Source organism: Lolium rigidum, chromosome 5, assembly GCF_022539505.1.
Source record: "Lolium rigidum isolate FL_2022 chromosome 5, APGP_CSIRO_Lrig_0.1, whole genome shotgun sequence".
In the NCBI taxonomy this organism is placed as follows: Eukaryota; Viridiplantae; Streptophyta; class Magnoliopsida; order Poales; family Poaceae; genus Lolium; species Lolium rigidum.
Window position 1 is genome coordinate 107,407,347 of NC_061512.1, and position 63,028 is coordinate 107,470,374.

General features: G+C 48.6%; 3 protein-coding genes and 1 non-coding gene across 6 annotated transcripts; 2 read left to right on the forward strand and 2 right to left on the reverse strand.

The window, feature by feature from the left end:
• Nucleotides 1-16,457: 16,457 nt before the first annotated feature.
• Nucleotides 16,458-22,519, forward strand: LOC124651769 (protein FAR1-RELATED SEQUENCE 5-like). Of its 2 annotated transcripts, none has more exons than XM_047190807.1 (5): nt 16,458-16,637; nt 17,402-19,576; nt 19,664-19,794; nt 19,889-19,975; nt 22,145-22,519. In XM_047190807.1, exons 2-5 carry the CDS (start codon nt 17,404-17,406, stop codon nt 22,205-22,207), a joined length of 2,454 nt encoding a protein of 817 aa, XP_047046763.1. In that variant the 5' UTR covers nt 16,458-16,637; nt 17,402-17,403; the 3' UTR covers nt 22,208-22,519. The 2 variants fall into 2 exon arrangements, with proteins under 2 accessions (XP_047046763.1, XP_047046762.1); XM_047190806.1 differs by having other exon boundaries at nt 22,155-22,519.
• Nucleotides 22,520-27,149: 4,630 nt separating this feature from the next.
• Nucleotides 27,150-28,562, forward strand: LOC124651676 (E3 ubiquitin-protein ligase PUB23-like). Its single transcript, XM_047190724.1, has one exon. The coding sequence runs from the start codon at nt 27,150-27,152 to the stop codon at nt 28,422-28,424; it is 1,275 nt and encodes a 424-aa protein (XP_047046680.1). The 3' UTR covers nt 28,425-28,562.
• A 3,311-nt stretch (nt 28,563-31,873) lies between these two features.
• Nucleotides 31,874-31,945, reverse strand: TRNAP-AGG. Its single transcript has one exon. It is a non-coding gene; the product is annotated as a tRNA-Pro (tRNA).
• A 1,094-nt stretch (nt 31,946-33,039) lies between these two features.
• LOC124652552 lies at nt 33,040-43,798 on the reverse strand. Of its 2 annotated transcripts, XM_047191585.1 has the most exons (5): nt 43,558-43,798; nt 34,817-36,107; nt 34,519-34,731; nt 34,293-34,426; nt 33,040-34,077 (listed from the first exon to the last, which is right to left on the reverse strand). In XM_047191585.1, the coding sequence occupies exons 2-5, from the start codon at nt 36,013-36,015 to the stop codon at nt 33,272-33,274; spliced, it is 2,352 nt and encodes a 783-aa protein (XP_047047541.1). In that variant the 5' UTR covers nt 36,016-36,107; nt 43,558-43,798; the 3' UTR covers nt 33,040-33,271. The 2 variants fall into 2 exon arrangements, with proteins under 2 accessions (XP_047047541.1, XP_047047540.1); XM_047191584.1 differs by lacking the exon at nt 43,558-43,798 and having other exon boundaries at nt 34,817-37,927.
• Nucleotides 43,799-63,028: the final 19,230 nt, after the last annotated feature.

Here is a 63,028-nt window from a genome sequence, read left to right on the forward strand (position 1 = left end):
AAGTAAAGCACATAAGATGTGACGGAATAAAAATATAGTTTCACTAGTGGTGACCTGATAAGTGGTTGATGAAGAAGGGGATGCCTTGGGCATCCTCAAGCTTAAACGCTTGAGTCTTCTTGAAATATGCTTGGGTAACCCACGGGAGCATCCTCAAGCTTAGACTTTTCACTCTTCTTGATCGTGTTATATCATCCTCCTCTCTTGATCCTTGAAAACTTCCTCCACACCAAACTAAAAACAATCTCATTAGAGGGTTAGTGCATAATCAAAAATTCACATGTTCAGAGAGGACACGATCATTCCCAACACTTCTGGACATTACCCAAGGCTACTGAAAGTTAATGGAGCAAAGAAATCCACTCAACACAGTAAAAGAGGCAATGTGAAATAAAAGGCAGAATCTGTCAAAACAGAACAGTCCGTAAAGACGAATTTTTTCGAGGCACTTAACATGCTCAGATGAAGAAGCTCACATTGAATGAAAGTTGCGTACATATCTGAGGATTACTCATGAATTTTTCCAGATTTTTTAGACTCTCCTACAGAGAGATCAACTCAAATTCGTGATAGCTAAAAATCTGTTTCTGCGCAGAAATCCAAATCTAGTATCAATTTTACTATCAAAGACTTTACTTGGCACAATAATGCAATAAAATAAAGATAAGAAGAGGTTGCTACAGTAGTAACAACTTCCAAGACACAACAAAACAGTAGCAAAATAAAAACATGGGTTATCTCCCAAGAAGTGCTTTCTTTATAGCCATTAAGATGGGCTGAGTAATTTTAATGATGCTCGCGCAAGAAATAAGAGTTGAAGCAAAAGAGAGCATCAAAAGCAAATAAGACACACTTTTAAGTCTAACCCACTTCCTATGAAAAGGAATCTTGTAAATAAACAAGTCATGTAGGCATAATGCAACAAGCATAGAAAAGCAACACAAGCGCAACTTCAAGATTCTCAACATAAAGAGGGGAAACTTAATATTATTAAGATACATATAACCATGTTTCCCTCTCTCATAATAACTTTCAGTAGCATCATGAACAAACTCAACAATATAACTATCACATGAAACATTCTTATCATGAGCTACATGCATAAAATTATTACTATCTACATAGGCATAGTCATTGCTATTAATTGTAGTGGGAGCAAATTCAGTAAAATAGCTATCATTATTATTCTCATCACCATAATCATCATATATAGGAGGCATATTGTAATCATAATTAATTCTCTCCTCAATAGTAGGTGGACTGAAAATATGATAGTCATCATTGTAATCATCATATATAGGAGGTAAAGTATCACCAAAGTAAACTTTCTCCTCCATGCTTGGGGGACTAAAAATATCATGCTCATCAAAACCAGCTTCCCCAAGCTTAGAACTTTCTATATCATTATGGAAAGAAACATGGATAGTACTAATACTATGGCTATTATTAACATCATCATTTTTAGAATTAGTGTCCCAGAGATCTTCAGTATCAAAAGTAGTGTGTTCTTCCAAATCATGATCACTAATATAGGTAAAGGGCATAGGAAGATCATTGTACTCAGATTCATTATCATAATAATCATTAGGAGCAACATACTTACGGTTATCGTTATCTCATACACGCGGGGATATGCCGTTACCTCTTTCTTTTTATTCCCCCTCTTCTTCCTCTTCTTTGTTCCTTTCTTGTTCTTTTTCTTTTCCTTCTCCTCGTTCCCTTCTTTAGGAGGAAGAGGCTTGAAGGGAGGCTTCTCCACATAACCTGATTTATTTCTAGAAACAATAGAAGAAACTTGGGAGGATTCCTCCTTTTCATTAATAAGTTCGAAACACACGGCGGTCCTATCATATTTTGGCAAAGTGTCATCTTCTAAAATATTTGGTATGTAAGTATTTGTGTGGCAATTATAAATGCAATAAGAAAGACACCCATGCAGGACACTATTAATATCAAGAGCACTCATATCCACCAAAGAAGTTTTTCTCAATAACTCTTCACACCCCAAAAATAAAGTAAGTTCATCATGTTGGTTAGGAGTGATTTCATCATCACAATACAAATTTGCAGCACTCATAAGGTTCGAATTATCATTGGAGGAGCATTGAAAATTAAAATGACCCACTCTATGGCAAAGTTCACAAATAAAAGGATAGAGGGCACAAACTTTTTTACCAAGATCATCGAGAGCCCTAGACCACTTTCTAGTTTTTTCATTCCTGTGATGGATACAATATTCTTCTTCAATTTTATTCTTTTCACAAGGTCTATGAACTCCACAAAAATTAACATGCTTATAGGAAATAGCATTTTCAGAAGTTTGAGATGTTTATTGCAATATTAACAACAATTTCATTTTCCATGCAAGTGTCTTTAAAAGGTTCATGATACATGTACCAATTTTCTTTAGGAACATTAATATGAGAAGCAAAGGCTCTATACCAATCGACCATAATTTGAGGATCAAGACCATATTTAGCACTAAACTCTTTAAAATCAGCGGTTTGAGCGAAAGACTTAATGCAATCATACTCGTAGTTTATACCTGATTCTTTACCTTTGTCGTTTTCCCAATCTTCAGTATTGCTTTGAATTCTTTCAAGAAGATCCCATCTAGCTTCAACCTCCTTGCTTGTGAAAGATCCCTCCAAACAGGCATCTAGATAGTCCTTGTGGTGTCCTGAAAGCCTTGCATAAAAATTATTAATAATAACATTACGGGGAGCTCATGAATGGGACATTTGAGCATTAGTGACTTCAATCTCCCCCATGCTTGGGCAATACTCTCTCCATCACGAGGATAAAAGTTATAAATGTAATTTCTATCAACATGCACTTCATGAGGAGGATAAAATTTAGAATAAAAGAGAGGTACAATTTCCTCCCAACCAATAGATCGACCATTCTTCGACGATCTTATACCATTCTGCAGCTATGCCCTTCAGAGATATAGAGAATAGCTTCCTCTTAACTTGGTCCTTTGAAATACCTGCATTCTCGAACAACTCGCATAATTCATGTATAAAGAGTAAATGATCACTAGGATGGACAGTCCCATCTCCAAAATAGCAATTGTTCATAGCAAGTTCAACAATTTTCATAGGTATATTGAAAGGAATACTTTCAGCAGGTGGATTTAAAATATCACAAGCATCATTAGAGTTATCGCATATGGGAGATAAAGTATTATCAGAGCAAATTTTCTCCCCTAAAGATGGGAGCTAAAAAGATCATAAGAACTAGCTTCCCCAAGCTTAGACTTTTCCATAGCATTAGCAGTATTTGCATTCGTACTAATAACATTGCTACTATCATGCAGATAAGGTTCCATAGGTTTTTTAATTTTCGCATCAAACCATTCATGTCTTAGCTCAGGAAAAAGATTAAAAAGTTCTCTAATTTTTTTGTTGTTTTCCATTACGCCTAAATAGTGAAAAATAAAAACAAGAAACAAAAAGATGCAATTACAGGATCTAAAGGAAATAGCTTCGAGCACTCACACACCGGCAACAGTGCTAGGAAATATCTTAGTAGTCGGAGGATGTGAATACCTTTTACCTTACCTTCCCGGCAACGGCGCCAGAAAATAGCTTGATGTCTACGCACGCTTCTATTCATGTAGATAGTGTTGGGCCTCCAAGAGCAGAAGTTTGTAGAACAGCAGCAAGTTTCCCTTAAGTGAATCACCCAAGGTTTATCAAACTCAGGGAGGTAGAGGTCAAAGATATCCCTCTCAAGCAACCCTGCAATTAAGATACAAGAAGTCTCTTGTGTCCCCAACACACCTAATACACTTGTCAGATCTATAGGTGCACTAGTTCGGCGAAGAGATAGTGAAATACAAGTAATATGGATGATTGTAAGTAGTAATTGCAATCTAAAATAAAAATGGCAGCAAGCAAGCATGTAACAGAACTTGTTGGAAACGGTGTTTCAATGCTTAGAAACAAGGCCTAGGGATCATAATTTCACTAGTGGACACTCTCAACAATGATCACATAAATAAATAACTTCTCTTCACTTGTGCTACTTTCAAACACTCTCTTGTTGGATAACAAACACCATTCATTGTGTAAGGCTATAAAAGCACACCTCAAGCCGGAGTAAACAAGCTCCACAACTTCACGGAGTTCATATTAAAGTAACCTCTAGAGTGCATAATAGACCGTTGCAGTTTAGACCGAGTACTAACATAGCATACACACTGTCACCAATAGCTATGAAAGGGTGAATAGATCACATCAATACTATCATAGTAATAGTTAAATTCATAATCTACAAGAGATTACAATCATAACCTACACCAAGTACTACATGATGCACACACTGTCAACTTTACATCATGGAGGAGGAATAGACTACTTTAATAACATCACTAGAGTAGCACATGGATTAATAATGATACAAAGCTCATGATCACATAAAGATCACACCATGGGAGAGAGAGATGAACCACATAGCTACCGGTAGAGCCCTCAGCCTCGGGGGAGAACTACTCCCTCCTCATCATGGGAGACAGCAACGGCGATGGAGATGGCGGTGGTGTCGATGGAGATGACTCCGGGGGCAATTCCCCATCCCGACGGCGTGCCGGAACAGAGACTTCTGTCCCCCGAAACTTGTCTTCGCGATGGCGGCGGCTACGGAACTCTTCGTGGAATATCGTCGGGTGTGTTAGGGTTTTCACATCTGGGAGCATATATAGGCGAAGGGGCGATGTTGGTGGAGTCCCGAGGTGGGGTCCCCACCTGGTGGCGCGCCCAAGGGGTGGCCCGCGCCCCCCTATGGTGTGGGCTCCTCGCGACCCCCCTTCGTCTCTCCTTCGGACTCCGTGAAGCCCCTGGAAAAATAGGAACGTGGCCTTTTGTTTCGTCCAATTCCGAGAATATTTCCGTGTAGGATTTCGAAACCAAAAACAGCGAGAAAACGAGAACCGGCGCTTCGGCATCTTGTTAATAGGTTAGTGCCGAAAAATGCATCAAAACGATATAAAGTATGAATAAAACATGTAGGTATTGTCATAAAACTAGCATGGAACATAAGAAATTATAGATACGTTTGAGACATATCAGTAGGTGGGCCTGCCGAAGATGACATGGTAGGAGCTCTTGAAAGGCACGACCTCAAACGTGATCATCTCTTCGCGGAAATTATTAATGTCGCCGAATGCCACGGGAAGTCTGATGCTGCCGAGGGAATTCGCCTTTTTACCCGGAACCACACCATGAAATTCAGTGGTGCTATGTTTGAGCTGTTCCTTGGTGAGGTTCATCCGCTCCAGAGTCTCCAGGTACATGATGTTCAAGCTGGCTCCGCCATCCATGAGGCACTTGGAGAAGTCATAGCCGTCGATGCGGGGACTTACAACCAAGGCGTAGCACTCTTTTGGCACGATGGTAGGATGATCCTGCCTATCAAACGTGCACGGAATTTCCGACCACCTGACATACTGCGGCACAGCCGGAACTGTGGCGTTCAGGATCCGGAGAGCTGACTTGCTTGCCGTGGACTGTTGGGGTTCCGAGGAAGGTGTGGTACACGCCTACACTCTTTTTGCCGAAGGGGTTGGGTTTAGCTGCGGATCCCTCTTTGAGGTCTGGCGAAGCATCATCCTCATCCATTGCCTCGGAACTGTCTTCCTCTTTGTCCTTGTTCTTGCCCTTGCCTCCTTTGCCGCGTGGGCGGTGCTTCCTGGCTCGCTTGTATCCTGCTTCTGGGTCAACTTTGAGATCGTTGACCCACTTGCAGTTGCGATTAGTGTGAGTGGACTTCCCCGTAGCCGGATCCAGGTGGGCCAGGCAGGGCATGTCTCTGTACTCCTCGTATGTTTGGGGGGCGCGGGTTCCGGCAGCGGTGACCTCGTCACCACGCTGCTGGCCCCTGCCGGCTCCGCCTCCGCGACCGCGGCCTCTTCCACCTCCTTGACCTCCGCATTGGAAAGCCATGGCGACCATCTCGGATCCGCCACTCTTCTGGTCATCAGGTGGATTCTTCCGCTTAGTGCCGCTGGTGTTACCATTATCACGGTTCTTCTTTTGCTGATGCAGGGGAATTGCTGTAGTTGCGAGATCTCCGCCTGCGTCGTCATCGGCGGTAGTGTGATCGCTAGCAATGGTGATCATGTCATCCAAAGTCAGTTTATTTGTGTTGACCAAGCAAGTGAGTTTGTGCCGCAACAATCCTCCTCTCTGCAGTCCACCTATGAAGGCGTGCATTGCTGTGTGATTATCGACGTTTTCGCACTCATTCCTGGTTGCTAACCATCGTGTGAGGAAGTTCCTTGATGTTTCTCCCTTCTTCTGGATACATGCATGTAGGTCGTTTGTCGTGGCAGGTCTTTTGTAGGTGCCTCTGAAGTGCTTTTCGAAGGCGGTCTTCACGTCAAACCAGCAAAACATGGAATTCTTCTCGAGGTCACTGAGCCACATCTGGGCTGGACCTACAAGGTACAGCTGAAGCATGCGGCATGCAATATTAGGGGTTCCTCCGGCAAAGGTAACTGCATTATAGTAATCCTCAATCCAGGTATCCGGCCTTTCCGTGCCATCATAATTCTTCAGGTTTCCGGGTAGCTTGAGGTTCATCCTTGGCTTTGGTTCCTCTCGAATCATCCTGCCAAAGCATTTTGGGCCGATGTAGTCAGTTTTGTATTCATAGAGACGTTCCCGCGCGTCACGCGAGCCGTTGCGAGGGGATTTTGAGCGAGATCTCCGGCCACCGCCTCCGCCTCCACCTCCGCCTCCACCGCTGGGTGGTGGGGAAGGAGATCTACGTGGGGGCCGATGTGACCTCTTGCTTCCACCATCTGACTCTCCTCGTCCTTCGCGGTGCTGACTCCGGCTTCGGTGGCTGCCTTCACCATGGTGCTGGCTGCCTTCGTCGTTCCGGCTTTGGCGCGGCTCCGTCTCGCATTCCTCGTTCCGACTCCTTCTGGGCTCGGGCTCACGATCATTGTTCCGGCTTCGGCGGGGTTCCGGCGTACGCTCTCTGTTCCTCGGAGGTGGCACGTTGTCGCGGATGTTAATTCCACCTGGACCATAGGGTCTGGTGTTTCCGACTGGACTACGGCGGCGAGGAGGCGGAGGACGCGGGTACCCGTTGGGTGGAGGTGAAGCGTTCCGGTACTTGTCCCTACCAGTGTACATTGCATCCTTTCCCTTCTTCGGATCTGACGGAGGTGTCTTTGATGGCACAGGGATTGGATTTGGGTGTTCTCTGGTTTTCCTTCTGCGTTCCGAGGATCCGGTTCGCGATTCGTCATCGCGATGGCGATTGTCGTGGGCATGTCCTTCTGCGCGGTAGAGATGCAATGATCCGGGTTGGATTCCAACTTGCGCGAAGTATCTGCCTTGCTCTGCTGCTTCATTGCTGAGGCAACGAGCGTACGGACGTAGTCGATATCAATCTCCTCGTCCTTTTTCTTCAAGATCTCCGCAGCCTTCTTCATGTTATCCTTTGGAGTTGCGAGTGGCTGTTGCTCGGTAGGGGTTGCGAAGGTGATCCTGCGAGGAGCTACAGCGTCTCGCCTGATCCTGTCAGCTTCCTGTTGAGCCTCGGTGATCTTGTCCTCCCAATGTTTCCGGAGTTGCTTGACTTTTACCAATGAATCGTCCACCTCACGTTCTCGCTTGAGGAAATTGTCCACGAAGTTCGCGGCCTCCTTCCTCTCATCTAGCATTGCTGCTGCGGTGGTGGCGAATTTTTTGGCTGTTGCCAGCATCTCCTGTCTTTTTGCTTCTAGAGCTTCCGCATCTGCCGCGTCTTCAGGAGTTATGGGTTTGTTGAGGATATCCGAGTGTGCGATTGCATCCATGCCTGCCTGATCAACCAGTTCTTCTGGGGACAGTACTTCCTTATGCGGACGTTCCCTTGAGAGCGGAGATCCTGCACGGGATGGCTGTGGGTCGGAGTGGGTGTTTTCATCCTCTGATTCACGTTGATCCAGCGCCGCCAAGGTTGCGAGAACCTGTTTAGGCTGGGCGGATTCAACTTCAGGTTGATCGCCGTATCCAAACTCCTTCACCTTGCGATCGAACTCATCAGTATCCATGGAGGGGGTATCCCCGGAAATTGGGCTTAGGTTACCCAGGATCGATTCTTCACCCGGAGCACTGCTTTCTCCGACAGCCTCTGCTCGATCCGGAGCAGCGTTATTTTCCGGTTCCTCAACCCGCATGGGGCCTGCTCCGACTTCTTGAGGGGCGGCTCCTGCGGTATGGGCTAAGAAGTGCACGAAGTGACACCTTTGCTTTTCTAACACCTGGGAGACCCAGGCGGATCTGCATTGGTCTTCCACCGTTATTTCCTGCTCAGGGGCGGATTGGGTGGGTTTTGATTTTTCCAGATCTAAGGCGGAATCTTCCTTGGAAGTTCCTGCATCTCAGATCAGATCTTCGCGACTACGTCCTGCTCAGCGGTGGTCGCGTCAGCGTTACTTACCAGTGCGTTCCCATCGGAATCGACGGTTTCACCGATGAAGATGTGTATGCCGCCAACTGGGACGATGGAGAGCTTGACGGGGTTAGTCTTAGCCGGAATCCAGCACTCGTCCGGAGGGACGATCGGAAGGTTTCCGGCGTAAAGGACGCGCCCCACAGCGATGGTGTCGTCGTAGCTTCCCATGGCGGAACCTCCCGGTTCCGGCCTCCAGACGCCGCTGGCCCCACGGTGGGCGCCAACTATCGTTGCCTATTCGACGGTACCTCGGAGGAGGGATCCTCACGAGGGGGAGAAGAAGTAGGGGCCATAGGGCGGAGTGCACACGGGACGGTGGTACGCGATTTACCCAGCTTCGGAACACCCGCACGATGATAGGGCCTACTCGCTGCATGTCCGGAATTATCTGGGCGCTTTCGCGTTGTTACAGTGAGTTGTGGTTGTGCCTCTAGGGCTCCCGGGATCCGGCTTATAAAGGCGCACGGATCTAGGGTTTACATGGAGAGTCCTAGATGGATTACAGGTTGCCTAACTACAGTACAATGTCTTGCCGTGTACGTCAAGGATCCGTCTTCCCATCTACGTCGTACTGGATCCGGGTTCCATATGGGCCTCCACGGATCCGGCTTCCTCCGAAGGTCGGTTAGGATCCGGCTTCCCTATCCTGGGCTGGACTTCATCCTTCAGGATCAACAGCAACTGGGCCGCCCGATGGGCCACATGCCACATCACCATCTATGGGCCACCCGGGCTTGCCGGATCTAGGCACTATCGATGGTACACCCATGAAGAATACCCACAACACTGGCCGAGGCCCTCGAACGCCGTAGGCGGTAGGACGAGATGTCCGATCTCTGTAAAGATGGTTGATGAGGGAGCTCCTCGGCAATGCCCACCATGAGGGGCTTAGCGTTGACGGAATCCTGCAGGTTAACACTAGACATCGGATACTAAACGAACAGGGAGCGAGATTTACCTAGGTTCAGGGCCCACGATGAGGTAAAACATTACTCCCGCTTGTCTGATCTTGATTTATCGATGAAAATAGGTTACAATGTGGCAGCCGATAGACTGCTAAGGTGAACTCGCCGGGATGCAAGATTTCTAGGGTTGGTATATGCTAGATTGTGTTGATTGCGTAAGTGTCATTCGGCAGGCCCTCTCCTGGCCTTTATATAGGAGGCCAGGTCCTGAGAGTCCTGTCCGAACTCAACTAGGTTACATCAAGATCTAACATATCCTTTCATTTATTTACGTGTTCTCGCCTTGTTCGTCAAGAATCCGTCTTCTTGTAAGTCTTCTTTCTTGTAACCGATGTATGGGCCCACCTTGAATCATGGCAATCCTCATGGGCCCCTTGTTAGGCCAAAGGAGGTAGACCAATGTCGGGTACCCGAAGGGTAATGCCCACATCAGTAGCCCCCGAGTGACTAGCCGGAGTGAATTTTCGGGCAGGGACTAAAGTTGCCTTCATCCGAACATCTTGATCAGTCGAAGAATATGGAGCCTTCATGCTCGTAGTAACGTTGAAATTGCTTGATATTGGGTGCGCATCCAACGCTCCTGATGGGAGTAGCCCCCGAGTCTAGGGACGGATGTTTGCAACCGTGCGTAGACTCAAGTTGTACTACTCGAGGATCTTGCTATCGATATTTTTGAACTTTCTTCTTCATCCGATACTTTGAGTATATCGAGTCCTCTGAGACTTCGGGTGAAGCCGAACAATTGATCGTACATAATGGAGAAAAGTAACGAGCCCAGTTTTATTCGGCAAACCGATATTTGTTAACTGCGAAGGAAAAACAACGTTACTCTACACGGGTTCAAGTACCCGGGCCCGAACCTGGATTTGCTGGAACATTCAGGTCCGTTTTTCTTTGAATTCTTTCTCTTGTCGATTCCTTTGTTGTTTTTTATCGGGTGCGCATCCAGCGCTCCCGATGGGAGTAGCCCCCGAGTCAATGGATGACTATGAATTAGTCATGCATAGGCTTTGTAAGTTGTGTATCCAAATGTTGTAGATCCCTTCGAGTGCTTTGTTATAGAGGATTCGATGTCTTTGATGACATCAGGAATGACGTAGCATCTACGACAGCTCGATTGATAGGATGTGACCTAGCGGGCCTACCCTATATCTGCGTCGTCAGTTAAATGACCGGACCTTGCGTGTTGACCGAGGCATTTCCTCGATTCTTGTGTGTAGTGGGGGTAGTGGGCCGTTGGTTTCTCTTCACTTGCGACACGTGTGGACTTAGACTCCTGTCCATTTTCCTTGATGCGGATTTGGCGGCCAAGATCTGTGGCGACTTTTCCTTTACAAAAAGGAAGGTTGACGAGGGTGCTCCTCGGCAATGCCCACCATGAGGGGCTTAGGGTTGACGGAATCCTGCAGGCTAGCACGAGACATCGGATACCAAACAAACGGGGAAAGAGATTTACCCAGGATCGAGGCCCTCGATGAAGTAAAACCCCTTACTTCCTGCTTGTTTGATCTTGATTATCGAATATATCGAGTTACAGTGGGGTAGCCGATAGGTTGCTATGGTCGATTCGTTGAGAGGCAAGGGTTCTAGGGTTTTAGCTCCTTGCGGTAGTTTTACATATTTGTGTTGTTCGGCAGGTCCCCTCCTAGCCTTTATATAGCAGGCCATGTCTCGAGAGTCCCGTCCGAACTCGACTAGGTTACAATGAGATCTATTCTAGTCTTTACTTTAACGATGTCTTCTTGCCTTGTTCATCAAGAATTCGTCTTCTAGTAGGTCTCTTTTGCTAGAACCAACGTATAGATCTATCTTGGTTGTTGGGCAATCTTCATGGGCCCCTAGTTGGGCCGAAGGAGGTAGACTAATGTCGGGTACCGGAAGGGTAATGCCCACATCAGAGGTGTATAATTTAATCTAGATTACTCCTGCTTCATTGCTCATCTTCCTCCTTGCTTCCAACTCACCATTGTTACTGCACTGAAATCCTCGAGCTTTAAGAAAAGGAGCTTCCTCAGCATCATGGGCAAGAATAGGATCCCCGCGTCGTCTGGCGCTACTGCGAGCGCCGCTAGTTCAAGGGCGTCCACCGCCGCGCACAAATCTGGCGTTGCTGCTAAGGACTCTCAATGTGATTGGTTAGCCTACACCATCACCAAGCGTGATGAGAACAAACTGAGGAGCTTGGGGCTGATTTCAGCGAACGAGAAGGATGTCATCTTCCCAGGTTCCAATTCTCGCCCCAATCCTCCCACTGGTTTCATGGTCATGTTTTTGGCGTTTCTGCATCGTGGGCTGTCCCACCCAGCCCAAGAATTTCTATGATGCCTCCTCTTTTCCTATGGCATTCAACTCTGGCAGCTGACTCCAAATTCTATCTTGCATCTGGCGATTTTCATCACCGTTTGTGAGGCCTTTCTCGGCATCGACCCCCACTGGGGTCTGTGGAGGAAGATATTCTTCGTCAAGCACCACAGGGGGGGTGGTGGCCCTCATGTCGTCGGAGGAGTCGGCTTCGTTGCCAGGAAGGAAGTTAACTACTTCAACTTCCCTATGAGAGAGTCCTTTCACGGTTGGCGGTCGAAGTGGTTCTACCTCAGGGACCATCCAGCTTCGGGTCACTACTCCAATCTGCCAGCATTCGAAGATGTCCTGGAGGCAGTGCCAAAGAAATCTTGGAGAACACCTTGACTGCCGAAGAAAAGGTGATAGCTGATAAGTTGTATGAGAAGGTTCTGGACCTGAAAAATGCCGGGGGCAAAGCAATGTACAGAACTGAAGTCGCTGCTTTATTTCTGAAGCGTCGCGTCCAGCCAGTGATGTCGAGGAGACATCAAATGTGGTTGTACACTGGCCCCAAAGATGTAACACGGATCAACACTGCAGATCTCACAGATAAAGAGTTCCTTGATGAAGTTAGGCGTTTGACGCACTTCAGTAAAGGAGACTTTATTTCCTTGCGACATCAGTAGGGATGAGGCAAAGGAAAATTTCCTTTCGGAGGCATTTCAAAGGAAAAAAATGTACTCTCTCCCATTCGTATTAATTGATTTCAATATGGATGTATCTAGAACTAAAATATGTCAAGATACATCCATATTAGTCAATTAATATGAATCGGAGGGAGTAGGAAATTAAAAATCCACAACGACCTCATTTTCAGATTCATGTGTTTATAGTACAATTTATCAGATTTCTGAATTTGGGAGTGGTGTTTTGGCACCCGGGAGCATATGCTCCCGTTTTTTATTTTTATTTTAAATACATTTTCAAAATGTTGAAAAGTTCGGACATAAAATTTAATAGGTACATCTCGAAGTTCTACATGTTTACAAATTGGTCTCACGGAAAACTGACATTTTTACTGTCGCGTGTAAAAAAGTCAAATTTTGGTGCAAAAAAATGGTAGTGTATGTGACGTTTTTTTGTCTTTTTCACACAAGTCATAAAAAATGTTGGTTTTTTACAAAACTTGATGTACGTGCGTAGAATGTCGAAATGTAAGCGCGGAAATTTTTGATCAATTTTTTTGACATTTCAAAATGTTTTTCCGGAGGGAGGCAGGAGCATATGCTCCCATGTGCCAAATTGAATTTCTGAATTTATCATGCGATTCAATCAACTCCCATCACATTTTTAATGTGTGTTTCAATTCCTTTTTTACACATGTATATTTAACATATTCTTATGCTTTCCTATGTTAAGAAATCGGCGATGGAGGCACGAAAATTATATGAAGGAGGGTTGGGACTATCAAAGAGAGCGGAATCACTAATATTAGGGATGGCAGGAGCACTAAAATATACAAATTTGAGGGGGTTTCGAATAGAATGACTTCATAGGGGTGAGTGTAAGTGTGTGTTTATAAGACTAGTCACAATGGGAAGTATCATGCACATGATACTAGTTTATGATACTACTCTCACAATGCATAGTATCATCAGATAGTATCATAGTATCATCATATTTAATGTTTTGTAGAATCTCAATGCAAATTGAGACTGGTCATAGTGCATAGTATCATATACTAGTATCATGCATATGATACTTGCCTATGATACTACCTCTATAGTTGGTGGTATTATAGAGTAGTATCATAATCTTCTAAATTTATTGTTTTGTAGAATCCCAATGTAAATCTATGTACATGACCTATTTGATGTTACTCTAACCTTATCCCTCCTCCTTAATTACATGCCACATCATCATTTTTGTGGGCCTAGTATGCATGATACTATCTATGATACTAGCACTATAACCAGCCTGATGTATATGATGTGTTTGTGTTTGCCACTAAGTTTTCTAGTTTTACGTGCTATGATACTGTATCATATTATGATACCACTCCCATCTCTCACATCATTAATTGGTGTGCCACATCAGATTTTTGCCAACATGGCATGCATGATACTACTTATGATACTCCCATTGTGGCTAGTCTAAGTATCTACTCCCTCCGTCGGCAAATAAGTGTACATCTAGGTTTTATGTTTAGTCAAACTCTTTAAACTTTGACTAAATATATAGGAAAAAGTAGTAGCATTTATGACACTAGTTTAGTATCCCGAGATTCATTTTGAAATGTAATTTCAAATTATACCAAAATCCCATTATATATGTTGCTACTTTTTTCCACGGTTGATCAAAACTTAATTTTTTTGACTTAGTACAAATACTAGAAGTACACTTATTTGTAAATGGAGGAAGTACTCTGTACTAGCGTGTTCTCCAAAAAAATAGGGTTGCAAAAGAAAATTTTCCCTATTAGGGCGGGCCCCTGTGCTTGGTCGTCCTGTCCCCAAATCACGCACATCAATGTGGAACAAAACAACACCGGCTAAAAAACAGAATGTCCCGTCCTCTCTTTCTCTCTGTACAGAAACAGTGCCTCCATGACAACGCACCCAAAAAAGTGACGACGAGCAGCAGCAATCGCATACAGACCCGAAGACGTTGGTGAGGGAGTTGGCGATGGCGGCGCCGGCGAGCGCGACCTCGCCGAGGTGGCCCACCATGACGGTGGAGATGAGCTGCAGCAGCGCCACCGCGATCATGGGCGCCGCCAGCGCCACCAGCCGGCCGGATTCCTCCACCGCGTCCCGCCACCACCGCCGCCCCGTCTCATTACGGCTGCTCTCCCTCGCGAGCAGCAGCGGCGCCTCGGAAGAAGAGGACATGGCGATCGATAGCGCCTCCCGGACGGACGGAGTCAGGCAAAGGCTATGGTCCAGGTGTGGTGTGGGTGTAGAAATGGTATGGAAATAGGGGGAACGAGCGGGGTCAGGCCGCCGCCGCCAGGAACGGGTGAGCGAGCGAGCGAGGCTGGCATAGGGCTGGGACCGGCCTGGGAACTTTCGTTCCAGGTTATGGTCAGGAGGACCCCGCTTCGGCTCACGCCAACAGAAAGATAGTCGCAGCTTCGAGTCCAGGGACACGTGCGCCGTGTCGACGACAACCAGGAAATGGCCAAATGGGGATATATTTTGTGATCACGGCATCGGGAAGGGAATTAATTTATTATCAAAAAAGGGAAGGGAATTAATTTACTAACATCCATTTCTTCATTTCTACGCCAAGAGCCATAGTATATCTCAACGTGTATCGACTTTGTTTACTCTGTGGAAGGATGATGGAGTATAAGTACTTTTCATGTATCGGGACGGCTCCTGTGACCTGTGAGTTGTGAAAAATAGATAAATATTTAGTAGAGCTGCTATATAAGAATGGAAAACCTCCCCATCCGAAGCTTACATGAGAAGTACTCCATCGTGCCACCACCTACCGCGTTACATGTATCATATAATATTACCTCTATTCCGATCATATAATTTTCGGTATGAAATATCTTATATTTTGGACGGAGCTATGTCCAGGGCAAAAAGGGCCATGGCTCGGGGCGCTAGAAATTTTTCTTCCTAATGTTCCCATTTTTTTGGCCTAGAAAGAAACCTAGGTCAGATCCAACTTGTTGCTGGAAGCTCATGCTTGACCGGACGAGAAACCCTCCTTAGGGTAATTCCTATACACCGTCTTTATGGCAACTATCCTTCACGGCGTACCCCTTTAAGGGCTCGTTTGGTTACAGGAAACCCGGCGGGATCCTAGCCTTTTCCCGGGGAGATTTTGCCCCTAGTCCGGAGGTCGGGAAAATAATCCCGGGAGTTTGCTACTGTTTCTGCCTATTTCCCGCCGGGAATATTTACCCGGGGAAGTTTGGCCTGAACTGCCAAACAAGCCCTAAGCGGGCATGGCCCAGTTATGTAATCGCCGTACGAGATTCGAGCGGGTGCTACATAGAATTTCCCCGCTCGAATTGCAGCCGTTTTTTAAATCAATCTGATGACGTTTTGTATGGTTGTGTCAATAGTTTTTTTTGTTGCAACGGTGTTGCTGGTTCTTTGCCGGGTTGATCGCTTTTGGTTTTCTTTCTTTCCTTTTTTTGAAAAATGTTTAGATTTTAAAAATATGTAGATTTAAAAATGTTTCAAATTTTAAGATTTAGTTATTTTAAAAAGTTCATTTGTTTAAAAATCACATTAAAAAGTTTATGTTTTAAAAAAAAAATGTTTCGATTTTGGAAAATTTCAGATTTAAAAAAATGATTTTTATAATTGTTTAGATTTTAAATTTGTTCTGATTTACATTTGGAAATGTTCAAAATTTGAAAATGTTTAGTGTTTTTTTAACAAGGTCCTTATTTTGAAAAGGTTCAGATTTTGAAAAAAAAACTTGAATTCGTCTGTTCCGCACCGCAGCGAGCGGTGTATAGGAGCTTCTGACCTTCCGACCTCTCGCACGCTGGCGTGTCCTGTCCCGTCCCCTCGCTCGCTCGCTTCGTCGCTGCGCAAGAGCGCGCCGCCACGCCCCAGGTCACGCCGGCAGGCCGCCTTGCCACCGGAGCCCGCCCCTGCCTGCATACGGGGCGGCCGCGGCGCCTCCTCTTGCCCGCCCCCGTCCTGCAGCCGGCGGCCTTCCTGGCTGGGCCGTCTCCGCTAGCCCTCGTCGGCTCCTCTGCGCCCGCTACCGTCGGCCGAAGCCGCGCCGGCGCCCGATTTCTGCGGCACTGCCTCGTCCTCCTCTGCCCTCAGCCCCTGTCTTCGTTAGTCCAGCTGCAGAACTCCTGCCGAGTGCTCTCCGGCTCGGCTGCTACTCCTCTCAACTAGGTGATTTCCTGTTTTAGGAACAGGGGATGAACAACTCCGGCCTGCTCGAGCGATTGTGGTATGTTACTGTGTTTTAATAGTTTTTAATTGAATTCATGTTTTAGGAACAGAAGATGAAGAGATGATTTAGGAACAATTATTTCTAGTTTTTAGTCTCGTCATCTGCGTTCTTGTAGCGTTAGGAGTGGATTTGAGTATATATTGTTCGTCTTTGCTGTATCGTACCAAATTTTATGTGCAGTTACAACAGTTCGTTTGGATTAGTTATTGGACTGGGGCTTGCTCCAATTCTGGCTCCGCTGCTGCTAGGGACCAGCGGCGCCGCTTCTTAGTCAAAATCTATTAGGTTAGTTGTTGTAGCATGTTTTAGCGAGTTAGTTTAATTTGCCGCTTCTTAGTCAAAATCTGTTAGGTTAGTTGTTATAGCATGTTTTAGCGAGTTAGTTTAATTTGAACTAGCTCATGCTTTCGCGGGCTTTTGGGGGACGACCGCTTGCAACCCTAGTAGGCACCCTATGTGACATGTTATGTCTTAAGTACTGTGCATCGTGTGGTGTCAGCAGCTTGGATAACTGTGCGGGTTAGTTTACTCGCACGACCCGTATATAACAACACTTGGGCTTTACAGTTCATCTTCCAAAAGGCATTCTTTAACTCACTGTAATAAATCGAAACTTAGCCGTACTCTTGTACCGCAGTATCTCGTTCTTATTTACGTTTGTCGCATCTTTAAATATGCCGTACCACATGGTTGACTTTATCGGTAACGCATTTTGCTTCATATGTGGACCAACGTGTCGCCTTTTGTGGTGAATTATGCAGAAATGGAAGGTACTAGCATCCCCATTGAGATTGATGCAGATGCGATCTGTCTGGAGAATGTTGGAGGGGATGAGCATGAAGCTCAGGAGAACGGAGATGTGCCAATCATCTTTGATGCTGAAAATGGGGGCCAAGTGGCTTTTGACAGCCAAGAACAGGGAAATGAGGAACATTCTGTGAGAAATGAAGAAGACCGCGAAAATAATTCTGCTGTACCAAGCCGTGAGGACTTCACTGAAGAATTGCGTATGAGAGTTGCTTACAGTGAGGAACAAGCTTACAGGCTGTACTGTGACTATGGGCACAGCATGGGTTTTAGTGTGCGAAAGGGAAAGCAGTACTACTTTACAGGGACCAAAGTTATTCGTACAAAAGACTATTACTGCTCAAAGGAAGGTTTAAAGGATGATGAGCAGCTTACCGAGGCAAACTTTAATAAACCAGAGACCAGAACTAACTGCAAAGCGATGGTCCGTTTTAGAGTTGATTCCGAGGGTCAGTGGCGAGTTATTCAGATAATTCCCGAGCATAATCATGAGTTGGTTCCGCCTGAAGAGATACACTTACTGAGATCAGTGAGGACCCTTTCAGTTCCAAAACCCGGTGCACTGAATGCAATGGTGAATGCTGAAATCCAAGCCATGCATGACAGTTTGCGTGTGAATGATGATGGTACGGAATGCCACAGTCAGGTCAGCATCCAAAGTTGCACATTGCTTGAACCAGAGGACGCTGAGGCACTTGTAGGTTATCTGAAGCGCAGAACAATTGAACCAGGTATGTTCTATTGGGATGTGCAAGTAGACCAAGAAGGCCAAATGATTAATTTTTTCTGGAGGGACGGTAGAAGCCGGGTTGACTATGACTGTTTTGGGGATGTTGTGGTATTTGACACAGCATATCGTACCAACAAGTACAATATGATATGTGCCCCATTTGTTGGTGTTAACCACCACATGCAAAATGTTATGTTTGGCTGTGCATTTATGTTAGATGAGTCGTTGACGTCCTATGAATGGTTACTTAAATCATTCTTGGACTCAATGGGCGGTTGTCCACCTAAAACAATCTTTACTGATCAAAATGACACTATATCAAAGGCAATTGAAGTTGTTCTCCCGGAGACACATCATTGTCTTTGTCAATGGCATATCGAAAAGAACCTACAGTCCCATTCCGATACTCTAAATGCTTCTGGAACTTTTCATAGCATGTTCATGAGGTGCATGAAAGACTGTGAGTCAGAAGCAGAGTTTGAGGAAGCATGGGCAATTATGCTTCATGAGTATAATTTGGAGGATCACCAGTGGCTCACAGATCTATTTGAGCAGAGGCATAAATGGTGCACAGCTCTTCACAAGGATGCATTTGATGGTGGTATTCAATCACTGGATCGGAATTTGAGTTCACACAATGTGCTGAGCAGCATTGATGATGAGTCAGTTTCACCCGCTAATTTTGTTCTTGAGTTTGATAAACTGGTTGGGAGTTGGCGTACAAATGAATCTGTAGAGGATATTCAATGCAACCAGATTTCCCCAGAGTGTACAGTTAAGCATAACAGTATTTTGCAACAAGCTGCCGAGGTTTACACACATAAAGTCTACAAGTCTCTTGAAACAGAGTTTATAGAGGGATGCAGAGGGACTTCATATCAGGAAATGCAATGCAGTGAAACACTGTATAGGTTTGAGTTTATTCTGCAGAATGCCCCAAAAGTTTGGTTAGTTCTCCTTGACACCTCTACCATGGAATTGAACTGTAGTTGCAAAAGATTTGAGACGATGGGCATACTCTGTTCACATGCACTGAATGCACTTGGTCTCAAGAATCTTGATAAAATTCCAGAAAGATATGTTTTAAAGCGGTGGACAAAATATGCTAGGAAAGGAACTTATTTATTTCCATGCGACGAGTTTCTGGAACAAGATTGCGCAGAGGCTGCACTTGCATATCGTAACAGAGCTATGCTGTTTGTTTATGATCTGTTGATGAAGAGCAAAGGTCATCAGGATACAAGAAAACTTATTCTTGACGTGCTTGAAAATGGAGAAAAATCATTAGAAAATGTATGCGAACTGAAAAGGATGCATATACATCCCTCAGGAAAGGACAAAGATGGAAGTAAGGCTGAGAAGAGAAAGAAAAAATCATCTAAGCAAGATAAAAGTTCAAGTAATTCCTCTTTTACTTTGCATTAATTGTTGTATTTGCAGTTGTTAAGCAGCACTGTCTTAAATAAATCACTATGTTGTTCTGTAGGAAATGTTAAACAAGCGGTTTTGCCTCAGCCAGCTGAGTCAGTTTTTGTTGAGCAGCCAAATCAAAATGAATATTTCGCAACAGAAGATATTGCAACAAACTCATCTACTGGTAGACCTTTCTTCTACCAGGTAGAAGTCCTATCATTGAATCTTGTGCTTTATTCTTGAATATTATCTATTTAGATATGTGATGAAAAATTGGTGCAACTTATATCCATTCTAGGAATATTCGACTGCTGGTGTTTCAACAAGTCAGATTCAGGGGGATGCAGATATGCAGTCCGTGCCTCAGTGTGCACCAGCACCACAGGTGTGTTGTTGAACTTCCTACTCCAGAATCTAGACCTTATCTTAATTGATGATAACATGTGTTAAGAGGTAGATACAATTTAGGAAGCTGCATAACATGCCTACTGGGATACAAATGATTAAATTGCATGCTGGTCCATCAACTTGCAATCATTTTTCAAGCCAGTCCTTAACTCAAAAGCTAGTAGGTCCTCGTTTAATAATGTCCAAAACCGGTGAAACCACTTCGGCATCTGGTTAAACCATTTAATATGAGTTGAGGACTTAAAAATCACTTCTGAATTTAGGGGCCTACTTAAAAACCCATGGTGCAATTTAATCAATACAAATTAACTTGGTCAACACCTGGTTATACCTCTCTGTTGGAAGAATGTGTGCTTATTTCCTTTAACCAAATCCCTCCAACCCGAGTTGTCAAAAACAAAAAATCCCTCCAACCCGAAAATGGGAACACAGCTGCATACATGCAACAGTCATTGAGGCGATTACATACTTGATGTGTGCCTTCAAGATCCACCAGATTCGCTGGTTTGGACAGATTTCCTCCGTAGTGAAATGTGTTAACTTCGAAAACATATCCCATATCTTCTTCATTGATATGGGTGGTGAAGCTTGCGGAAAAACAAATTTTGGATATACTATGATGGCTAGTAGCCTATTATTGATGTCGCTGTAAGGTACCAACATTTCGTTACTAGAGATCCTTGCTTTTTTCAAAGACGACATCTTATTCTTTCCTTGCATCTAATTGGGGGACTGACTTTCAAATGCGCAGCCTGTGTAGCTTGTCCTAACACAAAATTATAACATTAGAATACAAATACTATCCAGTGCTTTATGTACTGATGTCGCGACATTATTCATGAAATGATGTAGTATTAATCACTAGTATATTGGACCGCCAGTAGGTAACATACAGTCACTCGGTAGTGTTTTGGTATTTCTGATGGCTAGCTCCCATGTACCACTCTCCTGGCCCCAGCCATTATCCATGCTCCATTTAAGTATCATCATGCAGATTGAAGAGAAGATAGATGAAAAGGGCGGAAATCAAAGAAGTAGGGCACACACACAAGTAAAATTTAGAAGCCGATATAGCATAAGTGTTAGAAAAACACAAAACGGAGAAAAATCAACGAGGCTGCCATAATTCTCTCTTCCCGATGTGGTCCTGAAAATTTTACAGCACTCGTAGCAACTGTTATTTTTTTGGTTAGCAATTTTATTGCCCCTTCATAAGTGCCAACAGCAACAACATCGAAGCCTTTTTCCCAAGCAAGTTGGGTAGGCTAGATATAAAACCCAACAGAAACATGAGGAAACCAAAATAAAAAGGAGAGAGAAAAAAGAAAAAGTAAACTAAGATTCCGACACATGGATTGCTGGTTTTCATGCGATCCTATCAAGAGCCAGATCTTTAGGGACATTCCAGTCCATCAAGTCTCTTTTTACCGCCTCCGTCCATGTCATCTTTGGCCGTCCTCTGCCCCTGCTTGTATTCTCCATATTGGTGTTTCTGGAGGCCTTCATTTGATATGACCATACCACCTTAGTCGGTGTTGGATTAGCTTCTCGTCGACCGGTGCCACCTCTAGCCTATCACGTATTACCTCGTTCCTAATCTGATTTTTTTTGTATGGCCACAGATCCACCGTAACATGCGGATCTCCGCAACACTTATTCTAATAGCATCACCGTAACATACGCTAACATGTCTTTTAGTGGACCAATATTCTGCTCCGTATAGCATCACCGGTCTGATTGCCGTCCTGTATAACTTACATTTTAGCTTTTGTGGGACCTTCCTGCGCCACTTCATCCATCATGCCTTGATCTTGTGGCAAACATCCTCATCGATATCACCATTGCTTTGCAGCATTGATCCTAACTCCTAAGTATCGGAAGGTGTCCCTCTTAGGCACTGTTTGTCTTTCTAAACTAACATCTCCGTCTACCAAACACCACATTGCATCACAAGTACTTGGTTTTGGTCCGACTAAGTCTAAACCCTTTCACAAGTGCCATGGGATTTAAATCGCGTCAGTTTACTAAGAAGTCGTACTGCATTTATGTATCCATGTTTCTTTAATGGAGGTCTTTATCCATGTCTTATGCGTGCTTCACTCCATTTGTACGATGTTTAGCGTATCATATTCATAAACCGTGACAGGATTTTTCAGCATACGGCGCAGAACATCCTCCATCAACATTTGGCGACGGAAGTAATTTCTGAAGAATGCAGTACCATTGATGTGTGAATATCGCAAGCTAATATTTCTTTAACCGGTGTATGTGCATGGTGTATTGACACCTAGCTGTAGTTCCCTGTTTGTATGCATCTGCTAATTGATGTACCTGATGTGATTTGTTATTCAACTGTTGTATGGAATGGAAGTACTGTGCACTAGAAGATTCGACTGTATAAGTGTTGTTTTCTGTACCTGCAGGTAAAGTAGCTATTCACAGAACCTGGAGAAAAAACCATGGAATTTGTTAACTTTGCAAATTGTTAAGGATTTAATGGAAATTCCCTAACCATCTCTAATGCAATTGCTTTGTTCTAGTTTGGCCTTTTGTGACTGGTTATAGAAAAAACTGCACGGTTTGACTGGCCTAACCATGGAATCTGTTTTAAGTGTTGTTTGAACTTTTTGAGCTGTTTTTTTTCCTGCTGCCAAAAACTGCACGGTTTCCACCACCATTTTGTCTAAAATTATCCAACCAAAGTACTGTTCTCCCTTCGTTTCATAATTCTTGTCATAGATTTCGACATATCTATGCGCAAAATATGTTAAGAATTACAAAAAAATAGGATTACCCAACTAAAGTACTGTTCTCCCTTCGTTTTATAAAATGATAATATATTACTAACAAAAAAACATATAAGCCATATAATTTTGGCACCAAAATTAAAGAACACATATTTAGAGAAAATTGCACTATGATTGGCTAGGATTAACCCAAGGCAATTGAGGTAAATAGAGGACTTTGCACAAGATAAGGAAACCTAATCAAATTCCTAAAAATATTGTCCATGCGATTGGGGCAACACAATAAACGTTATATTCTGGATTTTTTCTTAAAAAACTCTATGGCTTACATTTAAGAATGGAGGGAGTATATTGCAACGCAAATATTTCATAAAAATTATAAAAAAACGCAAGAGTAAAAGTATATTGGCGCAACCATAAAAATATAATCTAATTAAGAAAACTATAATTTCTATCCTCTCTAGCTTTTATAGAATCATGATACACAATAAAAAAAGATTTTAAAAATATTCACTATCCATAGGCGATGAATGTAGATGAAAAATTTGACACCTGGATAATGGAGAATTGTGGGCAAACACGGGAGTTGATTGACAAGAAGACGTGGTAGAGGATCGTCACTCCGTCAGTTCTACCAGTATGCCTCGACCTGTGGGGTTTACAATATTTGGATGCACATAGAAACCCTAGGCATATGCACATAGCGCGCATCTGATAGGTGCTGGTGCAAAACAACCCTTGTCTTAAGCCATATCTTAAGCCATGCCTCCCTCTCCCATGGTTATAGCTCATGATATTCAGCACATTCATCTTTATTGTCAGCGATGAAGTTCAGTGCCTTGATCACCAATTGTGGTTTATAGAGTTGCTGCTTGCTAACAAATCTAGGCATGAAGATTATCTTCATGTAAGCATATTTGACTATCCGCTAGTTCATAAACTCAATATGCATCGGGTAGCATTACGACTGACAAAGATAAATTGTTAGTGCATTGGCAAGGATAAGTTGTTAGTGCAGATGAACATGTACGTATAAACAAACTCAATGGAAAGCAAGACTCACTATATTACATGCAGATGCAGGTGCTGCCTCAGTTGCTCCACATGATCAACCACAAAGCAAGTGTAGTCATCACTCCATTTGAGCCTGCCTTCCGTTTTTTAGCCTGCTTATAATAAAGCTCCACATGTCCCTCTAGTACGTTATGAATAACATTGCTAAGCATTTTACACTAACAAACAATCTCTACCATAATCATACAAATCTTCGCTAGAACATGAAAGACCAGAGGTTTCTTACAGTGAGAGGAACATCATGTAGCATGGATGTCAGGGAAAAAGGCGACTCTGATGGAGAACTTGGCAGGACCACTATCTCTGTGCTTGATATAGGACCAGGCAGCACCATCATTGGCGTGCTCAAGGGAGAAGATACGAGCTACAATCGCAGCCATTAGATCTACCCGCATCTACCGCATATCCAAGATGGAACTAGGCTCTAGGATGCTTACAACCACTGTATGATTTCAGGCAGAGGAAGAAGACAGCAAGTTGATCGCCGCCTCCAACCTCGCGGACCTAGCCTGTGAGGAAGCTCCAGCCATGTCGGTAGATTTCGAATGAGGTGGGGTGGGGGCGGGGGGAGCTCGAAGAGGGGGGTGGGGGATTAAGATATTGCGGCAAGAGTGCCGCCCCTAAATACGGTGGCTAAATTTTGTGGGCGGTGACCGAATCCATCCCGCCGCTTTTCCATTGTTCCACACGAACTCGCGCCACCTCCCCTATGTGGCTCCACGGGAATGCCGTGTTCTCTCAATTTTCGGCGAGACGAGGGTGATTCCCTAGAAACGGTTGATTCGGTCTTTCCTCCCTGGTCTGGCCCAAGGTTCTTTAAAACCCGTGTTGGATACAATATGAAGAGAACCCGAGCAACAAATCAGCTCATTTTTATCTCTCGGAATACCGGCCAAAGCATCTACGACCTACCAAAGGCGCCCATAACGATCTAGGGTTCTACTTTTGCCACTAGCAACGAGCCGCGTTTGGCATTAGGAGCGATCAAAGCACCCATGTACTAAACTACTACTGCGACATGTCTGGTAGTGGTGCTGACAAGGTGCACTTTGGCTGAAATCTAAGTGTTTAGATTTAGTGATGTATGGTACTTTCTCCTGTTCAGTTTATAGGGTGGTATGTACTACCTCCATTCATAAATACAAGACCATTATATTTTTTTGTGTCAAACTTTTACTAATGATTTAGTTAACTAAATATAAGTTGTAATTCATATTTTTGAAATGTGCATCCAATAATATATTTTTGGATGACACGTAACTCATATTTAGTTAACTAGATTATTAGTTAAAGTTTGCTCAAAAAATGAAATGGCCTTATATTTTCGAACGGAGGGAGTATGTAGTTTAAGAAAAAATATCATTATTTTAGCCAACAAAATATTAAATATATATCATAAAAAGTGTACCATTAAAAATATATTTTGAGTATGAATCTAATGATATAGCTTTTATATATGGCATATATCTTATATTTTGTTGTAAATAATAGCGGTCACAATTTTCTTTAAACTACATGCATCACATATAAACTAATCGGATGAAATATGCGATTGAACACATTCTCTCGACGAGCCTTTAATTAAGACGCGTTGTGCGGAGAAGTTAAATCTTTCGAGGAGGACTTCTCCCTCTTTCATGGAAAAGTATTAAATTGGTGTCATAAATATTGTTATGTTTTTCATAAAGTTATATATTTAAATTTTAACAAAGTTGAGACACTTTTGATAGAACAAAAAAGTTGAAGTATAATAGTACTACCTCCGTTCAAAGAATAAGGGGCACATGTATTCCAAGACGAATTTTGACCATAAAAATTGAGCAACAAAATCTTGATTATATTAAATGTAATTAGTATCGTTAGATTCATATTAAACACACTTTTTAATGATATTAATTGCATACAAATAATTTTTATCTATTTGAAGTAATTATTGGTTAAACAAAAAGCACGTAAAACGAGAACGAAACCGAGGTAGTACTTATTTATGAACGGTGTGGGATTATATGGCCAAATTGCATGTATTAGAATGAACTTATTTTAGAATCAGGTTGTTCTAGTCCAGCACAGTCAAAGTCAAGCAGTTACATGCGGCCGAACACAGACAAACACGATAGTAGGCGCATCCGTTTCCTAGCCGAGCTAGCTGAACAAGCGAGCAAAATGCGGTGGCCCCGGGTCAAACCAAATGCTTGGTCAAAGATATGCCTCGGCTGGTCAAAAAAGGAACATGCGTCACGGTCACGGCCATTTAAGGTGTTTGTTCCAAAGTCTATTCAGAATTTACTTCAGCATTTGACGAAAACGACCTCAAGGAACAAATCTTCAGATTATCTACAAACACGATTTGATGATGAGGATGATCAAGTACTTGGTATGTTTGGATGTTAACACGACGTCGGCACTCTGTGATCCATTTAGAAAACAGGAAGAGCTACTTCTGTGTTTCCACGTGCCTTGGACAAATTTACACGTATTTTCTTTTGCATGAATACGTCGATATATGTTAATTTTAGCATTCCGAACAGCTTTGTATCTAGCTGAGAATTAACTTAACTCCCAATTAAATTCCAGCCCATGGGTTTTGTATCGTGATTCATGCACTTAAAATTTACTAGTTAGCTGCATCTGATATTTTATTAGAAGTGAAGTCATAACTAAGAAGAAAATATCCCAAGCCCTTAAAATTGGTTTGCGATTCGTGAGTTGCAACATGAGATGCAACATGATTTGTACACCTTATTCCTTACGGATGTAGTAGCAACTAAGAGTAGCACCCTAAAGTTTTTTTTTTTTGAACACAGGGAGGGCCTAGAAGGCCCCAAAAACTGCATTAATAAGGAGCGGTGGGATTACAAGTTACACAGAGGACCCTGAAAAGAAATGTGGAAACGCCATCGAGTCCTTCTCCACCGGAGTTGACGAAAAGCTCGCCGCCATGGCCACCCACGCCGTCACTGGGGACGGAACCACTTGGGACAGGGCAGGTGATGGACTGCATGTAAGAAAAATAAATGGAAATGACGGTCAAGCGCCGGTGGCGAAGACCACAACGGTCTTCTCGGCTCCGCCGGATTCCAGAATCAATGTCCATATGCATGCAAACACAACCACCCCAAAATTCTCCATATGTTTAATTCCTCACATTGCATTGCACACGCATTCTGCACGCATCGTACGCACTATACCGTGCCATATGTCAATCACCGAGTGATGATATGATCACACAGTGACAGTGTGGATGCACTGCTGGCTAGCTCGTGTTTTCTTCCGAGGTTATATAGTTTACCTGTCCATGGGCGAATGCATTCACTTAGCTTGCGAACACACATGGAGTCGTCGGGTGGCGGCACGGCGCCGCACCACTTCGTGTGCCCGATCTCGCTGCAGCCGATGCAGGACCCGGTCACGGCGCCCACCGGCATCTCCTACGACCGCCGCGCCATCGAGCGCTGGCTCGCCGACGGCCACGCCACCTGCCCCGTCACCGGCCGGCCCCTCGCCCTCGCCGACCTCACCCCGAACCACACCCTCCGCCGCCTCATCCTCTCCTGGGAACCCGCCTCCACCACGGTGGAACCAGCCAGCGCGCCGTCGTCGGATCGGCACGACGATCCGGGACTCGACGCGATCGTCGCCAAGGTGATGTCACCGGATTCTTGCCCCGCGGACGACGTGCTCCGGGAGGCGGCCGCGATGGCTTCTGTGAGCGGCTTTGCGCGGCGGTGCATGCTGCGCGCCGGGGTGCTCACGCGCGTGCTGCGTCTATTCGCGTCCTGCGGCAAGAAGAGCTCGCGGGCGGCGATGATGCCCACCCTCGACGCGTGCTTGGGTCTCGTCGACGCGCTCTACGTCTCCGCCGACGAGATACGGCCCCTCGTCGTCGACAACCTCGCCCTCGTGGACGCCCTAACGCACGTGCTGGTCACGCACGACAGCGGGAGCCTCTCCGACGGCGACGTAGCAACGAGAGAACACGCGGTGCGTCTGCTGGAGTCGGTGACGGAGGCGGCCGACGCTGCGCTTCTCGAGCGGCTGCGTCCGGAGCTATTCCGCGCCGTCACCGCGGTGCTGAGCGACCGCACTACTGTGTCCCCCGGCGCGACGCGGGCGGCGCTGCGCGCGCTGCTCAACGCGTGCGGCAGCGGCAAGAACCGCGTGCAGATCGCCGAGGCCGGAGCAGCGCACGAGGCCATCGAGCTGGAGCTGGCGTCCTGGCCCTCGTCCCCCGGCGGCAGCAGCAGGCGCGTCACGGAGCTCGTCATGGCGCTGCTGGCCCGGCTGTGCGCCTGCGCGGAGGGGCGGGCGGCCGTGGCGGCGCACCCGGCGGGGATCGCCGTGGTGGCGAAGCGGGTGCTCCGCGTGTCCGCGGCCGCCGACGCGTGCGCGGTGCGCGTGCTGGCGGCGGTGTGCGGCAGGGCGGCGTCGCCGGAGGTGGTGCGGGAGATGGCGCGCGTGGGCGCCGTGGGGAAGCTCTGCTGCGTGCTGCAGGCGGACTGCGACCCGGACGTGAAGGAGACGGCCAGGGCCGTGCTGAGGATGCACTCCGGCGTCTGGTGCGGGTCGCCCTGCGTCAGCGCCTACCTGCTCTCTAGGTATCTCTAGCCAGTTAGATACTACCGTGTTGCAGTTGCACAGTTGCATGGTTGCAGCTTGCGACGCAACATTGCAACATCGTGTAGATTAGTTGGACTTTGTTGGTTCGTTGATCAATTCTTTGCTGGTCTGTACATCCTCGATGAACTCATAAATCCTCATACAAATGAATGTGATGTAAATTTATTGCCGGAGAATTTCCATCGGGTTGATGCTGGACACATATTACATTTACATCCCATTAAGTGAACAGTTGAGTGAAGATTTCATTGCTTGGCACAAGACGAAAATTTATACCTTTGCGGGAGATCTGCTTATTATGTCGAGTGGGAACATCAATTTGTCGCAAAGAATAGACTGAGTGATAGACAAGGATGCCCAATCAAGGTTAAAAATTTCTTGTCAAGGGAATTGCATGGAGTGCTGCAGAACCGGGGACAGAGGCAAGGGGGGACGAGGGGGGTGGGGGCTCCCCCCCCCCCCCCTCCCCCATGCTCATGATTTTTCTTTGAACACAAGTCATGGCAGCTCCTTATTTGTGTGATTCTAGCTAGTTCTGCCCCCCTCAAGATTGCCCCCTTATACTTCATCCCTGGCTCCGTCCTGTGCAGAACATGGCAATATTAGCTTCGAAGCATATCAAGGTACAGGCTCAATGTCAGCTGGGTTCGGAGGACATCATTCATCTTCTGGTTAGATGTGCGAGAGCATCGAGAGCTGGGTTTGAATTCAGTAATTGAACATGCTTTGAAGGTTGATCGGTTTGGATTGACGTTAGTTGCTGGTCGAAACGACGAGAAGTGGAGGGGAGGGGGGGAGCGTATGTTCACATGCATACATGGTGGAATCGGAAGCATACAACTTTTTAGCAAATCTAATCTGTAAATAACAACTTGACAGGGAAAATAAGGAACATGCATGCGTGTCCAGCACGTGTTCTGAATAGTACGAGTCGGCAGTATGACTTGGAGTTGAGTAATGCTACACCTACGGAAATCACTTACGAAAATCACCTACGGACTCACTTTGTGCATAGCAGCCAGGAAAGAGAGATCCTATTTTCGCGCACAGAATCCAAACCAAACCAACACATTTGTTCCACGTCACTCCGTACGTGATTTTGTAACCAAAACAGTCCGTAGATCTAGGATTATTGGTTGGAGTTGCACTATCCACATTTCGACCGTATGGAAATGAAGACAAGGAACGTTGACATGCATTCTAGATATAACATACAAACTGTTTAGCTGACTCGCCAATTCCATGCATGCTTAGTAAGTAATTGGAAACCTATTTGATATTGGATTTCGAAACGAAAAGCGCCCGTGATACAATTGTTCCACGGACATCACCATAACAAGCTCTTCGAGTTGAACATCACGCATATTGGAAAACTCATAGCCAAATTATGGCACACGAAGGCAAATCTTCTTCCATCCACTCCCTAAAATAAAGACGTTACTTGACGGCCCTGCCCTTTTGCACCATCCGGTTTGAGCGAGAAAGATGTAAGATCTCCACCGGGGAACCCTATATCGGCGTCGGCAGATGCGCCGGCAATGCTCTATTAGGAGCGCCACCACCTGCTCCTTAATTTGAGAAGACTTTATAAACACCGGCGGTCCCAATAATAATTCCAAATAAATTTTAAACAAGCAAATATAAAATAAGCTGCGAAATTTCATTCAAATTTATGATTTTTTACAGAAGTTTGAATGAAACTTGAACTAGACTGGACTAAAATAAATCCTAATCTACTCGACGTCGGTTCGGGCGCGCAACAGGCCTACCTCGTCGTTGTTCCTCCCCTTTGCCGCTGCTAGACGCCCCGCCTCTCCACCCTTGCTTTGCGTATCTGGCGGTGCAGCATGGCCGCCGATGACACTGGAGCTTGTCAGCGGCACTACCCCATCAGCGCCACCTGCCACCTGCCACTGGTGAGACTCCTCGTTTTGGGCAAGCCTCACTTGCTCTTGGGCGGGCGCCTCGGCCTAGCGCTGACCGCTAAGCTCAAGCATCCTCTGCCGCTCGGTCGGCATGAGGAAGCGACATGTCTCCTCATTGCCCGCCCCCCGGCGTGAGATCTCGACGGCATGCTCAAAGTGGGCGCGGTTGATATACTCCCCCTCTTCCTCCTTCAGTCTCCGAGGAGCTGCACGTTGAGGGAGGCCAAGATCGCGGCCTGCTCCGGGTCGCCGTGGAACGGCTGCTCCTCGCCCCATTATGTCGCCTCCTCCGCCGCCTCGGCATCTGCGTCTAATATGAACGCCTCGTTCCACTCGTCAAACTAGGAGTCGTCGAAGTCATCGAAGTTGAAGTCCGGCAGCTCGGACTTGGCGTCGGGCTGTGGCGGGGCCACAAGCTCTAGCTGCGGTGGCTCTGGCTATGGCGGCTCTGGATGCGGTCCAGGCTTGTGGCGCTGCTAGCGGCGTGCGACCGTTCCAGCCTAGCATCGAGTAGGTAAGTAGTCGCCAGCTGGCGCGACATTGTTGTGAAGAGACCAGGGTTCAACGGAGGTGAGGAGAGCGACGGTGGTGGAGAGGCTAGTGCGACGGAGGTGAGCGAAGAGGACACACAAAATAGGCGGTGGCGATCCGCGGCGACTCATTTAGGGCGGCGTCTGCGCGTGAAGAACCGGTGGCTTCATTAACGGCAACCCGCCCAAAGCATTCGGCACGGGGTTGCCGGCGATTGTATTGGGCTCCAAAACTGATCGTGTACTTATTAGACGCGCCGGTGTTGCCCAAAAAACACGTCAAACATGGATCGCTATAGAGCGCGCCGGTGTGGCCTAAAAACATGTCGAATCCCCAAATTGCTATTGGATCGCTATAGAGCGCGCCGGTGGAGATGCTCTAAGCACCGGATAAACTTTAAAATGCAGAATGCAAGATAGATCAAACCATCCAAGAGACATGCATGTAAGCAAAACAAGAAGCGAAGAAGTTGCAGGCCGGTACGCGTGCACGTGCCTAAATTGTACAGTAGTTTGTCTGGTCCCACATCGTCTGAAGCCTAGCGGCACGTGCGGGATTGCACGGCCATGTTGTGTGTGTGAACAAGAAGCGAAAAAGGCACGGGATCAGAGGAAACACATTCTCCAGAGAAGCTAGACCGATCGACGTGAAATTGACTCGAGATCAACGATTCCTATTGATGTTGCCATGTGCATGATGTATCGAGGGGCAGGTACATCTCCCCATGCATACACCACAATTTCTTCAGTTCAGACGCCTACTAGACTGTTATTAATAAAACTTGAAGTTATTTGGTCCATCGTTGAAACGGTCAGAAGCTACATACGCGTTTTATGACATCGATCACAGCGGTCTTCAAAAGAAGGAGAAGGAAGAAGAGACTCTGGTCGTGTCCTGCAAAAATGACCAGTCAGTCGGCCTGCCACTAGCTGTAAGTCTATTCCTTATGATGGCTAAAAAAAAAAGCAAAAACGAAAACTTGGGGCATTCCGAGAATTGAACTCGGGACCTCTCGCACCCTAAGCGAGAATCATACCACTAGACCAAATGCCCTTTTTGATAAAGTTTGGTCTGGTAAATATTTATTATATACGTGAATAAATGACAAAGATATCAGACGTGTGCTACTTTGTTCTCCAGTGCTTGGATCTGTGCTCACTTGCAGATGCTCAAATGCCGACATCCAGCTCTGTTTTCAGGTTCTGCAAGTCCTGGCCCTTGGATTTTCACGGAGCGATAGAGCTCGACTGCTGGGAACTGAACTAATGGATCAAAATGGACTTGAAAAAACCATGTGATAGACATGGTGAGCAACTAAACAATTGTTATACAAATGGACTTGCAAAACAAAATTAGGCAACAACCATTATTCGTGTAAACAGTCCCTTTGCTTCTCTTTAGGCATCTTTTTTTACAGGAGCAAAAGGCAAGCGATCCACCACTCAGTACACACGAGAGGACTATCATCACAAATATACGAGACACGATCGATTCTGCTTGGTCGGTGTTGACATGATCAGATTCTTTCAACCCTGCATATCCGGTTCAACGCACGGTCGTTTCTTTCTTTCCTCGCCGTCCGTTTCTTATTCCATTGTTCATCACCAGTCCAAGAGTGTCAAGTCCCCTCAGGGGTCAGGGCTTCATCCGCGTTAGTGTTGCACAAATGTCTGCTCACAAGATTAATTCAAGTTGATGAACGCAAAGTCCACACTCGTATGCGGCGCAGTCATGTATGTGCAACTGAATGCAGGTTCCATGTTACAAATATGCAAAGAACATCACTCTATTTCTGAACATTGCAAATAACTATGCATAAGACCTGTGCAGAGAACATCACTCTATTTCTAAACATTGCAAAGAACTATGCATAAGACCTGTGCAGAGAACATCACTCTATTTCTGAACATTGCGAAGAACTAAACATGCAATGCAAAATGAACCAGTGGCACCAAGGAAGAGACAGGAACCGTCGCAAACTAGCTAGCTGTAGTTGCAGTTCAAACTCAGTCAAACAACCAGTAATACGAAAGACATCTTATGCATAGTGCAAAACCACATTGATAAATCTTACGTTGCTACGAAAACAAGTGCGCCACGTATCTCAAATGTGTTCGCAAGCAGAGAAGTAACACAGCGCAACCAAATGAGATGCGAACAGTACACATAACAAAGGAAACATTATGCGTCTGGAGAACAGGTGCAATCATGGGAGAATGTTTACATAGAAGTTGACCCGAACTACAGTTCCACTGCTGAACTGCAAACACAAAAAAGTCCTAGCAGACATGCTGCCATTTCCCAGACTTGGACATATCAAGGGTCGGATCAGCCATGCCTACACCATGGTGACACGTCAGGATGAGCTCGGGGTCCTCTCTACCCTGTTCCTGTTGCTTGGCCAAGACCTGACCCTATCATCTCCCCTCGCATTGCAACCACAACAGAGCCTTCACGTCGCATCTCCTCGATGAGGTGCTCAATTCTTGGAGTTTGTCGGACGACGAAACCAACAATTGCTCCTGTGGGGACACTGAAGCTTGAGTGCATCTGCCCATCATCATTTGCAGACATTGCGGCAGGCATGGTAGGAACGGAAGTAGCCCCCTGTACATTGTTTGCAGACACTGCAGATGGCATGGTAGGATCTGAAGTAGCCCGAGTTGTGTCTTCATCAGGTATCGGTGTGTTGGGTCGAGCCATTGACGGAGTCTTCTGCTGCTCCCTACCTCGCCCCTCTGCCTCTTCTGGAGTTTCAAGTCCAACACCCACGTTTAACCCTGCAATCATGTCTTCAGCAGGTATTGGTGTGTTCAGTCGAGCCACTGACGGAGTCTGCTCCTGCTCCATACCTTGCCCCTCTGCTTCTTCTGGAGTTTCAAGTCCAACACCCACATTTACCCCTGCAACCATGTCCTCAACAGGTATCTCTGTGTTGGGTCGAGCCACTGACGGAGTCTGCTCCTGCTCCATACCTTGCCCCTCTGCTTCTTCTTGAGTTTCAAGTCCAGCACACACATTTAACCCTGCAACCATGTAGCCCTTCTTTCCCACACCACGATCTGCAGCATGCTGTTTCCCCATCTCCTGTGGACAATGGCCTATGCCGTGTTGTTCGTCCACTGTGGCAAACTTCTCTTTTCTAGGCCTGAATACCCCCCACAGGTAGGGTTCCCCTTGGAAGGCTGCAAGCAAAAAAGAAAGTGTGGTAAGTCACTACACCCATGAGCAAAAGATCACAATGTAAGCAAAAGCTTACATACAGCTTCAAGAGGTGTTGAATTATTTCTAAATGATGATCAGTATGGTTACACTTGAGTACTACTAATGATGCTGTGAATCAGGTGCAGCATCATTTTTTGTTGCAAATATATGTCCAGAAAAAACGAAGGATACATACTTTTGTATTGTTCAGGCAGCAAAACAGAAGAAAATATCAACAACTCAGCCTCATCAACAACAGCTCGTAAGACCATATCATTCTCTACAACTTCTTTAACTAGTTCATCGGGGTCTGCTCCGTCTTCATCTTGCCTAGGGTTAGAAACCAGTAAAGATTAGACTCCAAATGCTGCAAATGATAGAGGTGATGCAAATCAAATTAATGTCAAAGGGTAGCAAGACACCTCGTTTTGGCCGGAAAGAAATACAAGGCAATGTTATCATCAGTGGGTCTTGATGCCTCAAAGCTCTTGGGCCAAGCCTCCAGCCTAGAAAGCTTTGTTACTTCAAGCATTGGCGGCAGTGATCTTGATAATTTCGACACCATGTCACAGTATTTGGTTGACAAGTGTGCAGCCAATGAAACACATTCTTTGCTCTGAGTCTTAATGATTCCACTGTTGAATAAGCAACCACAAATATTAGCATATATGGAGAGTACGTATGACACTTCAAAACAGAACAAGAAAGCATATGTTCTACCTCCAAACAGATTCATCGATGGGAAGGGAGCTATACTGCTGCAGCTTGAAAGATTCTGAAACGAAATGATGAGAAACTTCGGTAGGACAATCCTTGATGACAGCTGTTTCTGTTATCACAGCAGTACCACTTTGAGCCCCCACAAGCTTTTGATCAGTACCATCCCTCATTCTCTTCTTTGGCCTATCATCATCCACATGTGCACCAAGCTTCTCTTCCAACAATGGTTCTGTCATCTTACTTTTATACTTACCATCATTGGCTTTTCCATCACTCACAAGTGCAGTGTTCTGTTTTCTACTATCAAGTTGAACATGCACATTCATTGATTCTGCATTCTGCTCCATGTTGCCCATGCAAGCTGCCTTGGTTGTTTGGGGTTGGAGACGAACTTGAGTGCCCATTTCAACATTGCTTGAATGGCCATGCACTAGTGAGGACGGCGGTTTGTTTGAAATGCTAAAAGTGGAATTTGAGTTACCGTTTGACCCTATGAAGGTAGGCTTTCTTGAGGAAAATCCACGCCGAAGGCGAGAGGGCCTAGACTCCGCGGACATAAACCGCTCAATATTCTTCGGAGAAGGTACCGAGCCACCATTTGGACATGAGGATAAGGGCAGAGACTTCTCAATATCCTTCGGCGAAGAAATCATGTCATTGTTTGGCCTTGAGGGAGATGGCCTAGACATCTGAATATGTTTCGACAGGGAGGTTCCACCATTGTTTGGGCTTGAAGAAGAGGGCACAGGCTTCTTGGCATTCTTCTCCCAAGAGACCGACGCATTGATCGACCTAGAGAAAAAAATCCTATTCTTTTCTGAAGAAACCACAACGCTGTTCGGTCTCGAGGAAGAGGGCATTGGATTCTTGGTATACTTTTGTCGAGAACCTAGGCCATTGTTGGGCCTCGAGGTAGAGGGCCTAGCATTCTTGACATCACTTTGAAGAGAAACCTTACTATTGTTCAACCTTGAGGACGATCGTGCCACATCATTTGGCCATCGGACTACCCTAGTGCAGCTAGGCGCCTCTAAAGGAGTTCGCCACTTTTTCTGCATTGCGGCAGCAACGCCACCTCTTTTGTTAGAGTTGTTATATGTCCCTTGTGCCCTGAAATTCTGTACAGTTTTCCTTGCTTGATTCGCGCTCATTGTCCAGAGTCTACCTGGTTTCTTCTTTTCAAATCGCTTGGATCCCATCTTCCTCTGATAATCTAGGGACTAGACTCAATGATTTTTTTATGGGTAGAAAAGTGTGAACGCCTAGGGATATAATTGCATCCAAACAATATCTACAGAGGAAACACCAGGACCTAATCACTCAAAGGGAAGAGAACGAATAATTGATTGATAGTTGTAATTTTTCAAGGAACACGGCAAACTTGCTCACTAAACTTCTACCACAGGTGTTATAACTTCAAATGGTGCAAACCTCAAGGCATGTTTCGTTTGCTGCTAACCGGCACCACTGGCAGGTTGTCATGTCTAAACAAACAACGCAGGTTATGGCACAAGATAGCAGATTTAAGCAACGTATGGCAAAGAGATTAGATCAACAAAAGTTGGCAAGATGAGTAAACCATAGGGCTAACGAAGTTTGATAAGCCATATCAATGGCAACTAATGACTAATATTCCCCTACCTTTGATTTAGAAATAGAGTAAAAATGTGAACCAAATGGCAAACAATATAACATAAGCCAAATCTATGGGAAAATCAAATGCCTAAGAAATGATAACACACCAAGCGTTTGGGCATAACAACCTTAGGCTACAAATAAACGTGTGCTTACTACTACGGCGCTTGTGCCAAAAGCACAACAAAATGTTACAAGACCCAATATCTGCTAATAAATAAATGCATGGTACAAATGTTCTGACTAAGTTGGTTGTGGATGGAGCACTTCTACAATATATAGGGCATATTAATAATAAAAATATATTATAAGCCTCAATATAGGCTATGTTGTAGAAACGTGTATCGTGTAACTGAAGGGACCCCAATCCTACTAGACGCCTACATGGACAGAAGTCAAGCAAAGTCAAGCCAAGAACAGGACAACAAGGTCCCTCGATCCTGGAATGGTCAACAAGTAAAAAAGACAAGACAAGAAATACAAGAAAGAGTCGATGAAACCATGAAGCTAGAAGCCCAATAGGTGCCTAGTTGGACTAGTTTTACCATTGCACCCCATGGCCTAAGGCTCTCATCCACATCCCTCATGGGCTAGTAAACCTAGTTTTACCATTGCACCCATCCTACCTACCACAATGAAGGGTAGCTTCGGTCATTTGTCAAAGATCACTCCCCTATACAAAACCCGAAGGGGTGGAGGGCTCATTCGTTCACTTCACATTCGATACAAGAAGGGAAAGGCCTAAAGCTCCAAATAGTCCTCGGCGACTTGGACCGACATCATTTGATAGCTTGACTTTGCCCCAAGAAGACTGTGATGGCATAGCTCCATGCTCAACACCCTCGATGCTTTCCTAATATAGGATTAAGCCGCGTTCCAACAAGGCGGCCTAAAATACTACAAAAACATAAATTTTCAACTCTCGCGTACACCATTCTAAACACTCGCTATTGAACCACGTCACTCAAGACACCCCCTGGCCATATGGCATTGATTTCAAGAATAGTGGCTCCGTCTGTGGGAACGACGTCGTGACATCGAAACTATTCACCGACACCAAGGTAAGAGCTCCGCCTCCGAAGCAAGTCGTTCCCAACAAGGCCAATGCCTCGCAAAGCAATTCTCACTCGAGCAAGAAAGAAGATTGGTACCTCCGATGCTCATGAAGACGACTGGGCTGAGGTCGGCAATGTCAGACGAGGCGTCGAGGGCGCCGCTACAAATAACCTACGTATCGCCCAACTCGCCTAGGTGCTCGAAGAAGTGGTTCCTGCCGGTGCGGATCAACACCAAGACTACGCCGAGCCTCGACATGCCGCGAGACCTGAAACCACCTCTCCAAATCGAAGACATTAGAGTTACCTCAAGAATCTCATCAACTCCGGCGACATCAGCCTCGACGCTGTTCAAATCCTATTTGGGGTGGCCATTCAATGCTTGAGGCTCTCATCGAAGACATCAAGTACCTGCTTCTCCTGCTCCGACATTCAACTTTGGCGCTATTTGGCACACCGCCATTCAACTTTGCAAAACATGCTATTTGGCACACCGCCATGAGAGACTTTGGCGCTACGAGGGAGACGACGAGGAGGCCCACGAGCTACGCCAAAAGTTTGGTACCTCCGATGCTCATGAAGGCTGAGGTCGGCAATGTCAGAGGAGGCGTCGAGGGCGCCGCCATAAATAACCTACGTATCGCCCAACTCGCCTAGGTGCTCGAAGAAGTGGTTCCCGCCGGTGCGGGTCAACACCACGACTACGCCAAGCCTCGACATGCTGCGAGAGCCAAAACCACCTCTCCAAATCAAAGACATTAGAGTTACCCTCAAGAATCTCATCAACTCCAACGACATCAGCCCTCAACACCGTTCAAGTCCTAATTGGGGTTCAATGCTTGAGGCTCTCATCGAAGGCATCAAGTAACTACTTCTCCCACTATGACACGACGATGTTAGATGGAAAATACATGGCTCAATGGCAAACTTGCATAAGTCAATCATTGGAGCCACACTCCCCCGCAACAAAAATCCCTTAGCAAGAGCTTCGGCAGACTAGCACATCCTTCGCGACAGCTCAGGGAAAAAAAGCCCTTTGTGACACTTCAGGTAAAACATGCCTATCAATAACTTAGGCAAGAAAACACTTTACGATAGCTTAGGCAAAAAAAAGCCCCTTGCAACAACTTGGGCAGAAGACCTAAGCAACAGCATAGGCGAGAAAGGCCCATGCCACAGTCTGACATAACTCTAACATGGGGTCACAGGCTACAACTGAGACGCAACAACGCCGTAAACTTTGCAAAACATGCTATTTGGCACACCGCCATCACAAACTTTGGCACTACGAAGGAGACGATGAGGAGGGCCACGAGCTACGCCAAGCAAAACATGCTATTTGGCACACCGCCATCACAGACTTTGGCGCTACGAGGGAGATGACGAGGAAGGCCACGAGCTACGCCAAAGATTTTTGCCATGTTTTATAGACAAGGCTAGCAATTCAACATTCGTGCAATAAGCGGAGCCACCAAGGCCTACACCGCCTTTCCCCTCGAAAGGAACAGCTCAGAAGCCGCCGCCGGATGGGATTTTGCGGCACAATCTGCACCGCACATTCCTTTCCCCGTACTAGGCTGCATCTTGGCCAAGTGCCCGCAGGTTCAACAAGGCCCACAGGGCGTTTCCCTTTGCCTGACCATGGTTCAGATGCTTTTGGCGATGTTTTAGCCCAAAACATAGCTAGGACTCAGTTTTCTTTCGTCTTTTGCAGGCTTTGTCTGAAATCACCAAAAGGGCTCCAAGTTCTGTGGTTTTCCATAACAGTTCCTAATATTTCGGGGAATTTGTAATTTTTCCCCTTTATAATCTTTCCCTAGCATTCCAAGAAATCGCAAGGAGGCCGTCTAAATTTCGACTTATAATCATGAAATAGGCCACAAGTTGCTCTATTTTTCACACTTAGGTTCCCAAATGACCAGATAATTACTGAATGGACCCTGATTGGCCAGTATTTTCATCATTAGGTCCCAAAGCGATCGAATAATTATCAATGGCCCACGTTGCCCTAATTTTTTATCATTGGTTCACCAAGTGGCCAGGAAATTATCAAATTGCCCTTGATTGCCACGCAATTTCATCAAAAGATACTGAAGCGATCAGGAAATTACCAATTGGACCTCGATTAGCCCAGATTTTCATCAATCGGTCCATGAGTGACCATACGACTGTAGAATGGCCCTCAAATTTCGTGTGTTTCTCAGCAGAAAATGTAAGGCCAACATCTTGGCCACCATGCGGCCGCCAAAGAATCCCCCTCTCCTCAAAAATAAAGGAGAGTGTCAATGGGAAGGGCTCGCCATCCGGCCCAAGATGAAGGTTCCTCAAAAATCAAGACGAGGATTTTTCTAGATCAAGAATTTCCTACACCCACCATACAAGTCTCGTAACTACAGCTCACAAGTTGAAGGGACCCCCCCCCCCCAAACCTACTAGGTGCCTACATGGACAAAAGTTAAGAAAAGTCAAAGAAAGAACTGGTCAACAAGGACCCCCAGTCATGTCATGATCAAAAAGTCAAAGATCAAGAAAAAAGACAAATAGAAATACAAAGTCAAACATGAACGCATGAAGGGCTACTTGGACTAGTTAGCCATTGGCTAAGGCTCTCATCCACATTCTTCATTGGCTAGTGGACCAAGTTTAACCATTAATTGTACCCATCCTACCTACAACCATAAATGGCAGCCTTGGCAATTTGTCAAGGACCCCTTCCCGATATAAACCCCTAAAGGATGGACAACTCATTCGTTCACCCTCAAGATGGTTAACGAAAGACCGTATTTTTGAGAAAGATGATACTTCCTCCATCCCAAAATGTAAGGCACCCAAGGATTAATCAAAAGTCAATGTTTTCTAAGTTTGACCAAGTTTATACACAAATATGAGAAATTACATTATTGAATCAATATCGACAAATTCACCATAAACTATATTTTCTTAATATGTTCATTTAATATTGTAGATGCACATGTTTTTTTCCTAAATATTTGGTCAAAATTAGTAAGATTTGACTTTTAACTAATCCTCGAGCGCCATACATTTTTGGACGGATGGACTAGAAAGAGTTAAATATTTGATAGAAGGTAGGAGCAAAGGCATTTTGATAATAGGGTACAATAGATAATACAATTTTTTGGCGATAATATTAGATGACATAAACCTAGATTATTAGTTGTCTAGATCAGCTGACCAAAAAAATTACCATCGTCCGCAATCCATTATGAGCAACTGTATTCAATACATAAGTAGCAAGTCCAATGCTCGTGTGTTCAAATTAATGAACAAGCATTGCAATCAATTGAAATCTATAAAGAATCTAGAACTAGCAAGACTCGTCGCTGCTTCTCAAACAAGGAATGTATCAAATCAAATTAAAGAAAAATTGGGCAAGCAATTAATTAGATGAATTTGGTTGTGTTAACTTAGTAAAAAAGAAAGATACTTTTCTAATAGTCCACCCCAAGCTCATTGATGGTTGTCTTAAGCTACAGATAATATAGGCGGGGGCCTATAATACATTCCAAAACTACAAGATAATTTTTTAGGTCATGTCATTGAGACACATCTTTGAGCTCTATCAAACGCCATTATAATTGGTCATGTATAGATGGTGCTTTTTGGGTCATGTCATTAAGACTCATCTTTGAGCTCTATCAAATGTCATTATAATTGATCATATACAAATGTTGCAATCTTGAAATATTATATATTACTAACTTTTTTTGTTAAAACTACATAAACTTCATGTAGAAACTAAAAGTGAACCACGTTTTTAGAAAACATTAAAAAATACTCCTAAAAGTGGATTATAGTTCTCCAAATTATACATATCATCGCACCATTGGCTCATACATCAAAAATAAATCTACACTCATGCTTGATCAAATAATTGTTCGAGTATAGCACACGTTCAACAGTATTAAAAATAAATAAGACGCAAGTAACAACTAGCTAACATGCATGCAATTGTTTTTTAACTAATAGTGAATCACAATTAGGCAAAAACATAGATGAAAAATATTAGTACTAATAAATATTTTTTTTTCTTTCTCCAAACCCAAATAGGTGAGGTCTAGTAACCGCCTCACCCAACCAACAGCCACCTATTTGTCATGGGCATAGGCTCTAGCACTCAGAATGGTGCAACCATCTACAATTTGTGACACCCTAGCCCAAGGTTTAAAAAGATTGACTGAATACTCATACCAACAAGGTACATCTTTTTTCTCTAGAAGCTCATCACCAATATGCTTAGACGAGATGGGGGACCTCCCGTTTAGTTTCCTAGAGTGCACTATGCGCTACAAAAGACTTATGTTGGTTTGTTGGACCATTCTTCTAGAGATATGTCAGGAGTAACAACCGCTAGCCCCGGAGTGGCTAGAGTGTTCAATTTGACATCATACCAACAAGGTGCATCTTCTTTTTCGAAAAAATCCACTCCAAAGAACCATTGGGTTGCATGCTTGCACGCGAGCATTTTGGGATGGTGACCTCCGACAAAATTAGCATGCTTGGCCAAAAGCAATTTGGGGATTGTTGATGTGCCTAAAAGTTCCCCGAGTTGTGCAATGAGTGAGCACAAAGTGTACTAGAAAAGGTTGTTGGTTTGTCGGGTCATCCAGGATTCTAGAGAGCTAGCAGGAGAAGATTGTTGGTTTGTTGGGTCATCCAGGATTCTAGGAAGCTAGCAGGAGAACCGCCAACCCTGAAGTGGTTAGAGTGTTATTGTGTACAACTTTAGGGCTCCTTTGATTCATAGGATAGGAAAAGCATAGGATTGAGGATGTCATGCATAGTTGAATCCTATGGGAAGAGAAGTTCCCTTTGATTGTACCAAAGGAATTTTCCATGAGGTATGATCTAATGTTTTTTCCCATTGGATTTGCACTACAAGCCTATTGGATTAGTTCCTATGGGATATGTTCCTATGAATCAAACAACTAGTAGGAAAAATTCCTATAGGATCTAAATCCTACACTATTCCTATGCAAATCCAATGAATCAAAAGAGCCATGCCTACTTGGCAATCAGTGAGATTCATCGATATATGAACACATGTGCGAACACCAGCAGCACATCAAGGAAAACAACTCCCAAGTACAGTGTCAACCTCAAAATTAGAGAAGATTTAACATGTCTTAATGCTCAATTGCAATATTTGTGTACTATTGTCTCAATAGCTATGTTTGATGATACAATGTAGCCATGGGTGGAGCTAAGTGGTACATGGTGTGACATACATATATAGATCATTATATATTAAATAAATACAGAAATTCCAAGTAATATATGGTTTTTAGGGTGCTACGTTGGCTACACAGATGAGCCCAAAATTCCAAGTAGGGCCATGAGCATTTTCCTTTAGAAGTTGAGCATGCAAATGACACAACATATCTACTCAACAAAGTATGGCTGCACAACATCCCATAGGGCACAAATGCCTACTCATGGCAGCAACGGAAAGACGCATATATTATTAACATCAAGGCATTCCATAGCAAGAACGTGGAGAAGCTTGAACATCCCAATCTGTGTAACTCAGCCAAAAACCCATCTTTTTCTCTCCTTTCTATTCCAATCTTCACAAAGTAAGTCTTAGGTCAGTTGGTTCTACCGCCACAAAACCCGTCTTTTTCTCTCCTTTCTATTCCAATCTTCACAAAGTAAATCTTAGTTCTACCGCCACAACGACTTAGATGCTGCTCAACACCACTTGCTGGAACCAGGACGATTACCCATTGGAAATGAACCTTCACCCATCGTAAGTAACAAATCCCAAACACAACCAATTCGACTAACAGATCTGTAGCTAGCATGCAACGAGCCACACCAAAACAGGGCATAATCAAACCAACAACAGATAGCAGGCACATCCAGAAATAACAGATACACGCAGACGGAGCATAGATCTTGGGGAATAGCAAATAAAATAGGAGAAAAGGAGATCTTGCAACGAAGAAACTGGGACTGGAGTCTGGCGCTCTGAAAAGCATCCTTACGATCAACTCCTAGCCCGTGAATCCCCAAGCGAGAGCCATCTCGTACCTAGATAAGACGAACGAACTCGCCGACGCAGGCCCGAACTCGTCGTTGCGCGCCACTCGGAACTTGGCCGGCGGCTCTCGATCTGTATCTCCTGGCTGGCGGCTGCTGGAGAAACCCTAGAGAAACCCAGCGCGGAGCAAGAAAGCGGAGGGGGGAAAGAAAGAAACGAAAATCGGAAGAATAGGGGAGGGGAGGCGCCCCTGCTCCCTGCCGCCCTATTTACAGGCGGTGAGGCCCGGTAACGGCTCGTCCAACGCGAAGAATGTTAGAGCATCTCCACTCGTCCCCCGAACAGGCCCCCGGCGATCCGGACGGCGAAATTCGGCCCAGTCGCGCCCCCGGTTTCTCGTTTTCGTCCGGATTTGGCCCTTCATCCATCCGGCGAGCCCACGCCATCCCCGGTCCCCCGGGGCGCGCTCGGGGACTCCGGACGAAAGATTTTGGCGCGAAACGTCGTGTGGACCCGCGTAGTCGGCGACTGGAAAACTAAATCCTGTCGATTTTCCCTCCAATTTGCTTGCATATCCCCATTCCCTCCAATTTTCCCGCCGAAATTCCCCAATCTCCTCGTCTTCCAGCTCCAGTTCCCGGCGGCGGCGTCTTCTCGTCCACCACCACTCTCCTACTCGTCTTCTCGTCCACCACAATGCCGCCGAAGGCGCCGGCGAGGAAGATGCGGGCGAAGAAGACGAAACCGCCGGGCATGTCGAACGCCGAGTGGGCGGCGGACGAGAAACGGCGCGAGGTGGAAACAAGCGCCAGGGCGGAGAGGGTGAAAAAAGCCGCCGTCAAGAGGGCGGCGGTGGCCCAGGACGAACAAGCGAGGATGATCAGCATGGCCCTGAGCGGCGGCAGCGTGTTCCCCGGCCAATGGCCGACGCAACCAGTTCCCCGTCGTCCTTCTGCCCTTCGCTGTACTCGCCGTCGCCTACTGGCGTGTTCCAAGAGGGCGCCTACGTCCAACCGTCCAGGTCCACGACGTCGCCGCCCGAGCTTGACGTCGGCGGCGGCGTGTTCGAGGACACCTCGCCGGCCATGCGACGAGGGCCGCCACAGCGGCGATGGCGGCGCCGAACGAAGAGGAGATCCACGAGATGATCACCTCCGGCTCCATGGCCGCCGCTGCGAGCCCGGGGTTCTTCATGGCCGCCGCCGCTGCGTGCCCGGGGTTCTTCACGCAAGAGGAGACGAGGGCGACGGCAGGCCGTGGCGGCGCGCAACGGGCATCGGGAGGATGTTGCCGACGGAAGCCAAGCCGTCGAAGAAGATGACGAGGAAGAAGAAGAGCCAACTCAAGCCGCCGCCAACCTGTCGAAGGGGAAGAAGAAGAGGAAGAAGGACTCGCCGCCTGCCGAACCTCGTATCAAATGGACGCCGAAGGAAGAGGAGTGCCTCGCCGAAGCTTGGATGACCGTGTCCACGAACGGCATAATCGGGGCCAATCAGTCGTTCGACACATGCGGCTTCGAGTGAAGCGGGCGTACGAGGAACGCAAACTCGTCGATCCCTACTTCAACAAGACGAACATGAACGTGTACCGGGGAGAGAAGGCAATGGCCACCCATTGGGGGATCATGCGGACGGCGTGCGGCAAATGGCACGGCATACGGGAGGAGGTCGACAAACGGCCGATCGGCGGCCAGGACTTGGAGCAAAAGGTATGCTCCGCCGACCCCGCATCACCGAGGTACATCGTCGTTACCCGACCCGTATCGCCGTGCTCTTTTTTCCCCAGCTGCGCCGAGCTTTGGACATGTACACGGACGACACCGGCCTGCGGTTCAAGTTCCTCAACGTCTACGCCCGCCTCGAGAATTGCGAGAAGTGGAAGGAAACTCGCACGACCCTCTCGAAGAGCAAGACCGAGCAAGTACAACCCCGACGCTCCGGCGGCTTGCGCGGCGGAAGGGCGCCCGAACTCGGCCAGAAGAAGCTGAAAGAGCTCAAACGAACGGACAATCCCGCCGACAGGATGCGGGCGTCGATCGACAAGTGCTCGGGCCGACTTGAGGTCGCACGCCGACGGGAGGAACGACAAGTTCGACGGCAGGTGGCGGGAGATGCTCGCCAATCAAGGCGTCCGGATCGCCCTGCTGAAGACGACGGCGGCGGCGAAGAAGAGGAACACAGACTTGGCGTTCCTCATGGGCGGCGGCGACATGGAACTGATGGACGAGGAGACGAGGAATTGGTACCAGGGCCACCGCAGCGACATCCTCCGAGCCACTCCGGCCAGTCCTTCGTCGTCCCCGCCGGCTCCTACCTTTTCTACCTCACCATCTACCTCGTCGGCTCGCGGCCGCTTCGACGTCCACCGCCCGCTGCTTCCTCGTCGCCCGCCGCAGCCGCTCCGGCCACGGCGTGTGAGGGAACCGGTCCGTCGGACACCGCCGTGCCGGCCGGGACTGCCGACGAGCCTGTCTCCGTGTAATTTCCCTCCGATCGCCGATCTGTGGCTGATCCTTTTGCTCCTTTTGCCGATCAACTGGCCGTACTTGTAGCGCGAAACGGCGATTTGTTTGAATTTAAACTCTATCCGCCGAACTCCGGGTGGACGACTGGAAATAGGGTACTCCCCACGACTTAATTTCGTCCAATCCGGCGGTTGTTTCATCCGGATTTGGGCGTGGGGAGCGCCAACGAGTGGGGATGCTCTTAGACCATCTCCAACAGACGTGCTAAAAGCCCTGCGCGGCAAAAAAATCGCCGGTTTGCCGCGCGTGGGTGTTGCCACGCTGCTCCAACAGATGCGGGAAAAAGGCGCGCGCGCCAAATGTTTTGCCGCCCGCGCGCTTTCGCGCTATCCCGCGCGGGAAACTTGCCGCGTGCGCTGCCGCGCGCGGTATATCACGCCACGCGCGAACGCGGCCAACTGCCACTTCCTCCACGCGTCGCTCTCTCTCCTCGCCTCTCTCCCTCCCGCGCCGCTCCACCTCCGGCCGCTCCGCCTCCGACCGCGCCGCCTCCGCGAGATGCCTCCGCGCCGCCGCCCCTCCTCCGGCTACCACGGTGTCCGGGCGCGGCCGAGCGGCCGGTTCGACGCGGCAATCCGCTCCGGCGAGGAGCGGATCCGCCTCGGCACGTTCGACACCGCGCACGAGGCGGCGCAGGCGTACGACGCCGTCGCCTGGCGGCTCGGCCGCTCCCGGCGGACGATGAATTTCCACGATGTCTTCACGCGGGAGCAAGCGGAGATGTTGGCGCCGCCGCCGCCGATGATCACGCGCGAACAGCAGCGCCGACAGCGGGAGCTCGAGCAGCGCCTCATCATCGCCGAGCGCGACGAGACGCTGCGCCTCGAATGGGCGCGCCGCTTCCCCGAGGACGTCGCCGCCACGGAGGACTTCTACGGAATCCACGCGCAGAAGGAGGAGGAGAAGGCGGCGATGAAAGCGAAGAAAAAGGCGAGCCGCGAGAAGCGCCGCGCCGAATCCGCGGCGAGGAAGAAGGCGAGGGCCGAGGCGGTGGCGAGGAGGAAGGAGGAAAAGAAGAACGGCGCAGGGCCGTCGACCATCGTCCTCTCCTCCTCCTCCTCCGACTTCCAGTGGACGACGACGTCGACGCCGGTGTCGGACACGACACTGAGCAGCTCCGACTTCGACTGGGAGTCCGACGATCAGTCGGAGGAGTAGATTATTAGTATTTTCGTTTAAATGTCGCATTGTATCGCGCACTTTAAAATATATTCGTATTTTCGATCATATTTGCATAGTTTGTTTGATGAATTTTAAAAAAAAAACGGTCAGATTAGCAGTTTGTGACGCCCGCGCTGCAAAATAGAGCCTCTGCCGGAGGTGCGTTTTTCGCACACCAACGCGCGCTGCAAAATACAGCCTCTGCCGGAGGCAGATTCGCTATGCCGCGCGCCAGTGGTATACAGCGCGCCCAATCGCCGGTATAGCGCGTCTGTTGGAGATGCTCTTAACTCCACACACGCACAAATCTGATGATAGACGACCGCCTTGCCAAATCCAACCACGAATGGCGAGGATAAGAGCATCTACACCCGCGTCCCCCAAAGCGTCCCCAAAGCAATTTGGAGCGCGCCGGACAAAAAAAATGTTTCAGTCGCGTCCCCTAACATTTTTGTCCGGCGCCCCGATACGGTGTTCGGCGCCCCGAGCCCGTCCCCGTCCCACAGGGGACGCTCCGGGCACACCGGACACAGCAAAAAGCGAGGCGAACCGACGCGGGCCCGACGCGTCAGCGGCTCGGAAACCTAAAACCCCGTCGCCTACCTTTGGTCAAGCGACGTTAATGGCGTCCCTGTTTTTTCAGGCGACGCAGGGACGCGTCTCGTCGTGCATGGCCGCGTGGCCGTCCGCGCTGGCGTTATTGCGTGCAACCACCCCGCTGCCGCCGCTGTACATTAAGATGCCCTGCAGTTCGTCCCAATTTCTCACCGCTCCCAAACCTTCTCGTCGCCGCTTCCCTCCCGCGGATCTTCTCCTCGCCGCTCCAAAAATGTCGAGCTTGTCCTCCCGCAAGATCGCCGCGGCGAACGGCTTCGGCCGCGGCAGCCTAACCGTGCCGGAGGCGTGGGCGTTGTACCACGCCCAATATCCAGTCCCGCCGGACATGCGGCTGCCAAGCAGCGGCGGCTGGAAGATGGCCGTGAACGGCATTGGCGTCCCGCCGCCGCCGAAGCCGGGCACGGAGCAATGGAGGGACGGCATCAGGGCCCGGCGGGCTCAACTCACCGCCGCCGAGCGGCATGATCCGACGTGGGCGGCCAACAACAACGACGACTGGTGGAAGACGTACTTCAAGGCGAAGTACAACGTCGAGATGCACAGCACCCAGGGGCTCGTCGGCGGGCCCAATAGCTGGAACAAGGACGGTCGCGCCTCGTTGCAGGGGCGTTCGGGCGCACCCTCGAGAACGTCATCCGCGGCATCCGCAACGGCGCTCCAAGGTTGGAGACGCCGTCGTCACCACCACCGTCTCCTCGAGGAGGACCACCGCAATGGCAGCCGAGGAGGACGACGTACTCGTCCTCCTCGCACTCTTCTTCCTCAGGCGATCGACACCGTCCTCGTCGTACCGCTCGACGCCCTACACCGTCCCCAAACGGGAGGTGAAGGAGGAGCCGACGACGCCCGTGAACACGAGGCTGTTATCACCAGAATTTGACCAAGTCAGAGGTGGGCCGCGTTCAAGATGGGCTTGGAGATTATATATAGAAGAAATACGTGAATCGGCCTTACATGCAAAGTTTGGGCTAGTTTGCCCTTGTATCTGTAACATATTAGATTACGTGTCGGTTAGGAGTTGGAGTTTTTACCCGTGCACGGTTAGGTGCACGCTCGAATTAGAAAGTCCCTTGGACTATAAATATGTATCTAGGGTTTATGGAATAAACAACAACCAACGTTCAACACAATCAATCTCGGCGCATCGCCAACTCCTTCGTCTCGAGGGTTTCTCCTGGTAAGCACCATGCTGCCTAGATCGCATCTTGCGATCTAGGTAGCATAAGCTTATTTACGTTGTTCATGTGTTGCTCGTGGTGAAGCCTTTTTGATGGTGAGCAACGTAGTTATCATAGATGTGTTAGGGTTAGCATTGTTCTTCGTATCATATGATGTCGTAGTGCAACCCTTATACATCTAGCCGCCCTTACACCTATCTTAGGTGTAGGGGCGGCACCCCGCTTGATCATTGTTTAGTAGATCCGATCCGTTACGGTTGCTCCTTGTTCTTCAAGGATTAGTTTAATATCCGCAATAGTTAGGCCTTACAAAGGGTTGGAGGATCCAGCGGCGTGTAGGGTGTAGTTTGCTAGCCCTAGACAGGATGTTCCGGGGATCAACCTCGTGTTGGTTTTTAGGCCATGTCTACGATCGGCTTACGATCACCGTACGCGAGCGCGAGGCCCAATCGTGAGTAGGATGATCCGATTATGCGGTGAAAACCCTAAATCGTCGTAGATCGCTTTAGCTTTATCTTGATCAAGCAGGACCACCATATATTCGTACACCTCGTATGAATCATGGGTGGATCGGCTCTTTGAGCCGATTCACGGGACAACCTCGAGAGCCGATCGAGGCTCGTATTTAATGTTTACGTGTATGCCATGCGGGAAACTAAGCGAGGCATCATCCAACACCTTCCCGACCGGGTATAGGTCGGGTGGCACGCCCTTGCGATAGCATCGGACGTGCGACCGGAAGGCTTTGCGGGCCGTCGCTGCGAGGGACTGGGGCCAGCCGCAGCCCTAGTTGTTCCCGGCTCTACTGTGTTGCCAGTCGCTGCCCGCCGGTGGGTTTCTGACCGCAACACATTCTGGCACGCCCGATGGGACAATCTTCGACATCCACCGCATCGCCATCTACATCCGAGATGGCGGAAAGCACTCCGGTCAAGTACGAGGATCTGCACGACGAGCTCAAGAAGAAGCATGACGAGATCAAGGCGGTCCTCGAAGCCGAACTCATCGGCTCTTTCCACGGAACCCGCTCCCACGGCATCGGGTGGAAGGGGTTCTCACCGAAGGCGCACTCGATGGAGTGGACCTGTCCGCCCCGTCGGAAGAACGCACCGAGTCGCTGCGTCGGGAGATCAACTTCATGGTGGCTCATTCGGCTGCACCGCCACTACGAGAGCTCGGTGAATACTTTGGAGCGTGTCGCTCGCGCGTGATCCAGGAAATCATGAGCCATCGGTATTCTCCGTCGGGACCAGCTGCGGGGACTTACAAAGGAGAGATGCCACTCCGGTCCCATCCACCGCTGCCGTTCGCGTTGGCAGCACCGGAAGTGCCGAACTCATCGGCATACGTCGTCTACAAGATTGGTGGTGATCCTAGTGACTACCAATTCCTACCGAGGCGCCCAAGGAGATCCCGCACGGATACACATGCGCATACGTACCGGACTGCGATGCACGGGCACTCTCGAACCAGGCTGCAACAGCGAGGGGCCTCTAGAACAGCGGGGAGGGACATCGGGAGCGGATCTTGAGAAGCAAACGTGGTTAGCCAAGTACGCCACTCCGACAAACCTCCGGAGCTCAGCTCCTGCGGTTGGCTCGGAACCGGAAAAGCAAGCATGGCTGGTTAAGTATGCCACCCGGCGAATCTTCGGGGTTCGACACCTTCAGCCATCACCGCGGATCAGATTTGTACAATTCTGAAAGATCAGTTCGGCATGATGCCGAAAAGGAAGACGTTCGGCTATACCGAGCCGTACCCCAATGAGTACGAATTGATCCCGCTACCACCCAAATATCGGCTCCCGGACTTCACAAAGTTCAGTGGATCAGATGGTTCCAGCTCCATCAAGCATGTGAGCCGATATTTGGCACAGCTGGGCACGATCTCAGCATCAGACGAGCTGCGTGTGAGATTCTTCGCACGGTCCCTCACGGGATCGGCTTTCGGGTGGTACACATCGCTGCCACCAAACTCAATCCGGACTTGGAAGCAGTTGGAAGAGCGAGTTCCATGAGCGAGTATCACTCGGAGGCTTCGAGGCTGGCATTGCCGATCTAGCACAAGTACGACGAAGCGCGGGGAAACGGTGTCGGAATACATCCGGCGCTTCGGGACCATTAGGAACCGATGCTATTCGGTTCACGTAAGTGAAAAAGAAGCGATCGAGTTGGCGGTGGTGGGTCTCTCATCATCGATCAAGGACGTGGCCTCCCAAGCGAGACTACCCTTCATTGGCGCACATGGTGCGAAGCTGTCGGCATATGAACAGCGCCACCCGGATGTTTACCGGGACAAATTCAAGCGTACGGTGGTCCTGGTTGAGGCGGACGAAGATGAAGGTGCTTGCGGGAGATCGAGAGGTAGCAGTGGCTGAATGGACTCGAGCGGCAGGCCCCGTGTCCTGCAAATGGGTGAAGCCACAAGACCCTCCAAAAGGGTTCGACTTCGACGTGACCAAAACTGAGCAGATTTTCGATCTCTTACTCACGGAGAAGCATATAAAGATACCCGAAGGCCACAAGATCCCCACGGTGTAAGAGCTGAACGGAAAGCCATACTGCAAGTGGCATAACACGTTCACCCACACCACTAACGACTGCAGGGTGTGGCGTCAGCAGATCCAAATGGCGATAGAAAAAGGGCGGTTAATTTTCAACCGATACGCCATGAAGGTCGACACACACCCCTTCCCCGCCGTTAATATGGTGGAGTGTACTTACCATGGAGGGTGCCAGCCAGATTTCTCGTGCAATATCAACATGGTAGGACCCGGGCACCACTACGGTAAGGACGGAGATGAGGGCAGCTGCTCTCATAGCAAAGACACGAGAGGAAGCCGCTCCACGCGATCGGCTCCGCCACGACGGCAATCGCTACGTCACAGAGGGAGAAGTGAAGAACATAAGATATCAACGACCTCTCTCTGATCACCTCCTCAACAAGTATGTGAGTCAGTATGACCAACGCCGGCGATACAACGACGATGATGAAAAAGATCGTCTGGCTAGGGACGACAGGAGATGTCGTCGGCATGATCACGACGAGGAGCGATACGAGCGCCACGCCAAGGAAAAGTCGAGGGAGCAAGACGACGAGGATAGGCACTGGGACTGCCCCTTCTTCGGACACTGCTGGGATTCGGGAATGAGCCGATTGCCAACAATCGGCAATCGCCCAGAATGCAAACAGAAGAAGAAGGATGCAGCTAACGTGTCTGTGTTCAAGCGTCTAGGGCCTCTCCCGCCTCGGAACAAGCACGCTGAGTCCGCTCGGGTGGAAGATCTCGAGGAACTAGAGGACGATGATGAAAAAGACAAGTATCATCGGCCAAGGTGGTGCCCTGATGGGCTCAGCCGTTCCCAGAAGCGAAGGGTTCAGCGTCTACGTGGGTTGGAGGAAGCTGAAAGATTATACCTGCACACGTTGAGGAAGGCACGGCCTGATCTGGCCGCCAAAATTCAGCGAACCCTGGACGAAGAAGGTCGGCCACAAAGAAAAGAGTGGCGCCCCAGACAAAAGAAAGCCGATGATGAGACATCGGCTGGCACAAACATGGTCTCCATCCTTCCAACGGAGTTTAGTGCTCCAGGATTGGACGACTGCGAGCGCATCGACGTGACAAAGAACGGGGTTAGGTTGGTTTCATCCACCGGCCTGACCGTGTAACAAAAACAGCGTCTATGGACAAACGTGGCGATGCCGATCCAGGAGATCGGCCCCAAGGATTTATGGAGAAACATCGCAAAAAACCTTCATCGAGCAAGCAATGTGGAGGCCGATTCCAGCAATCGGCCAAAATTATCCTCACTGTACATTCTATCTGGGTGCAACATTCGGTCCAACAGGGAATACCTGAAGAGCCGATACCATCAAGTCCCTTGAAAGAATCGGCTCGGGGGGCACCTAGGTGGATAAAACACGAGGATATGCAGTAGGAGTATCTTTCAAATGCCCAGCAGCCCAAGATATTCTTTAATGATGGGTATTGAAGTATGGGGGCCGATACATAAATCGGCCGTAAAAAATTAAAAAAAATTTAAGCACAGCCGATGCGCAGACATCGACTTAAGGATAGAAAGCCGATGCATGGCCATCGACTCAAGGGATACAACTGTTATAAGCAGAGACCCAATGATATCAAAGGTAGCAGGTCATTCAATGGAACTCCTCAATGGATATCGTGTCGGTTAGGAGCAGCCTGGGGATGGGTTGCACCAGATCCGCCAAAGGAAAGGACCCGGTCTGACCTGCAAGGCGCGAGAAGTGGACTGAAGAAGCTCGGGGGGCAGCTCACCCTGAAGGTTCTCTGCTCTGGGGAGCTGATTTTGTTGAAATCGGCTGGCTCTGCGTTATGACGTAAGGCCAATGGCGGCACATTTGGTTGATTCGGTACCGTTCTCGCCTGGACTGAGGCTCGGGGGGGCAGCTTGTCCTGAAGGACCCTTTGCTATAGGTAGCCGATTTTGTTGAAATCGGCTGGCTCTGCATCATGACTTGGGAAGCCGATGGTGACACCTTTGGCTGATTCATTACTGTTCTCGTCTTGAATAGGGCTTGGGGGACAACTCGCCCAAAAGGTTCTTGGCTATGGGGAGCCCAAATGGTGCTTTTTGTTCCCAGAGATATCAGTTTTAGCATCCAAGCTGATTCCGCAATAGTTCCAGGGCGCCCGCTCAAGACCAAATCACCAGCCTGCTGCGATTAGCTGTGCCAAGTGCTATCGTCATCGGCGGAGCTGGCTAACTTGGAGGGATGACTGAATTGGCCTGTCTCGCAGATTATCGTGAGAAGCTAATGCGTTGCCACCGGACATTGAGCATTGGTTAGGCTAACAAACGGCTAGATCAGCATAAAGGACATCAGCAAAATCAAAGGAAGTTTTTTCATTGATAATAAGATTTCTTACAAAGAGGAGCCGATTGTTATACAAAAGGAACAGATTACTACAGCTAATCCTATGCTGATAGATCCCTACTCTAAGGGCTGTTGCTGTCTTCGCCGTCGCTGGGGTAGCCATCGTCATTGCTGCTGTCGGCGGGTTCCTCATTGCTGCTACTGTAACCTTCAGCGGAGGCCTCTTCCTCGTCATCGTCATCATCCTCATCTGACCAAGCCCAGCCACAGATGCGCTTTGGCGGCGGTTCGTCGGAGGAGGTGTCGTCCTCTTGTTCCTTCTTCATGTCGGAGGAGATGTCTTCGTCTTCGTCATCCTCTTCTTCTTTGGTGATGGAGGTGAATTTACCCCGGAAGGGAGGGTCGTCGTCGTCGCTCTCCGCCTCCAGTGCTCCGTCGATCAGGAATCGGAGGTCATCCTCCCCGTCAGTTAGGGGCATGGCCCCATCTGACCAGACGAGGTCCTCGCCCTCTGGCACGAAATCGAAGTCCCACTCCCGCTTGTCCCAATGCTTGGGAGCGCGCCGGTTGTACGCTTCCGTCTGGTTGGGCTCTAGAATCGACTCGCCTGAGGAAGAGGATTGGAGGGAAACGGAAGAGGAGGAAGAGGACGACATGGCTATGAAAGGAGAGGGTTTTTTGGCTGACGGGAGTCTGGAGCAGAAGGATGAAGTGGCGAACCGTTCGGCATAGATAAATAAAGGGGGTGTAGTGGAGATTTAATGCCGTGACGGTTCTCGAGGACGTGATGCCGAAATTGTCAATTCGTGCAGAGAAGCCAAGGAGGCGAGGCGAAATGATGGAAGATTCTGCGGCAGTGCTGTTCTGCCACGACATGACCCGACGAAGGAAAGGCGTAATGATTTTGGAAATGTCATTTCCAAAACCAGGGGGGCATGTGTTATCACCAGAATTTGACCAAGTCAGAGGTGGGCCGCGTTCAAGATGGGCTTGGAGATTATATATAGAAGAAATACGTGAATCGGCCTTACATGCAAAGTTTGGGCTAGTTTGCCCTTGTATCTGTAACATATTAGATTACGTGTCGGTTAGGAGTTGGAGTTTTTACCCGTGCACGGTTAGGTGCACGCCTGAATTAGAAAGTCCCTTGGACTATAAATATGTATCTAGGGTTTATGGAATAAACAACAACCAACGTTCAACACAATCAATCTCGGCGCATCGCCAACTCCTTCGTCTCGAGGGTTTCTCCTGGTAAGCACCATGCTGCCTAGATCGCATCTTGCGATCTAGGCAGCATAAGCTTATTTACGTTGTTCATACGTTGCTCGTGCTGAAGCCTTTTTGATGGCGAGCAACATAGTTATCTTAGATGTGTTAGGGTTAGCATTGTTCTTCGTATCATATGCTGTCGTAGTGCAACCCTTATACATCTAGCCGCCCTTACACCTATCTTAGGTGTAGGGGCGGCACCCGCTTGATCATTGTTTAGTAGATCCGATCCGTTACGGTTGCTCCTTGTTCTTCAAGGATTAGTTTAATATCCGCAATAGTTAGGCCTTACAAAGGGTTGGAGGATCCAGGCGGCGTGTAGGGTGTAGTTTGCTAGCCCTAGACAGGATGTTCCGGGGATCAACCTCGTGTTGGTTTTTAGGCCCTGTCTAGGATCGGCTTACGATCACCGTACGCGAGCGCGAGGCCCAATCGTGAGTAGGATGATCCGATTATGCGGTGAAAACCCTAAATCGTCGTAGATCGCTTTAGCTTTATATTGATCAAGCGGGACCACCATATATTCGTACACCTCGTATGAATCATGGGTGGATCGGCTCTTTGAGCCGATTCACGAGACAACCCGAGAGCCGATCGAGGCTCGTATTTAATGTTTACGTGTATGCCATGCAGGAAACTAAGCGAGGCATCATCCAACACCTTCCTGACCAGGTATAGGTCAGGTGGCACGCCCTTGCGATAGCATCGGACGTGCGACCATAAGGCTTTGCGGGCCGTCGCTCTGAGGGACTGGGGCCAGCCGCAGCCCTAGTTGTTCCCGGCTCTACTGTGTTGCCAGTCGCTGCCCGCCGGTGGGTTTCTGACCGCAACAGAGGCGTGGCGGCAGCGGCAGCCGGCGGCAGCAAGGGAGGCGCGGCGGCGCCCTCCTCATACCGAAGCCGGAGGTGAAGGAGGAGCCGAAGGAAACGTCGCAGGCGGTGCTGCTGGCGGAGTACGAGCGGCAGCAGCGGCTCATCGTCAGCAGCGACGACCCCGAGGACTGCCCAGGGCTGCGGGCGGCGTTCTTGGCGTCACTCAACGACAAGGACGCCTGGAGGGGCGACGTCGAGACGGCGATCGCCATGTCCATCTGCGACTCTGGCAAGCCGCTCGTGGACCTCACCGACGACGGCGGCGGCAGACCAAGCGGCTTGGTGAAGGACGAGCCCGTCGACGAGCGCGTCAAGCAGGAGGTCGTCACCGACGACATGTACAACTTCCAGCAGTACTACGACGCCTCTGGCCGCCGCAAGTACTTCTAGATTAGGTTTAGTTTAAATTTAGTCAAATTTCGTTCGAATCTATGTAAGTTTGGACGAATCTAATCGAATCTCATTAAGTTTAAAATTTCCGAAATTTTGTTTGGGGGACGCGACTGGGGAGCGACGTCCCCCAAACGCGGCACGAACGAAACACGTCCCCCAAACGCTCAATACGGCGCGTTTTGGGGGACGGTTTGGGGGACGCGGCTGGAGATGCTCTAAGGATCACATGGTTTTAGGACTGCGTCACGAACCTAGCAAGACACAGTCAAAGCTCGACCTCGACTCCAAGGCAACCCAGACCAATGTACCTCCCCTCATGCGCTTAGAGGAGTGTCAATGAAAGTGCATGGAAACCCCATGTGTGGTTTTGGTAGTTAATGAAAATTCCTATGAACTAATGTTTTCATTGGGTTATGCTTGTAGGATTAGTCTATAGACAATGTTTGAACCATATGTTGGTTTCAAGGTTGAAATAAGAAGAAAGTAAAGAAGATCAACTGATGAACAATATATTCATGGAGTGATCCGGAGATTGATCTTTTGAGAGTTGAGCCTATTAAAAGTATCTCTTCAAGAAGAAGATGGAGTGTGCACTCATGTTTATATTAAAGACATCAACACTATGAAGAAAGAAGAAATGAAGTGCAGGTTTAGTACGAGCCATCTCGAAGAGATCATATGCTTGAAGCTTGCCATCCATATTGTGATCATGGATATGTGAAGATATGCTGAAGAAGAGTCTCTCCCATATTAGATTATGGGGGAGCAATCCGCAAGAATCCATCAAACAAGCACAATCAAGAAAGGTGTTCCATATTGAAGCGGTGAAGATCTTCACCATCTAGCTCAAGTGGAATGCGCAAGGATAAAGTTTGCTATATAGGGTCTTTCCGGTCTTGTGGTGTAGTTGGGAGACAGGTTTATAGGATAGTTGATCGTACTATCAAGAGGGGCTCTCCAGTGGGTAACTTGACCGTATCATTCGGAGAGATCAAATGGTTTCATCATTGGCATCATATTTTTTGGTTGTTATATGTTTCTTATCCATGTGATGATTTACTGCTTCATTGGAAGCTCAAGTGGTTTGAAAACGGATTTCATATGACTTCTATGTTGCCTTTTTTTGGTTTTGGAGGTTTTACCTGTGTCTCTTTTATAGATATGTTAAACCTTTCTTCATTGTTTCTATCATCCCTTGTTTAACTATCATGTTTCTCTACAATCTTTTTGCTATCTTCGAAACAAGCCCAAGATAATCAAAATCGCAATCTGGATGTTCTAGTTATGGTCGTTTCAGTTTCCGTTATTTTTGTCTTCCCCAGGGCTGGAGACTCCAGCCTCAGAAGGATCGGAGACTCTAGACCGGCCGTGTTTTCTCTGTTTTAAATTCTCCCTTATGTTTTGTAGGGGGTGAGTCTACGGGAGTCTAGGGCGGAGTCTCCGGTGTTAAATGGTTGTAACTGTCATATTTCATGGGGGGCTATAAAAATCCCTCATTCTTCCTCAAGGGTTGGTTGGTTCTTTCTAATCTCTCTCCTCCATTATTGACCTCGGGAGCTTTCCCTAAGGTCATCTCCAATGGGACGATGCAAATGGGATGCCAAAACGGACGCGAACCATATGTTTGCGTCGCCCCGAATGGTCGAAATCGACCGCACGTCCGTTTGGGTGTAGGGGTGTCCCCAGCGGCCCGACGTATTTTTTTTTTCATTTCAAACCCATAATTTACATAATTGTAAAAATAAATCAAAACACTTAGAAAATAAGAAGGGCTAGCAAGGCCTTCTACAACCTAGCTACGAACTACTGCTCGTCGTCATTGACGAGGTCGGTGAACTCTGGAATCCTCCATGGGAGCTGGTACGCCAACGGTGGAGGAGGAACGGAAACCTGTGGTGACTGCTGCCAGGCCGTCGACGGAGTAGTAGGCTATGGTGAAGGTGGCCACGGATCCCAGGGTGTCGAAGGAGCAGCAGATGAAGCGCGTGGGTACGTGTTGGCGTGGCCGGAGGTGTCTTCGAATCCAATGCCGGGCCGTCGTCGTCGTTGTCTCTGCCTTGGACATGGTCGTTAGACGCGGCCTCGTACTCGGCCTCAGCAGCGTCGTTGTACTCAGCGTCCATGTCATCATCGTCGTCGTACTCGCTATCGCCCGCGTCATCATCGGTGGTGGCGTCCACGGCGAGCTCGGGGTTGAAGTATTCGACGTTGCTGAGGTATCTCGCTTGGCGGCGCGGATCGAACTCCTACATCCCGAACGAGATCCAGTTGTAGGAGTTGAGCGCGTACGTCGGATCTTCTCGCAGCTCGGCCGACAATATGGCTCAGCGGTGGTGCACCTCGTCACGGAGCTCTCAGCCCTCGCGTGGCACGGTAGGAACCGACATGCGCCTGGTGTTGAGGTAGCAGCCTCCTCCCGGCAGGCTCTCATCCGGCAATGGCACCGGCCGGTTCTCCTCCCAGAGGTGGCGCGCGAATTCGATGCGGACGTACCGCCCTACCCGTGGCTTCTTGCCGAACCGCGAGTCGCTTGCCTCGTGGCCGTTCTTCGTCTTGTGGTACGGCAAGCCCTTCCCCATGGCATCGGTCGGGGTGGATATGTCGGCTCTGGGAATGGGGTGGTAGAGAAAATGGGCGCCACCAGCGGACCTTTGAAAGTGCATGGAGCCCCGATGTGTGGTTTTGGTAATTAATGACAATCCCTATGGACTAATGTTTGCATTGAGTTATAATTGTAGGAGTTGTCCATAGGCAATGCTTGAACCATATGTTGGCTTCAAGGTTGAAATAAGAAGAAATGAGGTGCAAGTTCAAGATGAGCCAACTCGAAGAGATCATATGCTTGAAGCTTGCCATTTATGTGGTGTCCATGGATATGTGAATATGCACCAAAGAAGAGCTCCCGTAGTGGAGTGTGAGGGAGCAATCCACAAGACTTCATCAAGCAAGCACAATCAAGAAAGGTGTTCCATCTTGTTGCAGTCAAGATCGTCATCACCGAGCTCAAGTGGAATGCGCAAGGTTAAGGTTTGATCTTGGTTTAGTTAGGAGACCGGGTTATAGGTTAGTTGCCGCACTATCAAGGGGCTCTCGATTGAGTAACTCGGTCGTATCATTTGAAGAGAGGTCAAACCTTTGCATCCTTGCATCACCTTTCTTGGTTTTTATTTGGATCTTATCCATATGGTGTTTTAGAGCTTGTGTTTATTCTAATGACATGCTCTAGTTCATCGAAACGAATTCCACATGAAATACTTGTTGTCGGGGGGAAGACCCCGGGTATGGCAAAGGACTGGGAACAGTTGACTCGAGGCCGGCTGACCCGCGGCAAAGGCCGGCTGAGGAGCGGTCGGCTGGAGCCGTGGCCGGCTTCCTTGCGAGCCGGCTAACCCCATGTCTATGCTGGTCTAGCCATGGCCGACTGCGTTGTGGCTGGGCCGGCTTCTACGTGCCATGTCCGGCTGGTTTGTCTCTCCCCTGACCGGCTCGAGGTTGGTGAGCCTTGCAGGAGAAGGAACCGGAAAGGTGATCCGGGTGTAGAAGTCCACGCTGATCTCATCTCCCGTAAAGTAAGGGGCACTGTGGAGCAACAGTGCCCCGCGTCGGACAGGCCATTGTGGCCTAGGCTGCGCTGTACGGCTACAGGCTACCGGTATCGACAGGGACACCTCCTCCACGTCGCTTGGCACGTCATGTCGCCGCTGACCTCGGCAGGAAGGACGGACAAGCCTCAACGGCGGTGACGTTGGCACCTCGGGAAGGAGCGATAAAGCCGGAGCCGGTGGAGCCGGCCAGTAGGTCATAGGGACTTCTTTGTAAACTGCCAGCGTCTATATAAGCTGGCCAACCCCTCCTACGCGCGGGGACGATCAATCACTACTCATTCTGTCACTTAGCACCGCTCGGGGAGAGAGACCTTCGTCTACCTCTAGCCTCCCCTCGCAGCCGGATACAGCTCTAGGAGCACCATTGCACTATGATATCTCTTATACACTCTAGAGCAGGAGTAGGGGTGTTACCTCCATACGAGGGGCCCGAACCTGGGTACGTCGTCGTGTCGCTCGTGCTCATACCCGCATCCGGATACCGTCGTTGACCATAGTAGGAACCACCTTCTTTAGCCACCCTATGGCATATGTCGTGACGATACCACGACATTTGGCGCCCACCGTGGGGCCTTCAGCGTCTTCGGCCGGTGTCTTCTTCCGGACGGGCCTCACCACTACCACCGGCGAGCGAGTCGCTTCAGGCTTGATCTAGAGATTCGGCTCCCTCGACTGCGTCAGCGACAACGTTGGCTGCTTCGCCGACATGCCTTTCCCTACCGGTGGCATCGTCATCTCCTTCGGCGGCCACGACGTCTACGTCGCCGCCATCGCGCCACCGCACTACCCGCAACAAGTGTTGCGCTGTGCAAGCCCTCCCCCAGGAGCCGGCGCCAGCAACACCCTCGCCAGCCCCTGCATCATGCAGGAGGTTATGGCAACCGGCGACGAGAACGCCACCCGGACCACGCGTGTCCGCGGCCCGAACCTGGAGCGCAACATCGACGGCGACACTTCCGGCTCCGGCCCAAAAGCGCCACCGCCACCCTCCCGGCTGGAGGAAGTCCGGGCCAAGCTGAGCACCCCGCTCACGGCCGGCGCAGACCCCACCACCATCAAGGCGGACCTCGAGGTGCACCGCCAACTCCTGCTGAAGCAAGCGGAGGAGGTAGCTGCTGCCAAGCGCCGGCTGGACATCACCCAGCGTGAGTTCAACCGCGCCCATGGCTACACGCCAGCCGGAAACGACCCCAGCCGAGCCGGCATGATCCGCCGAAGAGGAGGCGGCCTAGGAGCGGAGATCGAGCGCGATGGCGCGGAATCGTCGGCTCCATCCATGGAGCTGCCTGTCTACAACACCCCCGAGAAGAACATGCTCGCGGCCCAAGCCGCCGCAGAGGAGCTACGGCACCTGGAGGGCGAGGAGTTGCGCCGCCAAACAAGGCGGGTAACCGAGTTACTCAACATCGCCAACGCGTAGCAGGGGCGCAGCCGGCAAGAACCCCAGGTACGCTGGTAATGCCCCGAGTGCTTCTCCTGCCCCTAGTGCAGCCGACAACACCCGAGGCGGCCCCCGAGATACGGCGGAGTCGTCCTCTCCTGCGCCAAGCCGGCGCAAGGACTCCCAGGCCACGCACGACAGCCCCAGCCGGCAGAGGAACGGCGGAAGCGGCCGCAGCCGGCCACCAGCAAGCCGGCGCGACAACTACCACTACGAGCAGCCGGAGGAAAGACGCCAGTACCGGCCGGCTCCCGAGGCAAGCGGCGCTCGTCAGCCGTCCCATTCCCGGTTGGGCCCGCGCGTCGAGCCGGTTAACGCCCGAGACCGCCTCGACCGGCTCGTGGAATCCCGCATTGCGGAAGAAGAGGGGCCAGCCGGCCCCAAGTGCTTCGGGCCACGGATCCTGGGCGAGCCCATGGTCGACGGCTTCCAGCTGCCCCGTGACACGCCCAAGTACGACGGCACCGCCAAACCAGAGGACTGGCTGCTAGACTACTAAACCGCAGTCGGCATCGCCAAGGGCAACAAGCTCTGGGCGGTACGCTACTCCCCCCTGATGCTTGTTGGCTCCGCCTGCACCTGGCTCAACAACATGCCAGCCGGAAGCATCAACGACTGGCTGGACTTCGAGGATGCTTTCGTCAGCAATTTCACCGGCACCTACCGCCGGCCGGGTCGCCCCCTACAGCTTGAGATGTGCAAGCAGGGCCCGGACGAGACGGATCGCGCGTACCTAACGCGCTGGTGCGAGATGCGCAACTCCTGTGAGGGCGTGCACGAGATCCAGCCCATCAGCTTCTTGATGGCCGGCTGCCGGCCCAACACGATGTTGTGGTACAAGCTGCGCCGCAGCGACCCCAAGACCATGGCGGCCATAATGGCCATCGCGCACAAGTACGCGCTGGCTGACGAAGCCGGCAAGGCTCCGGCTGACGTTTCGCCGGCTCCGGCCAGGCGCGACCACAACAAGCCGGCTGAGAGCAATCCGGCCGAAGGAGCCTCCCATGGCAGCCGGCGGGACAACTACCGCGGCAAGCGGCACAACGACCAGTCGGATCGCCGGTACGGCTCCACCCATGTGGCAGCCGTGGACCACGCGGCGGCTGCCGCCAGCCGGCGCCAGAAACAGGACCGGCCCTAGAAGCCGAAGTTCACCTTTGAGCAGATGCTCGACGTGTCGTGCAAGTACCACAGCGGCAAGAACCCCTCCAACCACACCACCCGCGAGTGCCACTTCACCAAGCGGCTGACAAGCGGCGAAGCGCTACCCCCTCCACCCCCGCCCCCACCAGCCGGCGGGCCGGGTGGCCAAGCTGGCGCAGAGAACGCCAACCTCGAGCACCACGAGGCTAACCAAGTGCACCATGGCCGATACTTGGCCGAGGACGCCACCTACATCGTCTTCACCTCTGAGCCCGAGGACAAAACGAGCCAGCAGCGCCGTTCCCTCGAGGTAAACACGATCATACGCTCAGTCCTGTTTTCGGCAGAACTGTTCTGGTGTCTCGTTTTGTTGCAGAAATCCAACTTTCGGGGAAAAACCCTGGAGTTTTGACGAGCCTGTTCCCCGATCTGAGTGGGGTGAGAAGGACAAGTAAGG

Excerpts from the sequence above, each read along its gene's own strand:
- LOC124651769 (XM_047190806.1), top strand. The coding sequence starts at position 17,404 with ATGGAAGGTACTAGCATCCCCATTGAGATTGATGCAGATGCGATCTGT. Across the intron at positions 19,577-19,663 it reads TAAGCAAGATAAAAGTTCAA|GAAATGTTAAACAAGCGGTT; the intron begins GTAATTCCTCTT and ends GTTGTTCTGTAG. Across the intron at positions 19,795-19,888 it reads GTAGACCTTTCTTCTACCAG|GAATATTCGACTGCTGGTGT; the intron begins GTAGAAGTCCTA and ends TATCCATTCTAG.
- LOC124652552 (XM_047191585.1), bottom strand. The coding sequence starts at position 36,015 with ATGGGATCCAAGCGATTTGAAAAGAAGAAACCAGGTAGACTCTGGACA. Across the intron at positions 34,732-34,816 it reads ATCGATGAATCTGTTTGGAG|TGGAATCATTAAGACTCAGA; the intron begins GTAGAACATATG and ends CTTATTCAACAG. Across the intron at positions 34,078-34,292 it reads GCTGCCTGAACAATACAAAA|CCTTCCAAGGGGAACCCTAC; the intron begins GTATGTATCCTT and ends TTTTGCTTGCAG.
- LOC124651676 (XM_047190724.1), top strand. The coding sequence starts at position 27,150 with ATGGAGTCGTCGGGTGGCGGCACGGCGCCGCACCACTTCGTGTGCCCG.